Consider the following 72,089-nt stretch of genomic DNA (forward strand, 5'->3'; position numbering starts at 1 on the left):
GGAGAGCGAGTGGGGGGAGGGGGGATGGTCTGCATAGCGGGGTCTACAGCCCTGTACTCTGACCCAGGAAGTCTCCCCCACCTTCCAAATCATAGCAGAACCACTTCAGGCTGGGGCTTGCATCAGGGGACAGGACTGTGGAGGTAAACTCTTCATAGCTGTAACCCCTCTCTCCCCAGACAGACAGTGCTGCTATACTGTGCCCTATACTGCTCATTCCTTCATACTCCCTGCAGTCTCTGTCAGCCCTTGTGTTTCCCATCCTTTCCATCATGGGGATCTGTAGCTCCATTCTATATCTACAAACTGCTGCTGTATTTTCAGGTTTATGCCCTTACTATACATTGTACACCACATGCTGATTGCTATACTGTACAGTAACTTATAATATCACATATCCATCACATATCCAGCTGTTTCTCATTGTTTATTTCATTTGTTTCACATGTTATTCAGAAAAAAGGGGTGTGGAACCAATTGTCTGCATATCAGTGATTTCTAATGGGAAAATTTGCTTTGGTTTAACAATGGATTTGGATTACAAGCACGGTCCCAAAACGAATTATGCTCATAATCCATGGCACCAATGTATATTGTATTCACTTCTTGCATTTCAAGGTCCTGTCTGCTTCAGGTCAGTCACCATCCCAAATTTTAGATTCAACCCTGCTTTTTCTTCCATTCTATCAATCCCATGATAGCAGCTAGTCAGTACCATCACTATCGGCCCTACTCCCCTTTGTATTATATCTAATAAGTATGAAAATACCATAACACTAGAGATGCTCACTCTTTAGCAGTGACCAAGCAGATTTCTGTATTGTCATAGTGTGATGCATTTCAGGGATATAAAGATTTCTGCCTACACCCAGCTACTGGCCGACCATTGCAAAAGGCTGAGCACGCCCCAGTATTCTGGTATCTTTGTACTCTTCCCATTGTGATGCTGCTTTTGGAGGGATTGTGGTGTTTGTTCTGTTCAGACTGCAGCCCCTACTGGTCTGTGGCTGCAACATCTTGTGCACACCAAAAATGCCATTATACTGTAAGGGCCCTATTCCACCAGACGATTATCGTTCGCATAATCGTTAACGATTAACGATCTCAAACGACCTCTATTGCGAAAGACCTAAAAAACGTTCACTCATTTCCATGGAACGATAATCGTTACTTATGATCGTATTTGCAATCGTTTCATCTTCACTATTTCTTCGCTATTGCGTTCGTATCTTCTGCGAAAGACCAAACGACGTCTTATTCAATGCGAACGATTTGCAAACATTTTGCGAACAAGCAACGATAAAAATAGGTCCAGGTCTTATAAAGCGATCAATGATTTCTCGTTCGGTCGTTAATCGTTAACTGCATTTTAACTGAACGATTATTGTTTAGATTCAAACGATTTAACGATAATCTGAACGATAATCGTCCGGTGGAATAGGGCCCTAAATCATCTGGTTTGTATTTCCACAACCTGTCAAGGTAAGCCTTGATTTCGGAACCCGAGTGTATTCATAATTTCTCAGTATATTGTGTCACTCTATAGGGTGCCTCGCTTTTTCTTGTGTTCTCTGTTCTTTGCATTGTATATGGTCAAGGAGGCTGAACTGTCATCTTGTTATAATTCTGAGAGAGGTGCCTGTCTAATCTTTAGTAGTAAGGCTGGGTTCACACTAAGTTTTTGCAATCTGTTTTTTTCATCCATTTTTGCAAAAAAAGAAAAAACGGATGAAAAATGGATGGAAAAACGGTTGCATTTGTGTGCATCTAATTTTCTATTGACTTCCATTATTAAAAAAAAATAAATAAAGGATCCGTTCAACCTAATTTTTGTGTCCGTTAAAAAAAAAAAAAAACATCCATTTTGAGCTTCTTTTTTTTTTTTTTTTTTTTACAATGGAAGTCAATGGAAAAATGGATAAAAAGTGATGCACAAAAATACATCCTTTAATAAAAAAAAAATGATGGAAAAAGAGCGAATAGGAAAAACGTAATGTGAACCCAGCCTAAGGGCTGTTTTACATGGGACGATAATTGTTTAAAAAATCGTTAGATTGTTTAGATTTAAACGATAATCGTTTGATAGAACCTGGACCTATTTTCATTGTTGATTGTTCACAAATCGTTCGAACATCTTTCGCTCCTTCCGTGGTCTATCAACCAGGAATGGACGAGCGCAAGAACGACCGTAAGTAACGATCATCGTCCTGTGAAATAGAGTGCACGACTAAGATCGTTCATCATAGCGGTCGTTTTAGAGTGTTTATCGTTAATCGCTGAAAAAACGTCCAGTGTAATCCCACCCACCACTGTGATAGGAGTTAGTATCACCCCCGTGATGAGCCTGCGTGGAACAATCCATGTCATTTCATCATATACAACACAGATGTCAAACTCAAGCTAAAGCTTTGGCTGTCCAGGCATGATGATAATTGTAGTTTTGCAACAACTTAAAGGCCTGGACTCCTCCTATATAGAATGTTCTGGTGCTTGTATGAGTGACACGTAGATCCCTATAGACGCAGGTACAGAAAGCTTGTCACTGAAATCTGATTCACACCATTCTGTAACAGTCCTGGTGTGATATTCAGCGATAGAAGCCGCAAATAAGAGCAGGTGTGACTGGCGCACGGAATTACTTAATGGAACACATGGGATACCTTAGTTTGGGTTGGAGTTTACCTCTAAGGCTTCCCTCAGACACAACTTTTGGAGACGACACAAAAACAACCAAAACTGGCAACAACTTGCTTTTTGTTGCTTTTTTCTGGCAGTTTTTTTAGACATTTTTCAGACGTTTTATAGGAGTATTATGATTCTTTGTAGGCTTTGGTCACACAAAGTATTTCCTTCAATATTTTTTTCAACCAAAGTCAGGAGTGGGACTTGTAGGGCAAAAAGTCTTCTATAGGCAGAACACGTTATGTGTGAATGCAGCCTTAGGGAAGGCTAGACAGCTAAATGACGTCCGTTATTTTAGATTCAAAATGACAGAAGTCATTTTAAACAGGACTGAAAAAACATTGTGTGAACATAGCCTGTAGAAGTCTATGGAGGAAAAACACCAATGATTCTGAGGAAAAATGAAGAACACTGCTGTGATTTTTGTAACTGCGATGCCCTGAAGAACAACAAACCACCCCAAAAAAAAAATGCCATAGCAAAAAACTGTACTGTGGGAACAGTATTTCTCAGCTAACATCTGGCTGTAGATTATTTGACCCAAAAAAAAGCCATGAGCCAAATCTGGTGTTTTTAGTGTCTAGTCTGAAGCTTCACTTCCCTTTCCGACAGTGTCATCATATGCTTTGGCGGATTCCGCTGTCCGCCCAAGGAATTGACGTGTGCGGACAGCTGAGTATATAATGGAGTCAGCAGAGAGGGAAGCAGGAGCGCGGGGAAAAACGGCAGATTCCACAGAGTTTTCCGACAGAATTACTCCATGGACATATCTCCTAAAAAAGTGCTCTCTGCTGCCACTTCTGTCTGTGACAGGAACTGCCCAGAGCTGTTGCAAATCCCCATAGAAAATCTTTCCAGCTCTGAGCAGCAAAGAGCACTGTGGCAGACTTGAGAGAATACACCACTTCTTGCAGGACATACAGCAGCTGATAAGTACTGGAGGACTTGAGTTGTTGTTTTTTTTTACAAATCTATAAAACTTTCTGGTACCAAAAAATTCTGGTGAAATTTTTTTTTTTCCGCCAAAGTCCTTCTTTAACTAATGACCTTTGCACTATATGTACTGTACATACTCATGTGTGCTTCTTCCTTGTCCCCTATGGCAATGGTGATCAAGACCTGGGGGGCTGAAACATAATTTATATAACTATAAGCTAAAGACAATACCTTGCACACTTACACTGTTCCCAATATACATTGTGCATAGACTTTTCCAAAATTATCTGGATTTTTTTTCTTCTAACGCCAGTTGTCTTATAGTGCGTTTACACAGACAGATTTATCCGAGCCAGGAACAGACTATAAACAGAGAACAGGTCATAAAGGAAAGACTGAGATTTCTCCTCTTCCAGGCTTTGGCTTCAAAAATCTGTCAGCTAAATCTCTCTGTGTAAACACACGCTTACAGTTAGAACAAAATAAAAGGAAAATCAATGCAAGATTATTATTTGTAAATGGATATTTCAATGTGTCAAAATAAGATTTGTTTCTATCAATTGATACGTAACATGTCCATTGCCTTAAATGGGAGAAGCGGACGAGATTGTCGTTGAAACCTATTTTGAGTTCACAATGTATGGAAAGCTACAGCATTCTTACAGCACATCCAAGACTATAAGAACAAGTTCAATGTATCCATGACAACCGGCTCAGGTAGTAAGAGCCTAGTCATGAATATATAGCATGCAGGCCACATGCTTTGGGATAATCAGCCTGTGCACACTGCTGTAGTGGCAATTGACATAATTAAGGTATAAATAGACTACTACATGAGACTGGCTGAATAGATCCATAATATTGCTACTCACCGAGGCCCAGATCCATTGTTCCCACAATATCGCACCAGGATTATGTAAGAAATAGCATGAGATAGAGTAATCCACTATTATACAGATAGTCCTGCCGTTCTCTTCCAGGTCACCACTGCTTAGTGTGATATCATGGAGAAAAATGGGCCTATATGGTGCAGATTTATGCTTCTCCGACTGATGTATGGGTCTGGGTTTGGGGATTCTTTGCGGACTGCATTATAATGTTTGGCCGAGAAGGGATAAAGGATCACACTGAGGAATTCTCGCATATAAATTCCGTCGGCTGTACGCGCGCACGGCCGCACGCCTTTCCGCCGGCTCAATAGACACCATTCTATGGGCCAGCGTATTCCGCATTCCGCCAAAAGAATGGACTTGTCTATGGTGTCTATGGCACGGGTGGGGAGGCGCGAGACCGAGAGCACGTACAGCCGACGGAATTCCGCGGAATTTATCCATGAGAATTCCTCAGTGTGAACCCACCCTTAAAGTGGGCTTTTTTACTTCCAGTGAAACCTTAAAGTGTTACTGTCGTTTAAAATTTTTTTTGTAGAAGTCAATAGTACAGGCAATTTTAAGAAACTTTGTAATTAGGTTTATTAGTCGAAAAATGCATTTTTATCTTGAAAAAGCAGTTTGAAGCTGTTCCCCGTCTTCATTGTTCTCTATGGAGAGGGGAGGGGTGGAAGGAGATGAGGCACCAAAACAGGACAACAAAGAGTTAATTTACAGCTACATCACCGGGCTATCTCCTCTGAAGTCAGCACTGACCTCCCTGACCTCTGAATACCGGCTTTCATACAGCTCCCACTGTGTAATCCTTTGTTCCCTGCTGGCGACTAATCTACCTCCTCCCCCCTCCATAGGTTACACATGGCTCGACTGATGTAAGAGAGTCAAGATTTCCTGATAATGAGCAGTGAATAAGAGAGGAGGAAGGGGGGGGAACCTGAGGAAAGTTTTTTTGAATGCAGATAATGACATATTTGCCTAATAAACCCAATTACACAGTTTCTTAAAATTGGCTGTACTATTGATTTCTGAAAAAAATAAATACAACAGTGACACTTTGAAGAGAAGATGGCAAATGCAATTCCGGTCCCAAACTGCTGACACCGTCCGATAGCTGTTAAGTAGTGATGATGGATGCAGCGTGTTTTTCAGGACTCCCTAGGGCTGCATCCAACTTCTCTAGGCAGAAGGAGTTAAATGCTGAGCATTTGAGTATGGTTAAACCCGAATGTTTGGCAAGTTTGCTCATCACTACTGTTAAAGGGAACCAATCACGCCCAAAATCACCCTAATGATAAAGGAAACGTGCTGGCACATCACCCAACACGATACCCAAACATCCCCCTGTACCCTCGGGGCCCCCCTATATTAGACCGTATTCTTACTTATATGATGTCCCGCACTGTATGTAAATGCCGGGCAAGTAGTCACGGTGGGCGTATCTAGTCACGGTCCTGGGCGGTTGGAATCGCTGTATTCACGCCCAGAGGGGCGTGATTGAAAGACCTGCATTCCGCGGCGTGCCCACGTCTTCACGACGCAGGGCATGCGCAGTACGTCCGCAACTTCTCCTGCCGTACAGTGCATGCGCGGCGTGCTTAAGACATCGCCGTGCCGCCGAAGTGGAACGCAGGCCCTAGATTACGACGGCAGAACGCAGTGCTTTCAATCAAGCCCCTCTGGGCGTGATTACAGCGATTCCACCGCCCAGAACAGTGACTAGATACGCCCACCGTGACTACTTGCCCGCCATTTACATACAGAGCGGGACATCATAAAAGAAAGAATACAATCTAATAGAGGAGGAAACGGGATGTTTGGGAAGCGTGCTGGGTGATGTGCCAGCATGTTTCCTTATCATTAGGGCGATTTTCGGCATGATTGGTTCCCTTTAAAGAGATGTGTTAAAGGAATAGTGTAGGTCTCGGTCCCCTTGTGTGCATATTGTCTGTATTAAATCCAGTGCTGCAAAACACACTGTAACCAAGTGTCACAGTGGAGTAGTGGCTTGGTGTTCGTGACACACTTCAACATGTCTCACCACAACATCCTCCTCCCTAAATCTGCTGAATATTTACTGGTATCCAGCCTCCCCCTTCACCTTGGCGTCATCTTCTCTCATATATATGTTATTGCTGGCAAGGGCCACGCGCACCGTCTTGCCAGTTCGCGTCCACGCCACCAAGCTCTCAGTCAAGACGATTGTGTATGCCCCTGAGCAGCGGCGCACGTGAGCGGAGGGCTTGAAGCCAATGCTCTAAGTTGGGATGCACAATGCGCGGACGCCGCTCCTCCAGCTTACGGCGCAATTACGGTTATGGGGGGGGGGGGGGACGACGACAATTGAGAGCTCAGTAACGCAGACGTGCACAGAAGGTGGTAACGGCAGGGTGCGGCACGAACACCAAGCCACTACTCCTTTGTGACACTTGGTTACAGTGTTTGGCAACAATGTATCAAATCTACAGCACTGATGGATTTAATACAGGTAGTATGCACACAAGGTGACAGACCTACACTACACTGTCAGCACCTAGCGTCCGGTCCAGGTACTGACAGATTCCCTTTAAGTCAAGGAGACACATGGTACATATATACTTTCATACATCTTCCGTAACTTACAAACATGCTTTCAAGTTCCAGAACTGATGTAAGCTAAAATGCCTCTTTGCTTCCATTCCCATCCCTACTTAAAGGGGTTGAGAAGTATGAGAAGACTTGAGATTTTTTTAATAGAAGTAAATTACAAATCTATATAACTTTGACACCAGTTGATTTGAAAGAAAAAGATTTTCGCTGGACAACCCCTTTAATTGTCAAGAATGGAAGGGGGAGTGCAGTGATATTACAGCCCTCAGAGCAGGAGAGTACCCAATTGACTAAGATGCGATCAACAACATGCAAATGATTTTTCATTGTTTGATCGTTGCCTGCATTCACACTGAAAGATTATTGCTTAAATTTGGACAGTATAACGATTTTACACACGATAATCTTTCTGTGGTAATAGGGCCCTTGGTTGCTACCTTAGTATCCCATACAAGTGCCCATACAAATGTTCATCTTACAGGTACCTACACACAGGATAGGAACAAGTGTGAAATTGCAGGGGGAGGGGCACTGACAGAGCTGCCTTACCAATCTCTGACAGCCATCGTCCAATACCTGGCAGATGGTTTGCCCGGTCAGCCAATCCGTGACTGCCGTGGGACACCTCTGCATCCACTGACTGGCTAAGAAGGCAATCCATCAGCAGGGCCATGATGTACCAGGAAGCTGGAAGAAAATTAAATCCGGCAGCTGTACAAGATTTGCGCTACGGGGACAGCTAAGTATATATTCCTTATTATGTTCTTGCACCCCATTCTTAACTATGTTTTTCCATCCCCACCCTGCCAGTGATTTTTTATTTTTGCAGGGGTTTTCCAGCGAAAATCTTTCTCTTTTAAATCAACTGATATCAGAAAGTTATATAGGTTTGTAATTTACTTCTATTAATAAGGTCTCAAGTTTTCCCATACTTATTAGCTGCTGTATGTACAACAGGAAATGTTTTATTTTCAGTCTGACATAGTGCTCTCTGCTGACATCTTTAGCCAAGACAGGAATCTGTCTCGGTTTACTATGAATCCCCATAGAAAACCTCTCCTGCTCTGGATAGTTCCTGTCTCGGCCAGAGATGTCAGCAGAGAGCACTGTATCAGACTGAAAATAAAAACATTTCCTGCATGACATACAGCAGCTGATAAAGGATGGAAAGAGTTGAGATTTTTTAATAGAAGTAAATTACAAATCTTTATAACTTTCTGACACCAGTTGATTTGAAAGAAAAAGATTTTTGCTGGACAACCCCTTTAAATTACAGTATAGTCAATTTACAACAGAACTTGTAACTGGAGACCAGACTTCACATCCAATGCAAGAAACAGCCTGAAAAAGCCACGTTTCACTTTCATAATACAGTCTAGAAAGATTTGTGGTCTTAGTAATTTTATTGCACAAGACAAGACATAGGCAAAAGGCTGGAAAATACATGCCACATGTTTTGGTTTGCCATTCTTAGAAAACTTGGGAAGTTGGGAGCCCAGTAAATTCTTACTCTTCACCAGGGTTTCTTGAAAGAAATCACTTCTTTTAGCATATACAGGCGAGATGCTTCCTGATCAATACAATTAAAGAACAAACACTGAAACACTGAGCAGCTAGTGCAGACTTGCTAGAAGGGGTTAAAACGAAATAAAAAAAAAAAATTAAATAAAATAAAAAAAAACAAAAACAAAAAAAAAAAACTACATTTTCCCAGAACTTACAGAATGCATGAACATAACCTTTGTACAAACCTCTGACGGATAATAATAATAAATGTCTGGAAGGCACAATAGCAAAAAAATTATATACTGCCTTAAAAAGCATTGCAGGATATCAAACAACATCATGGTGAGCCATGACTTATTACTGGTCATGGACAAAGAAAAAAAACACACCCGGTCATTGCTGAATGAATCCGCCAACAAACAACTGCAGCTCACACTTGTGTATTTACAACAAAAGGTGATTAAAAAACGATAATGATGAGGATGATGATGACGAATACGACGACATGGAGGAATGTTGTAAACACAGTTTCCCAAAGTGCTCGTCTAGGCAAGTCTCTAAATTGTGCCATCCCACAATATGCTGCTATTCAAAGTCTGTAAATGGTAGCATCATCTTATTCTTGGAGTCAAACATTGTGACTGTATACGTGCCGATTTCACTGCAACGCTTCATTAATCCACCTTTACCACGCTGTATATCTTCCTGACAAACCAATAGCAGGCAAAGAATCCAATGGTTCCTAGAAGAAATAAACATACTTCTGTTATTCCTAATCATCATCATCATCATCATCTGTACAGCAAGATTTGCAAAATGCAGATGTAACTTAAGGAAACCAGTCATCGGTTTCAAGGCCGCACAAAGAGACAGAGGCCCATGTATAACAATCAGAATGAAACCAATACGGTCTGGTTTTACCCATAGCAACCAACCACAACTCCGCTTTCATATCTTAACCCCTTAAGGACAGAGCCTGAAATGGCCTTAATGACAGAGACAAATTTTATGAATTTGACCAGTGTCACTTCATTCATTAATAACTTCGGGATGCTTTTACCTATCCGGCTGATTCTGAGATTGTTTTCTCGTGACATATTGTACTTTACATTTCTGGTAAATTGGAGTCGATACTCATAACGAATCTTTATGAAAAAAAACCAAATAATGTGAAAAAATGTGAAAAAATGCATTTTTCCAACTTTGAAACTTTTTTGCGATACAGAAAGTGGTTATACCACATAAATTATATATTAAATAGCATTAGCAACATGTCTACTTTATGTTGGCGGCATTTATTAAACGATCTTTCATTTTTTTTAGACAATAGGAAGCTTAAAACATTAGCAGAAAATTTCCAAATTTTCAGTAAAATTTCAAAATCAGATATTTTTAGGGACCTGTTCAGGTTTAAAGTGTATTTGAGGGGCCTGTATGTTAGAAAGCCCCACAAAGCACCCCATTTCAGAAACTGCACCCCCCACACTCTGCAAAAGCATATCCAGAAAGTGTTTTAACCCTTTAGGGGAGTCACAGAAATAAAAGCTAAGTGTGTAAGAAATTTGAAAATTTTAATTTTCTGTGCAGAGATTTTATTGTAATCAAATATTTTTCATAATTATAAACCTATTACCAGAGAAATGCACCCCAATAATTATTGCCCCGTTTCTGCAGTTTATAGAAATACCCCATATGTGGCCCTATTGCGCTATTTGACGCAACCACAAGCCTCAGATATAAGGGAGCGCCTAGTGAATTTCAACGCCTCCGTTATATTTGGTCATTTCTGACTGTACCACTTCAGGTTGGCAGAGGCTCTGGGGTGCCAAAACCTAAAAAACACCCCTAAAGGGACACCATTTAGAAAACTACACCCCTCAAGGAATGTAACAAGGGGTGCAGTGAGCATTTGGACCCCACAGGTGCTTCACAGATTTTCCGTACAATATGGCGTGAAAAAAGAAAAATTTATTTTTTACACTAAAACGTTGTTCTAGCCTTCAATTTTTCATTTTCTTAAAGGGATAAGAAGAAAAAAAAACACAAAATGTGTAGCGCAGTTTCTCCCGAGTACGGAAATACCCCACATGTGGCGATAAAGTGCCAAGGGGGCGCAGGACGAGCCTCCAAAGGGAAGGAGCGCCAATTGGCTTTTGGAAGCTGGATTTCACTGGAATGGATTTCAATGGCCACATCGCATTTACAGAGCCCTCGTGCTGCCAAGACACTGGAAACCCCCCACAAGTGACCCCATTCTGGAAACTACACCGCTCAAGGAATCTAACAAGGGGCACAGTGAGCATATGGACCCCACTGGTGACGGGCACAAATGTGGAACAATGTGACGTAAAAGTAAAAAATTTCATTTTTTCACTTTCATGGCACAAATGTGCCCGTCATCAAGGGGTCCATATCCTCACTGCACCCCTTGTTAGATTCCTTGAGGGGTGCAGTTTCCAGAATGGGGTCACTTGTGGGGGGTTTCCAGTGTTTTGGCAGCACGAGGGCTCTGTAAATGCGACATGGCGTTCATCATCCATTCTAGCCAAATCCAACCTCCAAAATCCAAATGGCGCTCCTTCCCTTCGGAGGCTTGCCCTGCGCCCACATGGCGCTTTATGTCCACATGTGGGGTATTTACGGACTCGGGGGAAATTGCTCTACACATAGTGTGTTTTTTTCTCTTTTAACCCCTTGTGAAAATGATAAATTCAAGGCTAAACCAACATTATAGTGTAAAAAATGTAATATTTCATTTTCACGCCACATTGTTCCACATTTGTGCCCGTCACCAGTGGGGTCCATATGCTTACTACACCCCTTGTTACATTCCTTGAGGGGTGTAGTTTCCATAATGGGGTCACTTGTGGGGGGTTTCAACTGTCTTGGCAACACAGAAGCCTTTTGAATGCAACATGGCCCCTCGAAATTCATTCCATCCAAATCCAGCCTTCAAAAACGAAATGGCGCTCCTTCCCTTCGGAGGCTTACCCTGCACCCGCATGGCGCTTTATGTCCACATGTGGGGTATTTCCGTACTCAGGGGAAATTGCTCTACACATTTAGTGTTTTTTTTTATCTTTTGGCCCCTTGTGAAAATGAAAAAATCATGACAAGATTAATGATTTAGAGTAAAAATTTTACAAAAATTACACTAAATGTTGGTCTAGCCTTGATTTTTTTTCCATTTCCACAAGGGGTTAAAAAAGAAAATGAACACAAAACGTGTAGGGTAGTTTCCCCTGAGTACGAAAATACCCCATATGTGGGCATAATGTGCCATATGGGCACAGGGCAAGCCACCAAAGGGACAGAGCGCCATTTAGAGGCTGGAATGGAGGATGGAGGCCATGTCGCAATTACAAAGCTCCTGTGCTGCCAGGTCAGTAGAAACCCCCGACAAGTGACCACATTCTGGAAACTACACCCCATAAGGAATCTAACAAGGGGTGCAGTGAGGATATGGACCCCACTGGTGACAGTCACTTACATAGAACATGTGCCGAGAAAATAAAAAATACCATTTTTTTCATTTTCACGTCCCAAATGTGGCCGTCACCAGGGGGCCATATCCCCGCTGCCCCCCTTGTTAGATTCCTTATGGGGTGTAGTTTCCAGAATGGGGTCACTTGTGGGGGGTTTCTACTGTCCTGGCCGCACAGAGGCTTTGTAATTGCATCATGGTATCCTCTAATGGGAACGGCGGCCATACCTACTTAGCTGGGGAAAAGGGACCATTCTAATTTATTTGGGGGTATTGGGCCAATTATTAGTTTATAAGGTTGAAAATGACAGGTGTCCATCAAACTCAACCTGTGTTGATCCAGAGGAAGGCAAAAAAACCCTCGTGAGGCAGACGACAGTAGCCTCATCACTGGGAAAAATTCCTTCCCGACTCCATAATGGCGATCAGAATAATCCCTGGATCAACGTGACCCCTGAAATAGGAATAAGGGACAGAATTTAGATAATGTAGAACTCCGATGACGTGTGGTACGCCTTGGAGCGATCCAGTATGCAGAGGCCGGGGTGATCAGGACCGGCATCACACTGGAAAATGGTGTCCTTCCTGATCCCCCTGTTACACCACACTCTGCACTTCTTCTGGGGTCTCCCTTTCTCCAATGTGGGGGACGTCACCTGGAAAATGTTGCCCTGGTGCGATACGGGGTCCTTCATATCCAGAAGCGCTGGGACAACTCCATGGCTGCTAAATATTAGGGCTCTATTACTGCTTCTGATATGTTCGGATAGTGCCGCAAGCTACAGTAGCTCGGGCAGCGAGGGACCGGAAGAGGGGGTGTTGGTATAAGAGTTATCCCCGTACAGGTGGTGACCTTTATCCAGCAGTGGGAAGATCAGTTCCCGGACGATCTTTCCACTTGTTCCGAGGATGGGGGGGCATCTGGGGTCATTTGGGGGCTGGATTCAGGTGTCCCTTCCTACATACACTCTAAGGGTACGTGCACACTGCGGAATCGTGACAGATAACCCTTCGTGCATTCCGCAGTTGGCACCCGCCGGCGGACTGATGCAGGCACACATCTCCACACGTGTCATAGACTCCATTCTATGCACGGGCGGATTCCGCTCTCCGTCCAACGTATTCATTCTTTGGATGGACGACGGAATCCGCCCGTGCATAGAATGGAGTCTATGACACGGGTAGAGACATGCGCCCGCATCAGTCCGCCGGCGGGTGCCAGCTGCGGAATGCACAAAGGGTTATCTGTCGCGATTCCGCAGTGTGCACGTACCCTAAATCTGTAAGTGTAACCTGAGGTACTCTCACAGAGTTTGGAGAATTTCACACCATACCGTCATCTCTTATTGGGACGGTACTGGCAGAAAAGACGTGTCTGGGGGGCAGCGTACGCTACGCTACCCCCAGACACGTCACAGGATGATGAGGATGATGAGGATGAATGGAGGAAAGAAGGATCCCCCCATTCATCCTCACTGGCTGTTTCAGTGTCGGAGGCAATAATAACGTATCCCTCTGACGCCGAAAACACCCTGGGGGCCATCTTTATATGGGGACTAGTATATGGGGTATGTAGTGGTGTAGTGTCAAACTTTATTCAATGTAGTGTGGTGTAATGTAGTGTTTTTTACGTGTTTTTTTTACAGTAAGTATAAAAAAAAAAAACCTACGCCAACAAAGGAGTTGCTGATAAATGCCGCACTTATGTGCGGCACTTATCAGCAGACCGTGGCAGTAGAATATAGAAAAAAACACCCTACGCCAAAAAGGAGGAGTTGCTGATTAGCAGCGCACTTTCGTGCGATGCTGATCAACACTCAGCGGCGATAGGGTGCGGAAAATAGAAAAAAAAAAATTTGGAAAAAAAAAAAAAAAAACTTTTTCTACATTCTGAACATCCCTGTAGCTGTTGATAAATGTATTACACATATCAGCCGCTAGAGGGCAGCAGAGCGCAAAATCCGGAAAATGACGAGGCTGGAGCCGAAAATAGCCGAAAGAAGACGACGGGGACCGCCGGAAAGACCCGAAGACCGAACGGAATGACGGAGGACGCCGCGAACCCGGAAGACGCCGATCAGGACCCCGGGACAGGTGAGTAATGTACAAATACCTGCTCTGGACCCCTCCGCTACCTAGCTGAGGGGTCCAGGGCAGGTATTTACTATTTTGTGGGACTCTGATCGCCGTGCCACCGGCCCGATCGCCGTGAACGGCCGGCCGTTCACGGCGATCGGGCCGGTGGCACGGCGACCACCATTACTTTTTACAGTAATGGCGGTCGGTGCCGTCCTCGGACAGCACCGACCGCCATTTTTTTACGGGTCATCGAGTCACCGATGACCCGGAAAGGTTCCGATCGCCGCTATTGGCTGATCTGAATTGATCAGCCTATAGCGGCGATCGTAAGCACGGGGGGTGTTAACCACCCCCCGTGCCGAGAAGCTATGATGGCCTGCTATGATTTATAGCAGGCCATCTTCCCCGATCGCTGTGTGCGAACACGCAGCGATCGGGGAAACATCGGGCGTAAATTTACGCCCTGATGCGCCAAGTACCAGGGCGCGAGGGCGTAAGTTTACGCCCGATGTCGTTAAGGGGTTAAAGGGGTTGGATACTTTATAGTAACAGTGTACAGTGTTACTGTACTTACTGTATATACTGACAGCAGCTCCCAGTTTACCTCAGAGCTAAAATAAGACCCCCGTCCTCCAGGCTGTGCTGTCCTGCTCTGTGGTGTTTCTGTCCATAAGATGGCCGACATGGAGGAGCATGTGACCACGCCCCGCCCCCAAGTGTCCAACAATGAGCCTGTATAGGCCTATGGTGGAAACTGGGGGGGGTGGGGCATGGTCACTTGCTTCTCCATGTCGGCCATCTTATGGACAGAACCAACACAGAGCTAAGCAGCCCAGCCTGAAAAAGAGGAGTCTGATTTTAGCTCTATGAGGTACACAGGGAGCTGCTGTCATATACAGTGCGTGCACTTACTAATACTATACACTGAACTATTCTACTATAAAGTGGCCAACCTCTTTAAAAAAAGTTCCCCAAGAGGACAGTGGTCTCCAAAACTCCAAAAATTAGATGTCTGGAGCAAACAGGATTCTTCCCAGAGCTAACTGCCCCAATAAGCTGACCTATTCTGCAGCACTTTACAGGGCCTGTCTTTAATAAGTGTCTACACACAAATGTATTTTTTAATGGCATCATATATATAATATATTTTTTTTTCTTATTTCTCTGTCTGGAGTCATTCATTTATTGTTGTCACAGGTATTACAATATATACTGGGTAAAAACTCCTTTGAAGAAAAAGTGCAGCATCTCAGTAAAAACTTGCGGCTGCTGTAATCTCCACGCATTTGCGGTAATAAAAAGGAAATTGTGTAAATGTTTCCCACTCGATCGGAGACTGGCAAAATGAGCAGTAAATTAGCAGAGCTTAAGGTTGGATCTGTCTAAACATACATTAGGCAAGGGAAAACACACTTGCAGACAACTGCCTCACTGCATTTTCCTAGCAGATTGGAATTAATTAATTTACATTTTTTTCCATGAAGTGGGCTTTCTCGTACTCCAGAAGACAGGCGGCATTTTTTTTTTTTTTTTTACAGGCGTCTACAAAGACAGAATTGGCTGCGTATGCAAATATTTACTGTGCTTCTAAATAAGAACCAGTAGTCACAGCAACTAAAGCAATTTAACCAGCGTGCTTGCTTTTAGATAAACACCCTGCTGTATAAACAGAGTGGATGATGGTGAGTATGAGAAAAAGGAATTCTTCCTATTGTTGTCAATGACAGGTCACCAAAATGGAAAAGGCAAAATATATACACACCTCCAGCACCAAACTGCTTTTTATTCAGATATATGTGGCTGAAAATGTTAATAAAGCAATCATTTTAGTTCAAGCTCCTTAGCAAAGAGTAAATATGTAGCACTGAAATTGGTTTAACTCTTGACTCAGTGCCACAGTTAGGGAAAAGGACAATAGAATTTCCAGAAAATAGAGCTGTGGAAGGGATAGGAGGATGCCAGGAGCCCAGGGGAGCTGTGAAAGGGAAGGGGGGATGCCTGGAGCCCAGGAGAGATGTGGAAGGGATAGAGGAATGTCTGGACCCAGGAGAACTGTGGAATGGAAGGGGGATGCCAGGAGCCCAGAAGAGCTGTGGAAGGGAGGAGGGGATGCCTGGAGCTCAGGGGAGCTGTGGAAGGGATAGAGGAATGCCTGGACCCAGGAGAGCTATGGAAAGGGAAAAGCCTGGACCCAGTAGGGCTGTGGAAGGGATGGGGGGGGGGGATGCCTGGACCCAGGAGAGCTGTGGAAAATGAAGGTTTGCAACTAAGAGATTCCTCTTAGGGTAAAAGTGCAGCCAGTCAAAAGACGCATGTACACCACTCAATGACAAATGGTCACACTAACGTAAGGTAAAAAGTATTTGATTAAAAAATACAATGTGTTTTGGCACAAACAAACAAACAGTCTCATAGAGCCTTCATCAGGTATGTCTAAATCATCCACCCACTACTGGGTCAGAGCCAAAGTTTACAAATAACTTTAAAATGGTATTGTTGTCCAATACACTTATAAAACATACTAAAAGACAATAGAAGGACCATATCAATCAATAAGAGACCATATGTAAACATTATATACACAATCAATAATATACTATATATTATGACTGAAAAAAAATGATAGCGAACGCAACAATGAATAACATTAGTAACAAATCTTATTAATTGTAAAATTCACTGTTACAGCAACAGGCCTCATACAAAAGCGGGTCCCATATAAATCGCACTCTGCGTGCTATAAAATTAAAACAAAAATGTACACAGGATGTCTAACACAAGTGAAAAGAATGTAATGCCGCTGTGACTGTGTTGCATGGGCGCAGCTTTACTCCCATATGTATGTGAATATATATTACCATGCCTAAAAGGTAAGAATGATTCACTCTTCCCTCCAATTACCAGATACATGCAGGCTCTCCTCAAACAAGGGTGATGAAAAGGTTAACCAGAGTGATAACATTTTGACTGTCCCTTGCACACCCCCTTATTTCAGCCTTCCGGTTCATGCAGTAAGACAAACAGTTCTGGGAATTTTCTGTATAATTGCCACTTACCTGTAAACAGGAAAAAAATTAAAACCATGATCATCGTGTACCCAAAGTACAAGATGGTGCTGGCAGTTCCTGTGATTTGAAGCTTAGAGAAGAAATAATGAACAGCGTAGATGAAGAGGTAAACAGCGGTGAATCCGCTTGTTAGGAAGGAGCGCCACCACCAATGGTAATCCTGCAAAGACAAAAAAAATACATCCGTTATACAGGTCTCGTGGTGTACACTTTCAGTTTTGTTAAAAATAAGCCTAGAAGAGTCAACACAAAGGGAGCGATGTACTGTTTAATATTACTAATCCCTTGGGTGGTCAGGAACTGAAATCCCATACGTAAAAAAAAACAAAAAAAAAAACAAACAAACAACACACACATCTCAGTTCCAATGGTAACAGCATATTCTCAAATTAGAAAAACATTAACAGATACTTGTAGTGATCCCTGCATTGGGAACATATACCTAGCTCTGAAACTACAACTTGATGAAGAAGTGGAGAGCCCCTCGCCTATAGTGTATAAGAGATGTTTATGGGACGGCAGGTGACAGGCGAACTCCAAGAGTAATAAATTATTTTAAAAAAACACACACACACACACACACACACACACACACTTTGCTATATACCAGTAAGGCCCACAACTGGCTGCAGCAGTGACGTGGGTTTACTACCAGCACGTATATACAGCAGAAAAGACATAAGCAGCAGCATGGACACGGTGGGATTTAACAGGTGAGTATACACACAGACAACCCTGTTAATAACACAACAGAGCAAGACAGCCTAACCCCTTTAAAAGGGTCTGTATTATGCAGACCTACCATCAGCAAAGGTGGTGTAAAATTAAGCCCATAGAGAGGGCCATGATTGCATGCAAACCTGATTTATACCCATAGCAATTTTCTTTGCCAAGATATCAGCATTTTTCCCAATATGCATATGAGCCGCAAGTGCCCAAAGACGTGTTCAGTAGCACAGCAAGGGAAGCCCATGATAGGCAACCCATTTCAGTTATATCTCCCTCCCCATAAAAAGAAACGTTCAGTGCAGTAGAGCATTCCTGTGTTCTTTATGGGAAGGGGTAAGCCACGGCAAGAGCACCCTGGCTGCGGATTATCTTTCCCTGAACAATTTCCTATCTCCACTGACATCTGTTGGTGGTTGTTTGGGAGAGCCGCATACACCTTAGATTGACATCCGGACCTGCCGTGTTTGGTGGGTACAGCCCAGTGTAAAGACTATGGTGTATGGGGACCTTTAGTGTCTTCTGAAATCTTGCACAGTCACCTTCTAGGTGGTGCGTGTGCAATAACCTATTCTTGTTTTGAGTGGGTTCAAACTGAGGAATCCGCACAGAGAAGTTCCGGTGGATTCCATTGCTCGCCCCTGCACGCATCTCCACCTGTGCCATAGACTCCATTCTATGCACAGGCGGATTCACAGCAGAATTCACCTGACCATAGATTGGAGTCTATGGCACGTGTGGCCGCAAGCAATGGAATCCACTGGAACTTCTCTGTGCAGATTCCTGAATGTGAACCCACCCTTTGGCTACCTCTTTTGCTGTTCTGTAATTGCCAGGTGTGCAAGTGCAAAACTGCTTAGAGGCCACCAGGAGGTATAGGAGATTATCATCGCTTATGCACCACCCAGTGAACAGGTCAATATTTCAGCAGAGACCAAATAAAGAACAATTAATCACTAGGAATTGGCATATGCAAACTGGGACAGAGGCTTTGCAGAAGAGGAGATGGGCTGACTACCCATGGGCCCCTTCCATGCCAGAGAACGCCCCCTGGGCACTTAAATCTCATTTGCCTATAGGAAAAATGCTGATATCTTGGGAAAAAGAGTGCTATGGACATAAGTATGAACTGCACATAATCATCATGACAAACCGTATCACCGCAGGGGCTTTGTTTTACCACCCATTTTGCTGCTGATGGGTCCACTTTAAGGATAGGATCTTATCTGACCCAAAAGTCTGTGTACTGCTTATAGTCCATTCAGATCTTCCTGTTTTAATGAACTGCAAAATCCGTCCTTTCAACTGTTGCCGTATGGTCAAAAAAAAAAAAAAAAAAACAACAACCAGGTGACGGGGATAAAAAGATCCAAGCTGTGTAATGGAGTCTTAGGAAAATATATGCCATCCTTCCTGTAATGGAGCAGCTATTATTTGCCTAGCACCTGGGAACATACCATGTAATGGAAGGGTAAGGCTGGACTTTATCATTAAAAAAAAAAAAGTTTAACATGCTAAATGTATAAGTACCTCTGCACATAGATGGAAGTAACAAAGCAAGATAGTAGCCTCTGAACAAGTTATCAGGAGTATTATAAATACCAGAAACAGGAAGCCGAACATATAGTACATTTGATGAGACCTACAAAACAAAATACACAGTGAAAAACAGAGCAGAACGTCTGACACAGAACAATGAATGATACTCAGCTTCCTGATGGGATGTGAAGCAGATCTATACAATACACTGAAATCAGCCTAGATACATGTCAAAAGTTGTTTTTTTTAGGTCAGAGTTTGAGTATTCAAACCCCCACCTGTCAGGTCCCTGCAAATAAAGTATATGGATAGGTCTCTATAACATATCAAACATTTTTATTGATGACAGGTATGCTTGCACATACGTTGAGGTTTAAGATACAGTAAACATAGACCGCAGGTGACGTCTGATGGCTGGATAGAGTATGAGGGAGTCAAGCTGAACTCTGATATAAAGGGCCAGTAAATAGGTTCTAACACAAAATATACATAACACAATAAAAGTAAACATATGTCAATAGGTAACATATCACCCATCTAATATATACACCCGTAACTGGAACAGGTACCAGTAACTATACGAGAGACAATGTGAGTAAAGGACAGGCAACTCAAACACCGACTGGACCGTATACTCAAATTATACTGACCCAGACGATATAAAGCGTGCACGCACACACACACACACACACACTTTTTTGCAGTGGTTACACTTACGATGGCAGAGTTTCTTATGTAGGTTATATGTTATTCTGTGATATATAGGTTTATTTCTGGGAGAGAGAGTGAGTCTTAGGGTCCTATTACATGGGATCACTACGGTCCAATCATTTTAGTAAACGAGCACCAATCTGCCAGATCGGCGCTCGTTTACTGGACCTATTAGAGGGCCCGATAATCAGGCAGTGCGGGATGCATGGACATTTTTAGCGATGTCCATGCAGCCCTTGCCCAAACACCTGACACCTTACCTCTCCTTGCTCCGGGTCTTCTCTCCTGTGCTCCGCGGCTTCCTGGTCCTGGCGGCAGCAGCGTCTGAGCGGCCTGTAAGCAGACCGGGAAGCTGCAGACCACAGGAGAGAAGACCAGGAGCGGGAGAGATAAAGTATCAGGTGTTAAGGCAATCGTCAGCAGTCGGCCGCTCATCGCTATTACACGTAGCGATCTGTGGTCAGCGCCCGACAATTTTATCTCCAAACCTAAATAAACGGCCGTTGTGTCTATTAGACGGAGCGATAAATCGGCCCGATTATCACTCCATGTAGTAAGGCCCTTACTCTCTCTGTACACACGGACACAAGGAAAGCTGTCATTCTTTAGTTGTGAGCAGGGTTATCACTGTGGTTCCTAAGAGTATTGTTGAAATTTTCTTTGCTTTTTACACAGAGAATCTGCTCTAAATCATCTGGAACATATATAACACAGATCGGCTCTTGTATTCTATTTTGTTCTGCTCTCAAGGCGGAAAAAAAATACCTGACATTTCATTTAGGTACAAAGTGCAGCACTGAAAGATGCAACAAGAAAACTAGATTTAACCAGCCGACACTAAATACCTACTGAAAAATAATAATTCACTAGAATTCGAGTAGGCCGAGAGCTTTACCCTACTGCTCCACCGATATGTGTGGGCATCTTGCTGTGCCCAAATATGTGAAAAAGGGAATGAGGAATGATCCTAGTATTTTCACAGCTGTGCTATATTACAAACACTTTATTAATGATTACATATGCATGAGTGGCTGCGCAGTTGAGTGGCCATGCTGACTCCATTGACATGCCTAACACAAACGTCTTCTTTCAGCACACAAGTCCTATAACGGCCTTTCGGCACTCTCCTTACAATCCCACAGTGAGGGTGCAAGCTTGAATAATATAGATCACTAGGTTTGTGCCGCCTTAAATGAAGGCAGCCTAAACTAGTGACAAAAATGCTTAACAGATCGGTTTATTACTTACATAATTTGTTCAGCCGTTCTACTGATAAGAAGAATGGGATTCTTGCCCCCCCATAGGTACACTTTAACCTCTTAAGGACATATGACGTACCGGTACGTCATATGTCCTCACTTGCACTTCAAAGCGGGGCCGCGCGGCGGCCCCGCTTTGAAGTGCCACGATCCCGGGTGCCGCGAGTAGCCCGGGACCGCTGCTATTAGCGGGCACGGTCGGATCGCCATGCCCGCTAATTAGCTAATCGGAGGCAGCTGTCAAAGTTGACAGCTGCCTCCGATTACCGGAGGCAACGTTTCCCTGGGGTCTAGTGGGGGAGATCGCTCCTCCGGAACCTTGTCCCGGAGGAGCGATCTCCGTTACTGATGCCGGCCGGGGACGCGTCCAAGATGGCGCCGTCCTCGGCTCGGCACTCGTTCGTTTTCGGCTGCAGCAGCCGAAAGCAAACGAGTGCCGATCTCATTGATCTCTGCAGCATATCTATGCTGCAGAGATCTCAATGAGAGATCCAAGTGTATATACTAGAAGTCCCCCAGGGGGGCTTCTAGTATATGTGTAAAAAAAATAAAATAAAAGTGTTTATAGTAAAAAGCCCCCTCCCCTAATAAAAGTCTGAATCACCCCCCTTTTCCCAGGTTTTAAATAAAAGTAAACAAATAAATAAATAAACATGTTTGCTATCGCCGCGTGCGTAATCGCCCGAAGTATTAATTAATCACATTCCTGATCTCGTACGGTAAACGGCGTCAGCGCAAAAAAATCCCAAAGTGCAAAATTGCGCATTTTTGGTCGCATCAAATCCAGAAAAAATTTAATAAAAAGCGATCAAAAAGACGTATATGGGCAATCAAGGTACCGATAGAAAGATCACATCATGGCGCAAAAAATGACACCTCGCACAGCCCCATAGACCAAAGGATAAAAGCGCTATAAGCCTGGGAATGGAGCGATTTTAAGGAACGTATATTGGTTAACAACGGTTTGAATTTTTTACTGGCCATCAGATACAATATAAGTTATACATGTTACATATCGTTTTAATCGTAACGACTTGAGGAACATGCATAACAAGTCAGTTTTACCCCAGGGCGAATGGCGTAAAAACACATTTCCCCCAAATAAAAGAAATGCGTTTTTTTTTTCAATTTCACCACACTTTGAATTTTTTTCTGGTTTCGCAGTGTACTTTATGCAAAAATTCAGCCTGTAATTGCAAAGTACAATTAGTGACGCAAAAAATAAGGGGTCATGTGGGTTTCTAGGTGGAAAAATGCAAGTGCTATGACCTTTTAAACACAAGGAGGAAAAACCGAAAACGTAAAAACGAAAATGGGCCACGTCCTTAAAGGGTTAAGCCAGCATGATCTTTTTTTGAAAAAGTTTCTAGCACTGGACACCTCCTTCAAAAGATGGACTGCAGCTACACTTCTGCGGGTGTCCAAGAAAACGTTTTCCAACTAATTCTCCTGAGTCCAGATTTATCAAAGGGTGTAAAATATACTCAGCTTTTACCAAAGCTAAAAGCTGAGCTGTGATTGGTTGCTGTGGGCAGTTTACAGCAGTGTATATTTTACACCCTTCGACAAATCTCCCCCATTGATGTCTAAACCTTAAGACACCGATTACAGTGAAACCTCTATAACCGATTTTCAGTTCCTCCACATATTCTTCTTACTGGCCTTATTCTTTGAGACAACCAACCAATTTCTATTTTTGTAGATGATACTAAACTGGGTAAAGTAATCACCACAAAGGAGGATAATATATTACAGGGGGATTTGGAGAAGCCGGAGGCCTGGGCAGAGAAATGGTAAATTAAAAAGTTTTATATGGATAAATGTAAGGTTATGCATTTGGGCCGTAGAAATAATAAGTACAGTTATGTGCTAAATAAAACCACTGGCTAAAATTGCTTCTGGAAAGGACCTGGGGGTATTGGTGGACAGTAAACTCAACTTTAGTGATCAGTGCCAGGCAGCAGCTGCCAAGGCTAATAAAATAATGGGATGCATCAAGATGAGATGCTAAAGAACATAGTTTTGCCTCTTTATAAATTTTATAAATCACTGGTCAGACCACACATGGAATACTGTGTACAGTTTTGGGCACCAGTATATAAAGGAGGACACAGCTGAACTGGAGCCGATGCAGAGGACGACGACCAAGTTCATTTAGGGAATGGGTGGATTATAGTACCAAGACAGGTTATTTAGTTTAGAAAAAAATACGTCTTAGGGTACTATTACACCAAGCAATTTTCCGACGACTAACCATCTTAAACGACCGCTAAAGCAAACGACCCAAAATCGTTCGCCCAAGTACACGAAACGATGATCGTTATTTATGATCGTTCTTGCGGTCGTTTAGTCGTCAATATTGCGTACGTTTCAGCTGTGAATTCTTATTCCACCGAACGATATGCGAACGATGTGTGAACGATGAGCAAACAATCAGACAATAAAAATAGGTCCGGATCCTATTAAACGATCAACGATTTCTTGTTGGTCGTTTAATCGTTGCCTGCTATTACACTAAAAGATAATCGTTCAAATACGACCGATTGAACGATTATTCGAACGATAATCGCTTCGTGTAATACCACCCTTAGGGGCGATCTGATCACAATGTACAAATATATGAATGAACAGTACAGAGATCTTGGTAGTGATCTTTTTACTCCTAGGCCTGTAACCATGACAAGGGGGCATCCTCTACCGTCCGTCTAGAGGACAGAAGGTTTTACTGCGTCTCTCAGCAAATTTGTGTTTTCAATTAAAGAAGCAAAAATAAAAATAGAAAACACTTACCAAATGCTGTTAAGAATAAAAAATAGCTGAATAAATATACATCCAAATGGTAAAATGCCTCCCATGATAATACCCGGGAACGGCTTGGTAAAAAAGGACTGTGTGGGAATCTGACGAGGAATCTGATTTGTGCGAACAGGATGTTCAATCGCCTACGGAAAGAAAATCAGGACTTCAAATAAGAAGCTGTTTCTTAACCACTGGAAAAACATATTTTCTTCCACATTTTATAATTAACTTATAATTGCAACAGTTCTGCCCAAATATTTTCCTAGTAATAAGTAAACATTAAACAGTAAGGCTAGGTTTACACTGTTTTTTTGCTGTCCGTTTAACTGATCTGTTTTAAAACAGTTAAAACAATAATAATAATAATAATAATAATAATAATAATTAAATAATAATAATAATAATAATAATAAAAATCAGTTGTTTTTTTTTTTAAATAATGTAAGTCAATAGAAAACTGATCCTGATGGATACAACTGCATCCATTTTCACCATGTATTTTTCTCCATAAAATGGATACATTCAACGGACAGCAAAAACGTATTGTGAACCAAGTAATGTGTGTGTGTGCGCGCGTGTGCATAATATTATATATATATATATATATATATATATATATATATTATGTAGGTCACAAATGACAGAAGTCCTGTTCAGCTCACATAGAAGGCAGTCATTTGACTGACGGACACATTGAGCTGTGACGCTCTGTACTGGTCGAAACATCAGGTGTTAAGTCTCTTTTTTTCAACCAGCACAAGACTAAAAAGCTGCCTTCAGAAGACTGGACCTGGATTTCAGGAATAGCTTTGTTTTAAAGTATAAGGCTATGTTCACACTACGTTTTTTGCAAAAACGGATAAAAAACTGATGAAGAATGATGATGAAAAAAAAATGGATGCAACTGTGTGCATACGTTTTGATCCGTTTTTCATTAACTTTCAGTACAAAAAAAAAAAGGGATCCGTTTTTGTTTTTGACGGACACAAAAATGAGGCTGACCAAGTTTTTGTGTCCGTCAAAAAAAAAAAAGGGATCCATTTTTGTTTTTTATAATGGAAGTCAGTGATAAAAACGGATCTAAACAGATGCAAACAGTTGCATCAGTTATTTTTCATCAGTTTTTTTTTTTTTTTTGCAAAAAACGGATTTCAAAGAAGGTAGTGTGAACCCAGCCTAACTAAAAAAAAATATCATGTAAATTGCAAACACGCTTAACATAACATCTACTGTTAATTTAGATTTTGAAAGTTATAACAACGACACTTTAAAGGGAATCTGTCACCACCTGATCTGTCACCACCTGAACAGAAGTGCTGACAGTGTGCACCAAGTGGCAGTCCCCTAGTGAGCAGAACAAAGAAACGGAACAGCGCTCCATAGCACAGGTCAGATGGTAGAGTAGGTGCGAGCACAATATTAGAAGCTCTCACCTGTGTCGGTTGTGCAAAGGGAGGCACAACACTGAAAATGGCGTGTATCAGAACCGCAGCCTCTGCCGCAGTAGATCCAACCAGGATCATGTATGATACAAAGAAACACCTCCTCTCCTAATAGGGGAGTTGCGGGGCGCAGGTCCAAAGAAGACCATCTTCTTTGGACCTGTGCCCCGCAACTCCCCTATTAGGAGAGGAGGTGTTTCTTTGTACCCTAGTGAGCAGGTCACCTTTGGCTATTTTGTTCATGGAGGCAATGCTGCACAATACCAATTTTCCTACTGTAATGAAGAGTCAAAGAAGAGCTGCGGTGTAGCACTGGTGCCAAGCTTTTGTACACCTCACCACTCCTTCCTCCTTCTTCTCTGCAAATATTCTGTACTCCCTGGTCTCCTGCATGCTCGCAACATCTTCCCAGTCTGCGCAAGTGCTGCTGATGTCAACAATGACTGTAAATGTGAAAGGCGCTTGGCCTCGGACATCAGCGACGCATGTGCAGATAGGGGAGGTGCAAGAAGCCAAACACAGAATATTCATAGAGAAGAGGGAGGAGATAGGAGTAGCGAAGCATGCCATAGAGCAGCATGAGTGCTACACCACAACTCCTCTTTGACTCTTCATTACAGTACAAGAACTAATATTGTGCAGAGTTGCCTCAACAAACAAGATAACGAAAAGGTAATATGCCTACTAGTGCACTCCCACCTAATACCTGATAAAGGTACAGTCACCTCTCAGATTCTTCAGAAGCAGACAATGTAAAGTCTGTTGCAAAAGGTGAAATGGGGGGGGGGGGGCGGGAGTTTAAAATGTACAAGAAAATGAAGTGTAAGTACTGGGAAGATTAAAAGCACGTATACAAGCTTCAGGCACACCATGTGGTTTTTTCTGATTCACCATGTTAGACTGTTATTTAGGTAGCTATCATAAAGAAGTAGTGACCTGTGAGACTTACTCTCTCTTTAAATCCAAAATATGCTCCAAGGAAGGTTAGTGGGACAGAGATGCCAAACCACATGGCTAGGATAGCCACCAGGGTCCCGAATGGAATAGCAGCTGAAGAGCCTTTTGCCCACAAAATGACATTCATAATAAAGAAGTCAGCAAATATAATCCTGTAACGAGACAAAGAAACTTCAATGTAGCTCTTTACAGCATTCAACAAGTGCTATCTTTTCACAAGATATCACTACAGTAGATATACAACATTAAAAGGTCCCCATAAAAGTAATACTTATGTTAGCCTAACCCGCCATCGGTATAAAAGTATTGAGGTCTCACCAGAATCCACCGACAGATGATGTTGGTGGACATAGGAGTCAGGAATGATGACATTCCACTGCCCAACCTATTTGTTCTGGGAGGGATATACCTCATTACCTCTCCCCCATATTACACGGCCTGACATTTAAAAGGGGATATTGCATTGCTGTACTGTTGGGTAAACATAAAAAGCATATTATGCTTACCTCTTCACATTCTCCTGGTGTCCCCATGTGGCCTCTCCAGTGTCCCCCGCGGACTGCAGCTCCACTACTTCCAAAATGAGCTCATATATCGGGAGCGACAGTCCACTCAGCCAATCACAGACTGCGGCGCTGTCCCATCTCAGCCAGTGATTGGCCGAAAGGGCTGTCACTCCCAAGACAAATTTGTCTTGAAAGTAACAGGGCTGCAGTCTGCGGACACCAGAGACCGACCTGGGACACAGGGTAAAGCATGGAGAGGTAAGCATAACAGGGGTGATTTATCAAACTGGTGTAAATTAGAAGTGACTCAGTTACCCCTAGCAACCAATCAGATTCCACCTTTTATTTTCCAAAGAGTCTGTGAGGAATGAAAGGTGGAATCTGATTGGTTGCTAGGGGCAACTGAGCCAGTTTCACTTTACACCAGTATGATAAATCTCCCCCAACATGTTTATTAATGTTTACCAACATTGAAATCCTGGATAACGCCTTTAAAGTGACACTGTCACACCCTTTTTGCATTCTGACTTTTCTACACAGGTGTAAAGGGTAAAATGTAGCAGTTTTCATACCTTATTTTATATCATTTGTCATGGTGCTTGTTTCAGTAAAAAGTCATCTTTTATCATCTGCGGATTGTGCTACCTGGGCGGGGCTTTATGGCTGCAGCACCACTTAGCCCTGCCCACATTGTCACCGTTGGTACCTCCCCTCCGTGACACCGAGCATAGACCTTTAGGTCGGCCAGTTCCAATGGCCGTCGTGGGTGATGCCGTCAAGGGGGTGGGGCCTACGGTGGCTATGTGGGCAGGGCTAAGTGGTGCTGGGGCCGTGAAGTCCCACCCAGGTAGCACAATCCGCAGATGATAAAAGATCACTTTTTACTGGAACAAGCACCATGACGTATGATATAAAATAAGGTATGAAAACCGCAAAATTTACCCTTTGCACCTGTGTAAAGAAGTCATAATGCAAAAAGGGGATGACAGTGTCACTTTAATGTAAGCGACATTAAATCTGCTAGATTGGTGGTCGTTTACTGAGCCTATTAGACAGCTTGATGATGATGAAGCAAGGGCTGCAGCCCTAGCAGTATCTAGTGAATAATAAAGTATATACTGATCTTTCCAAGCTCCCTGGTGTCCTTCTAGCTTCTCCCTGCAGCCGCCGCTGGCACTGCTGAAGCAGTCTCTGAAGTGACAGACCAATCAGCGGCCGAGAAAGTGTGCGTGGCCAGTGATCGGCTAAGTGGCCTGCCGTCGCGCAGATGGCTTCAGACGTGCCAGCAGCGGCTGCGGTAAGCAGGGAATATCTAGGACGACATCGGGAAGTATAAAGTTTGTTATATTACTCTATACATTCCGCAGCAGTTGGCCATGCATTGTTATTACATGTAGTCATGCTCTTCCGCTGGCTGATGATTTTTCCACATGTTAAAAAGACAGCTGATGATAGTCTTTATTACACGGAGCAAAATCTGCCAGAATCGGCAGATCATCATGCTGTATAATAGGGACCTTATTGAACGTGTATGCCCACCTTAAAAAGGGTAGGTTGGTTTCACAATGTTCAGCTACAGCTTTACGGAAAAATTAAAGCAGGAGGGGAAATTAAGATAATACATAAAAAAAACAACAACTTTGAAACAACTTACCCAGGACACAGTAGTGCAGTCAATAGCACATTGGATTTCCATCTCTCTCCACCAAATGCTGAAAAAATGACAATAATTAAATAGCTAAATATCTGTTACTCATCACAGGTTATGGCCTAAAATTAACATTTGTATTTCAGGTAAACCAGCTGGTATAGAATATAGTCATGACATGCGTCCCCACTCCACTGCACTTTTGCTTTTTCCACTTTATGTTAAAAAGGCCATAGCAGTTGCATTTTTTTCACCTAGAGACGTATATGAGCCCTTATTTTTTGCTAAACCAGTTGTACTTTAGAATGACAGGCATTATTTTTCCATAAAATATGCTGCGAAACCGGAAAAAAATAATTTGCGCTGTCAAATTGAAAAAAGAAGGAATTTGTTTTGATTTTGGGGAGTTTTGCATTTACGCCATTCGGCCTGGGGTAAAACTGACTTGTTAGGCATGTTCCTCAAGTCGTTACGATTACAATGATGTTATATAACATGTATAACTTGTATTGTATCCGAAGGCTTTTAAAAAATTCAAACCATTAACAAGTATATGTTTCTTAAAACATCCGTCCCCCTAGACACCAGGGACGTGCGAGCAAAGCCTCTAAATGCAGCTGTTAGGTTTAGAGGCTTAATTAATAGAGCTTAATTAATAGAGGCGCTCCCTGGCTGCAGATATCAGCCGAGAGCAGATATCAGCCGAGATATCAGCAGATACGTCATGGGTCGCTAGGGGGTTAATGGAGTTTGGCTGGGGGGGGGGAGGTGTCTCTGCGCTATGAAGTTTTTAAATTACAGTGCTGCTACACACTGTAAATTACACACTGCCCATTTATATCAAGGGCTTTTCTGTTTAATGCAGGATAGGATGGATAGTAAGTGACACTCCATATCTTTCCACCCTGGCCAAGGGAGGAGGATCCTAGACAGGGCGTTCACTCACTACCCTCTATTAAAAAGAACCAATCTGCACATTTGTGCTGACTGGTGCTCCCAGAACGACAACACAGACCTTGCAGCTGGGTCTTCTATGGTGTCGAGGGTTCTGTGTTTGACGACAGGTAAAATGCTTTTTAATCCCGCAACGAGGCAGATGAAGAGCCGTGAACTACGTCATCTGGGCTGTGACTAGTCACTGCTCTCTGTCCTGTCAGCATGCTCTTAGGGGCCTCCTTGCCTGTCAGTCACCCCGAACGGGCCTCCTTGTCTGTCAATCAGCCTGCAGAGTGCGCTGACAGGACAGAAAGCAGTGACTAGTGACAGCCCAGATGACTAGGTTATTTTGTCATTTATGAACTCAGCACATATCTCCACTACTCACTTCAAAGGACTGTTAAAACGTGCCGTTATACAAGAGGTTACTTACTCTTATACATCCGAGCAGACACATAACCAGCAGGGGTTCCCAACAAGACCCACAACACAACAGAACAGGTCATCAAGGCTCCTCTGTTAGCAGGTGAAAGAAATCCAAGACAAGCTAGGACTAGAGAAAATGAATAAAGATGGTTACTACAAATTCAGAATACTAAAATGCTCAGGAAAAGAAATGTCAGTGCACACACACTTATACTGTCATTAAGCGTTATATATTTGCAACTGCTCTTGCATCCCCTAAATATGGCTGCATCTATGATAAAGACTTGCTACATGCTGCCGCCATGTTTGTCAGCATCTCTTTCCAGCAGCTCACGTACTCACTTCATAGACCTGAGTTTTTCTTTTTTTTTTAAATGACCATAACATTTAAAAAAAACACAATACTCAACGTGTATTCTATAAAAATAAGAACAAATTAGAGTCTAGTAACTGGCAAGGCACTTATGGAAAAAACACACAGCAAATAAGACACTTGCAGGCATCTATTAGTAAAAGGACAAGAAAAAGACAACTCCAGAATTACATGACACACAATGATTAGATATATCTTCACCAGTGGTACTATACTTACATAATGTAATGAATGTCATAATGAAAATCTGTGTTCCTTGGCCCAAAAAGACAGACAGCAGCATTCCTTTCTTTGGTGGTCTAAATATATCACCATGCACCAACTTCCAGCCAAACTCTTCCTGGGCATCTTCCTGTACAAATAACATGATTGGAATCAGTAAAAAGGTACACAAGGTGGGATTCCAACCTGATCTTGATACAATGGAATATATTAGTGTATCCCTAGGCATGTTTAGTGGCATCCCGTGCAAATAAAGGATGAGCATCTCCTCGTGTACATCTGGCTTAAACATTCTCCTGATATTCGCCTCTAATGCATATGAAAATTAGATGTGATCGAATATCAACACACTTCTGACCTTTTAGAAGACAGGACATCTAGGACATGAGATACTCACAGAAGAATCTATCTGGTTGTATCGGGCAATATCCTTGTGAAGGGTTCGTAGCATAATCATGGCCACCATACCAGAGAGGAAGAGCACGATGACCAGCGAATTCATGATACTAATGAGGGGGGGGGGGGGGGGGGGAATAAAAGGAGAGGGTAAATAAATTGCAAATTAAAGAGTATTTTCATTTCACAGCAATGAACCCCAAATAAAACAAAGAAGCAGATCTATCATTAGGTACTGCACTATTCAAAGCAAAATGTACCATCAGGTATCTTTATTTTATTTTAACCTAATCTACAGGGATGCTGTCGGTGCAGTCCTTTTTTTGAAACGTCTCCCGGTTCCCGTGCTTGGCGGTGGTCTTTTCTCAAGCACCATCTCGCCCCTTAGCACTGGGGCCCACCGCCCCTCAGTGTCGCAATATTACCTACCCTCTGTGATGCACCTCCAACTCTAATGGAGCCGCGCCACAGAGGGGAGGGGGTTTCGTCACAGGCCTGCCGCCAGTGCTCGAAGGTGAGCCGGTGCTTGGGAAAAGACTGATGCCGAGCGCAGGAAATGGGCTGCATTAAAAGAAAGAGACCCCCCCCCCCCCTGGGGGAAGGACCAGGGCACTGGCTTTTTTTTTTTTTTTTTTTAAACAGCTATATACCTTATGGTACATTCGCTTTAAAAAGTGTCCCTGTCATAATGGTCGGCTGCTGGATCAGTGGAGATTTCCTCTGTTTATTAGGAAGTTCAGGTCTCCATGGCTATAAGGAGGCCATGAGACCATAACGCGTGTGACACCACCCCACCCCTACACCCCCAATTGGATCCAGCTGGCAGTCATGACAGGTACACACGTGTTATAAGTAGATCGATAGATTTATTAAGCCCAGTTTTGGATTTGATGAATTCAGAAGTCAACCTTTTTCAGAGATTCTGCAAGACTCCTCCGACCCCCACACTAGACAGACAGCATTGATGTATATGTTGGCGAACATCAGTAGCAGTTTTGGTGAAGAGCTGTTCTGTTGGGTCAAAATTACAGCCTGCGTGTTTACCCACCTGCAGCGAGTCCCAAATAGGTAGCCTACAATTAATCAGGTGCGGAGGATTTGTATGTGGGACAAGCATTGCTGGTTACCAGGATGCAGACTCTGTTACGTTTGCCTTCTAGTTGTTAGTGATTACATAGTGACAAGTCCTCTTTAATAGACACAAAAAAAGGATAAAGGTGCAAACACTGACAGTTATCTCTCCCAAAATTTAATACTGCTGAAGGTTCATGTGTTCCCTATGGAGAGGGTAAGCTGTTGCCAGACAGCTCTGGTGGCAGCTCCTCACTCCCAGAAGAATATGGTGGAATGTAGAAAATCCATCATGCCTGATCCTTCTTTGCATAGACATAAATATCTGCTGGTAGAGTCAGGAAGGCCCCTTACACTTTAAGGCTGGGTTCACACTATGTATATTTGAGGCTGTATTTGTGAGGCTGTATAGCAACCAAAACCAGGAGTGGATTGAAAACACAGAAAGGCTCTGTTCACATAATGTTGTAATTGAGTGGATGGCCGCCATTTAATGGCAAATATTTGCTGTTATTTTAAAACAACGGCTGTGGTATTGAAATAATGGCCGTTATTTACTGTTATATGGCGGCCATCCACTCAATTTCAACATTGTGTGAACAGATCCTTTCTGTGTTTTCAATCCACTCCTGGTTTTGGTTGCTATGAGGACCTGACATGAGGACCAAATACAGCCTCAAATATACATAGTGTGAACCCAGCCTAAACTTGGCCAAGCCCACCAGTGTGATGCTCTTACCTGAACCACTGAATATTTGTGTGCGGCATGGATTCCAGAATATAATCCCATCGCGAGGCCCATTTAATAGTATTGTTTTCCTAAATATATACAAAAAAAAAAAAAAGCCCTTTAGGATGCAGCTAACTTTGACCTTTAAGTGCCTTTATGGTGTAGAAAATCCATTCTCAACTTAATAATTTGTCAATAATGGGGATTCTTCATTAATAGAGGATGGGGTCTAATACAGGTGAGCTTTAGTCTCTTTAGTTACCTGAAATAACACAGAGTATGAGTAAACGACCTCCAGCTTGCTTGTGAGTTCTTTGGGGATCTCCATCGGATGGCCTTCACATTTCAACTCCTTTTCACCAGAGTGTTTATAGCTAGAAATGATAAATAGGTTACTTATATTCCCGTATTCTTCATTATTTCTTTGTATAATTCAGATAAATGATATATAGGTTATGTATATTGCCTAATCATTTCTTTGCATAATTCAGATCTCTAAACACCACACAGACTAAAATTACACCACATGTATGGAAAATGCACTTCGAGTGTTACAGATATATTGTGAGATGTAGTGATAGGATTTCTCAGTGTTTGTAGTACATGGTCCCACCCCCTTTTCACTAAACAAAGGCTGTCCTCACACATTTGCAGTTTTGGTGCCAATTTTGTTCATGTAATTATAAATGTAACTGCAGATGCTCATACCCCGCTCTGACACTGAAGGATTTTTCCGGGCCAGATAACTATCAGCTTCAGGGAGGTGAATATTTATCAGGTGCATCATCACTAGGAGGATAACCTGTGTATGGGGGAGCTGGGCCCACCTCTAATGCACCAGACTTACTTATTGACATATTTAGAAAAAAGGATCTCAGGAACTATGCCACCGCTCTGCAAAAGGGCAACGCCAAATTCAATGCGGTGGTGCCGATCAGCGAATATTTTTATTTCTCAGGTCTGATGATAGATTGGCTATAATGGTAACAGCAGGCAGCACATAGACTTTCCACTATATAAAGTTCCAAGTCCAGGTGCAGCTGACAATTGAGGTTGGCAAGTGCTAGCTGTGGCTGGTAGTACAGCATGTAACAGTGCCCTGATGAATTCACTTTTCATTAAAACACTGCATTATTCCTGTAATTGCTGTGGTACCTGAAACCCTCGCTCTAACTTCCTGGCTGACAGAGAGGGGACTGCAACTATAACAGTCATTAATACACAACACAGCAGCATTTACAGTCACAGTCGCAGCTCCCTCTGCCCACTAGCTGCTGATTGGCAGATGTCTATCTAAATTGTGTATAGGCAGTCAGCAGCTGGAGGGTGGGGGGAAGTGCTGCAGCAAAAAGTCCATTCTCCTGCATATGAGGAAGTAATATACCACTCTGTTCAGCATTTCTGTTACTAGTTTATGCTTCCCTCATTTAAGGCAGCATAAACTTAGTGAGAGTGTTCCTTTAATAAAACTTGAAGTGTACCTGTCACTTATTTCCTAGAGACCTGGCAAAAGTCGTTAACACCTTGTCTGATCACTAGAACAAGTTTAGAAAGAAGTGTGCAGCTGATCTCCCTCTCCCTTTTCTCTGTCTATGGGACTGACACGATCTATGGGACAGTCAAAAGGAAGAGAACTCCTTTAACGTAATTTAGGAGACAAGACCCAAAGTACACAGACCACCACTTACCCATCTTAAAGGAACTAAATATATGACATAATGAAAAGAAATGGCTAGTAATGATGACATAGTAATGATGATAATGAAAGAGTCAGCGAACAGCCACAAAAAGCAAGTTACCTTTTTGGTTCAAGTCTTGCTGTAACCAGTCGAGCACCATCCCAATTTTCTTCTTTCCCACTGTGATATGTGATTATTATATCAACATGGTTGAAAAGGTAAAACATATCTTTCTTGTTAAATTCATTCTGAAACAAACATAAGAGAAATGAAAATGTTTTCCTGCTTTATATTAGTGACTTAGTTCATGGGGTTGTCCCAATTCTCAGGGTAAGGGATAATGCTGGGACATCTGTCATAGAGACATGTTAAAAGTTTTGATCAGTCCAGGTCTGAGTGTTCATGAAAGAGCAGGGAGAAGAGGCGCTGCAACACGTCCTGTCCCGGCTTTGTGTCATCGTGGTCAGTCGGGCTCCATACAGCTCCATTAGAAGTCAGACTGATCACGTGACACAGAGCCGGGAGAGGAGGCACTGCAGTTAGGTTAGGATCACAAACTTATTTTGTGTTTCTGTTTATGTTGTATACATTTGAAAAGGGGGGAAAAAACAAATGCAACACTTTTTTTTGTTTTTTTAAAACATACATAAAAGTCACGGAGACAACTTACATTAATAACACAAGCATCTTTCACTCTCCCATCTGAGGTGACTGTACATCCTATTGGAAACCCTGGGCTGCAGAATTTCTGGCTTTCCCCCACATCGTAACACCAAGTCACTGGCATGTTATCAACGATCCTATTAAAGCAGAAATGACAAATCGCTCAGTTTTACACTTAGCTTTTTGGTTAGTAAACCTGCTGAGGAGTCCCACACTCTAGTTTTTTTGGGAAAAAAAAACTGCCAATGAGACTGCAGTTGATATGGAAGACCAAAGAATACGGCTAGTTCCATACAAGGCCAGCAGTCATGTGAGAAGACAGCCGACAACAAAGCACCCGGACTTCACCATGGTGTTCAGAAGAGATTGTAGAGCACAAACATAAATTGAAGCAGCACACCACAGCAAGTCTTCTTTCAAAAAGATTTAGATCTTTAAGGGTGATTTTACATGGCAAGCAAAAAAAACCATGGATGACACATGGCAGCTGCATCCAGATGTTAGCTGGGCATCAGTAAGGTAAAAAGATATACCTAAAATATTTTTTTCTTTTGCTTTATTTATTTTCAAAATGAAGTATGCTGTAACCGTGGTGTTTTTTCCACCTAGTTTGCTGTGTTTTTCCTTTGCTGGTTAAAACATACAAAAAACTGCATGTGTAAATGTTTACCCTTTACCACTGAGATGCATATGGGCTATAGACACTAACTATTTTTATAAAATACTAGAAAGATAGGAACAAGGCGGCACTCCAGATATAAGTGAATAAAAGTGGTTTAGTTTATTCACCCAACATAAACTAAACCACTTTTATTCACTTATATCTGGAGTGCCGCCTTATTCCTATCTTTCTAGTACTGCCGGGACCTTTGTCTGGGACCGTGAGGCTGAGCACCCAAGTTTGAGCCATTGAGCCTTTGATTGTGTATTTTTATAAAAAGGTGTACAGAATATGTGAAAATATATGTGAACTTACCAGTGATGCAGATAATTGAGCTGTATGGCTTTTTTAATGAATTCAAGAGAATTGATGTTCGATTTGGGGTCATATGTTCTTCTGCAAACTTCTGAGCAGGTTTCGTTCTTGTTAAATTTAAACTGAAATTAAAATAATTTCCAATGAATGGTTACAAAACTGCAGAAACTTCGATTTTATCAAGAAACTTTCATAATAAAAAGCTTCAAATGTTTAAGCAAAATCTTAGGCTGGACTGGCATGTCTAAAATTACGGTCCATATGTGCTGTTTGTGTATCATGGACTACACTTTACCTCTCTGCATCATAATTTATTAAATAGCTAAAGCACTACACTACTGAAATACAGCTGTGGGTAAATGTGTAGCAGGATGCTATACCTGTATGCCTCCATGCCCAAACATATCTACTCTTGTATACAAGCTAGAAGGAGCCCAGCAGGGTACCAGAGACTGCTTTTAGTTGTACAGTAAACTTTTCCTTTCTCTCTAATATTGTAATCACTTACATACATCATTGTTATATTCACACATATAAAGTAAGTTTCATTAGATTTCACAGAGTTTATGTATTTTACTGTATAAGCATCATTACTTCCCCCAGCTTAGTACAAACCTTGTAAGGTGATGAAGCAATTCTTTCTCCAAAAAGCACTTGGCCAAGATTCTCTGAAGGACGCTTCTCATCTTTATCCTTACAAAAGTCAAAGCTGTAATAAAAAGAATAAATGAGTTTCTATATAGGATATCATCAACACAGTCAAAGCTTTGAACCTCCAAACCCATCACCAAAAACACAAAACACTTATTACATTAAATGAAGCATTTTATCATAGAAATGGTTCTTAAGATTTAAAGTGAATGTACCAATAGGTACAACGATTCATGTTTTTTTTTTTTTTTACACGAATAGACTGGCGCCGGGATGCAGTTGCAGTTTTTTTTGAACCGCTGCCCATTGCTGGTTTATTCCCAAGCATCAGCCCGGCATGAAGCACTGGGGGCAGCCCTGCCGGCCCCCAGTGTGACGAAACCCCTTCCCTCATGTGACGCGGCTCCATTAGTGTCAATGAAGCGGCATCACAGGGGGAGGGGAGAACGTTACACTGGGGGCCAACGAGCCCGCCCCCAGTGCTTAACGCCGAGCTGGTGCTAAGGAATAAACAGGCACTGTGAGCGGGAATCGGGCCACAGTTCAGAATAAGGACCGCGCCAGTCTATTCATGTAAAAAAAATCACCTAGTGGTACATTCGTTTTAAAGGAGGATTCCCATCTGGAAGATCCTTTTCAGGGATTTCAGGGTTCCTGTATTCAGGGTCCTAGTGGACATACCTCCCACAATCTCTTAGTTATACCCCACACAACCTACTCCATCAATTACGGGCCGATTATTGGTAACAATTGTTCCTAGTTAGCTGATAAACAGCCCCATGTAAACGTGCCAGCAATCAGCCGACAAGCTGGAAAACGCCTGCTGATTGGCCAAGTAGATTTTGTTTTTCTGTGCAGTGGTAAGATTTATTGTTATAGGAAGCATATCTCTCTGTGTAAACAGGAGATGTGCAGCTACCAACAATGAATGTTAATGGCCACACAAACAATGCAGAGATTACTCGTGTAGCCCGGCCGCGCAAACAAGCTCTGATGTAAGGACCCTTAGTTATGCCCTATCCTGAGCAAAGGGCATAGCATGATACAACTCATTTAATAATTTTATGATGAGATTTTTGCAGGTACTGTAAAAGGACTAAGTGCACAAGAGACATGGAATAAAGTGATTTACTTACGTGTCATACTCGTACGGTAGAACAGATTCCACAGAGTCCAGTCTGTTTACAAACAGCTGAATGTCAGACTAAAAGAAAAAAAAAAAAAAAAAAAAAAAAAAAAAAACACACACACACACACAAGTCAATGTAAAAATACATATACTAATACCTATTACTTCTAAAATACATAGAAGGTGAAGAAAAGCCTGTTACAAATAAACAATGATAATGCCTAGCAGTAAGCTTACTGCGAGTCAGGGTTCTCTAAGGTTTAGCAGTCAGGGTGGGGGAAGCTGCATTGGGTCACACTTGTCTCTTGCAGCAATAACATAACACTACATACTGGCCATTGGGTTAATTGGCCGAATATGTAATCGATGAAGGTGGCTTCCTCTGTCATAGCTAATTTCAATAGTAATCAGAGGTTTCAGGTTGGGCTAGGACTGCTGCAGATTAAAGGTATATAAGAAACAGAAGAAAAAAGCTGGAGCATATATAAACTTGAATCAAAATAAAATAGCTTTATTGGAAAGGCTAAACAATTAACAACACTTAAAAGCATACAAGAAAACCTGAAAAATTCTTACAATAAAGGATGTCCACCCAAACTGTTGTGGAGTAAATGCCCCAAGCGTTACTCTGCCAGCTTCATCAGGAGCCGAATAAATCTATAACTGCCCTGTATTTATATAGTCAGGGCCTAAAGTATGTATGGGGGGTACAGATTCGCTTTGAAAACTCACATTTTTATATTACGGATTTTTACTTTCTTGCATGTGATTGAGCACTGGGGCCAAGGACTGATAGCTAAATACCCTCTGTGTACAGGCCATGGGTTCTAATAACACAGCTGAGGATGAACATCTCTCCAGTATGCAGGAAGCCTAACTTGCCTCTTGTAGCTGTGGGTGGACTTACCGAGTCTAAACTAGTAACCGCCAAAAGGTAAAAATGAAGATATTCCACCTGTCTATACAGAGATGACACATGACAACTGGGCTAACCTGCCTGTGAGAGCAGCAGATGTATGAGCATGCTAATGAACCACCATTAATTCAGTAATAAAGTAATATAACCTCGCCCTATATAGAGGTGGACACTGGCTCATCTACTGAGCGCACAGACCTGCCCTGTCATCTCACCTGCAGTAATAGCTATATGTCAGACTGGTCCATCCTGGTATAAGGGGGTTATGTCAGACTGGTTCGACTGGTATAAGGGGCTTTCCTTGTACCTTGACAGACTAATCTTTGACACGTTGTATAATAGCATCAGTCTGACCTATTCCTTCTACTTCGAGATTGCTTTGTGTCTGCTTACACTGATTATCCTCCTGTTGTATTCAACAAAACAGTAATAGACATAAAACAGAAGACAAAGGGACAGAGGCGCTCAGTGCCCAGGAGTGCAGGTCCCAGCAGACCCTGATGCCATCACATGTGAAGACAGAGGAACCCATGGGTATTCATTACATTTATCAGCCTCAATTCCCTCAATGACAAAATAAGCAGCCAGATACCAGGTCATACAATAGCATTGTGCGCGCAATTCATGCTTTGCCACTATATTTAAAACCCCTTAAAATGTTACATTATGCACTTACGTGTGTTAAGTGTGTGCAGAGAATAAGGAACAATATAATGAGGTGGGAATGCGCCACAGCCCCTCGCTACGGGGGGACACGCGCCACAGCCCCTCGCTACGGGGGGACACGCGCCACAGCCCCTTAGACTCATTTCTTGCTGCATTTCTGCAAGGTCCAGCAGAAGTATATGTTGTGGGACTCTGCTGTATCATGTAGCTAGTTAGAGTTACTCCATTTTCTTGTTCCTTCCTGTAATTGTTTCCTTCAGCTGTCATGTGATCATATGGTAACCCCCTGGCAATAACATGTGTTCTGTAATGGGAGGGGTGAGCTCTCTCAGTCAGCGTAGACTCCTCTAGGAATTTCCATGGACTGATCCGCACGAGCTTCCCACAGAGGAACAGAAACTTCCACTAAAGTCACTAATGATTATATGGCTTCTGTCACAGTTACTAGGGATTTGTTGACAGTTCAGCCTCCCTGACCCTATACTTAGAGGTGGATTCATCAGTGTCCCAAACCTTAAAGTTAACCAATCAGCACAATTTTGCTGATTAAGTTCCTAGCAGCGCATTCTATATATTGTAAAGAGCCCCCCTACCTTGTCTGGGGTTTCTCTGTTGGTGACATCCAAGCAAAAAGTCTTTTATGTCGCCGCGCGAGGCAGGGAGAGAGCAGGGAACTAGTTACGGCAGAGACCTATCAGTTCCCTTTAAAGCGCACCTGTCATGATATACACTGACATGATCAGCGTAAAATCTATTCCGCTGCTTGAAGTGTGTGCATGAGCCCCATTCTAATACAGATGGGCTTGTGTATCCACGGATACCCGAACTTCCGGTGGCAAAATTAATTTCACGCTGATCAGCTTTAAAGCGTCCTTGTCACTAATAATAACCTTTGACAAGTTATTGATCGCAGCAGGTCTCACTGCTGATGCCTGCTCAGATCAGAAGATATAGCCCGGGAGAGATCACGGCAGTGCAATGCAAACCACGGCCAGCAGCGCAGTCTGACAAAATTCCCCATAGAAGTCTATAGGAAATTTTGACATTCTGAGCTGCCAGCCAGGGAATGGCCACGATTTCTCACCAGCTTCTTCTAATCAGAGCAGGTGTCAGCAGTGAGACCTGCTGTGATCAACAACTTTTGACTTTAGTCAAAAGTTATTTTTTAGTGATCGTGTGGTGCACTCCTGCAAGGCTCAACCGGTCACTTGCCAGATGGTACTGTGTGACGCCACTACTGTGATGGTTGGTCAAGCTATAGTTCAGCCAGATGGTATACTGCTGTAACGCCAATGCGGCACACAGGTATGAGGAGGAGATAGCCTGGTGATGTAGCTGTAAATTAACTCTTTGTTGTCCAGTTTTGGTGCCTTATCTCCCTCCACCCCTCCCCTCTCCATAAGAGAACCATGAAGACAGCAGGGAGAGCTTTAACCCCTTAAGGACAGAGCCTGAAATGGCCTTAATGACAGAGACAAATTTTATGAATATGACCAGTGTCACTTTAGTCATTAATAACTTCGGGATGCTTTTACCTATCCGGCTGATTCTGAGATTGTTTTCTCGTGACATATTGTACTTTACATTTCTGGTAAATTGGAGTCGATACTCATAACAAATCTTTATGAAAAAAACCCAAATAATGTGAAAAAATGTGAAAAAATGCATTTTTCCAACTTTGAAACTTTTTTGCGTATACAGAAAGTGGTTATACCACATAAATTATATATTAAATAGCATTAGCAACATGTCTACTTTATGTTGGCGGCATTTATTAAACTATCTTTCATTTTTTTTAGACGATAGGAAGCTTAAAACATTAGCAGCAAATTTCCAAATTTTCAGTAAAATTTCAAAATCAGATATTTTTAGGGACCTGTTCAGGTTTAAAGTGTATTTGAGGGGCCTGTATGTTAGAAAGCCCCACAAAGCACCCCATTTCAGAAACTGCACCCCCCAAACTCTGCAAAAGCACATCCAGAAAGTGTTTTAACCCTTTAGGGGAGTCACAGAAATAAAAGCTAAGTGTGTAAGGAATTTGAAAATTTTAATTTTCTGTGCAGAGATTTTATTGTAATCCAATATTTTTCATAATTATAAACCTATTACCAGAGAAATGCACCCAAATAATTATTGCCCCGTTTCTGCAGTTTATAGAAATACCCCATATGTGGCCCTATTGCGCTATTTGACGCAACCACAAGCCTCAGATATAAGGGAGCGCCTAGTGAATTTCAACGCCTCCGTTATATTTGGTCATTTTTGACTGTACCACTTCAGGTTGGCAGAGGCTCTGGGGTGCCAAAACCTAAAAAACACCCCTAAAGGGACACCATTTAGAAAACTACACCCCTCAAGGAATGTAACAAGGGGTGCGGTGAGCATCTGGACCCCACAGGTGCTTCACAGATTTTCCGAACAATATGGCGTGAAAAAAGAAAAATTTATTTTTTACACTAAAACGTTGTTCTAGCCTTCAATTTTTCATTTTCTTAAAGGGATAAGAGGCACAAAAAGACAAAAAATGTGTAGCGCAGTTTCTCCCGAGTACAGAAATACCCCACATGTGGCGATAGAGTGCCAGGGGGGCGCAGGACGAGCCTCCAAAGGGAAGGAGCGCCAATTGGCTTTTGGAAGCTGAATTTCACTGAAAAGGATTTCAAGGGCCATGTCGCATTTACAGAGCCCTCGTGCTGCCAAGACACTGGAAACCCCCCACAAGTGATTCCATTCTGGAAACTACACCCCTCAAGGAATCTAACAAGGGGTGCAGTGAGCATATGGACCCCACTGGTGACGGGCACAAATGTGGAACAATGTGACGTGAAAGGGAAAAATTTCATTTTTTCACTTTCATGGCACAAATGTGCCCGTCATCAAGGGGTCCATATCCTCACTGCACCCCTTGTTAGATTCCTTGAGGGGTGTAGTTTCCAGAATGGGGTCACTTGTGGGGGGTTTCCAGTGTTTTGGCAGCACAACGGCTCTGTAAATGAGACATGGCGTTCATCATCCATTCTAGCCAAATCCAACCTCCAAAATCCAAATGGCGCTCCTTCCCTTCGGAGGCTTGCCCTGCGCCCACATGGCGCTTTATGTCCACATGTGGGGTATTTACGGACTCGGGGGAAATTGCTCTACACATATTGTGTGTTTTTTTCTCTTTTAACCCCTTGTGAAAATGATAAATTCAAGGCTAAACCAACATTATAGTGTAAAAAATGTAATATTTCATTTTCACGCCACATTGTTCCACATTTGTGCCCGTCACCAGTGGGGTCCATATGCTCACTACACCCCTTGTTACATTCCTTGAGGGGTGTAGTTTCCATAATGGGGTAACTTGTGGGGGGTTTCAACTGTCTTGGCAACACAGGGGCCTTTTGAATGCAACATGGCCCCTCGAAATCCATTCCATCCAAATCCAGCCTTCAAAAACCAAATGGCGCTTCTTCCCTTCGGAGGCTTACCCTGCACCCGCATGGCGCTTTATGTCCACATGTGGGGTATTTCCGTACTCAGGGGAAATTGCTCTACACATTAAATGTTTTTTTTTATCTTTTAACCCCTTGTGAAAATGAAAAAACATGACAAGATTAATGATTTAGAGTAAAAATTTTACAAAAATTACACTAAATGTTGGTCTAGCCTTGATTTTTTTCCATTTCCACAAGGGGTTAAAAAAGAAAATGAACACAAAACGTGTAGGGTAGTGTCCCCTGAGTACGAAAATACCCCACATGGGGGCATAATGTGCCATATGGGCACAGGGCAAGTCACCAAAGGGACAGAGCGCCATTTAGAGGCTGGAATGGAGGATGGAGGCCATGTCGCAATTACAAAGCTCCTGTGCTGCCAGGACAGTAGAAACCCCCGACAAGTGACCCCATTCTGGAAACTACACCCCATAAGGAATCTAACAAGGGGTGCAGTGAGCATATGGACCCCACTGGTGACGGGCACTTACGTAGAACATGTGCCGAGAAAATAAAAAATACAATTTTTTTCATTTTCACGTCCCAAATGTGGCCGTCACCAGGGGGCCATATCCCCGCTGCCCCACTTGTTAGATTCCTTATGGGGTGTAGTTTCCAGAATGGGGTCACTTGTGGGGGGTTTCTACTGTCCTGGCCGCACAGGGGCTTTGTAATTGCATCATGGCATCCTCTAATGGGAATGGCGGCCATACCTATTTAGTTGGGGAAAAGGGACAATTCTAATTTATTTGGGGGTATTAGGGCAATTATTAGTTTATAAGGTTGGAAATGACAGGTGTCCATCAAATTCAACCTGTGTTGATCCAGAGGAAGGCAAAAAAAAACCCTCGTAAGGCAGACGACAGTAGCCTCATCACAGGGGAAAAATTCCTTCCTGACTCCATAATGGCGATCAGAATAATCCCTGGACCAACGTGACCCCTGAAATAGGAATAAGGGACAGAATTTAGATAATGTAGAACCCCAATGACGTGTGGTGCGCCTTGAAGCGATCCAGTATGCAGAGCCGGGGGGATCAGGACAGGCGTCACACTGGAAATGGTGTCCTTCCTGATCCCCCTGTTACGCCACACTCTCCACTTCTTCTGGGGTCTCCCTTTCTCCAGTGTGGGGGACGTCACCTGGAAAATGTTGTCCTGGTGCGATCCGGGGTCCTTCATATCCAGAAGCGCTGGGTCCGCTCCATGGCTGCTAAATATTAGGGCTCTATTACTACTTCTGATATGTTCGGATCGTGCCGCAAGCTACAGTAGCTCGGGCAGCGAGGGACCGGAAGAGGGGGTGCTGGTATAAAAGTTATCCCCGTACAGGTGGTGACCGTTATCCAGCAGTGGGAAGATCAGTTCCCGGACGATCTCCCCACTAACTCGGAGGATGGGGGGGGAGGGGGCATCTGGGGGCTGGATTCGAGTGTCCCTTCCTTCATACACTCTAAGGGTACGTGCACACTGCGGAATCGCAACAGATAACCCTTCGTGCATTCCGCAGCTGGCACCCACCGGCGGACTGATGCAGGCGCACGTCTCCACACGTGTCATAGACTCCATTCTATGCACGGGCGGATTCCGCTCTCCGTCCAATGTGTTCATTCTTTGGATGGACGACGGATTCCGCCCGTGCATAGAATGGAGTCTATGACACGGGTGGAGACACTCACCTGCATCAGTCCGCTGGCGGGTGCCAGCTGCGGAATGCACAAAGGGTTATCCTTCGCCATTCCGCAGTGTGCACGTACCCTGGATCTGTAAGTGTACCCTGAGGTACGCTCACAGAGTGTGTAGAATTTCACACCATACCGTCATCTCTTATTGGGATGGTACTGGCAGAAAAGACGTGTCTGGGGGGCAGCGTACGCTACGCTACCCCCAGACACGTCACTGGATGATGAGGATGAATGGAGGAAAGAAGGATCCCCCCATTCATCCTCACTGGCTGTTTCGGTGTCGGAGGTAATAATAACGTATCCCTCTGACGCCGAAAACACCCTGGGGGCCGTCTTTATACGGGGATTGGTATATGGGGTATATAGTGGTGTAGTGTCAAACTTTATTCAATGTAGTGTGGTGTAATGTAGTGTTTTTTACGTGTTTTTTTACAGTAAGTATAAAAAAAAAACCTACGCCAACAAAGGAGTTGCTGCTAAATGCCGCACTTATGTGCGGCACTTATAAGCAGACCGTGGCAGTAGGATATAGAAAAAAAACACCCTACGCCAAAAAGGAGGAGTTGCTGATTAGCAGCGCACTTTCGTGCGATGCTGATCAACACTCAGCGGCGATAGGGTGCGGAAAATAGAAAAAAAAAAATTTGAAAAAAAAAAAAAAAAAAATTCTACATTCTGAATATCCCTGTAGCTGCTGATAAGTGTATTACACATATCAGCCGCTAGGGGGCAGCAGAGCGCAAAATACGGAAAGAGCCGACGCTGGAGCCGAAAATAGCCGAGAGAAGCCGAACGTGACGTCACGGAAGAAGCCGAAGACCCGAACGAAGACGAGAACGCCGCGAACCCGGAAGACGCCGATCAGGAGCCCGGGACAGGTGAGTAATGTACAAATACCTGCTCTGGACCCCTCGGCTACCTAGCTGAGGGGTCCAGGGCAGGTATTTACTATTTTGTGGGACTCTGATCGCCGTGCCACCGGCCCGATCGCCGTGAACGGCCGGCCGGCCGTTCACGGCGATCGGGCCGGTGGCACGGCGATCACCATTACTTTTTACAGTAATGGCGGTCGGTGCCGTCCTCGGACAGCACCGACCGCCATTTTTTTCCGGGTCATCGGGTCGCCGATGACCCGGAAAGGTTCCGATCGCCGCTATTGGCTGATCTGAATTGATCAGCCTATAGCGGCGATCGTAAGCACGGGGGGTGTTAACCACCCCCCGTGCCGTGAAGCTAAGATGGCCTGCTATGATTTATAGCAGGCCATCTTCCCCGACCGCTGTGTGTGAACACGCAGCGATCGGGGAAACATCGGGCGTAAATTTACGCCCTGATGCGCCAAGTACCAGGGCGCGAGGGCGTAAGTTTACGCCCGATGTCGTTAAGGGGTTAAACTGCTTTTTCATGATAAAAATGCATTTTTCAACTAATAAACCCAGTTACAAAGTTACTTAAAATCGCCTCTATTGATTTCTGAAAAAAAAAAAAAATCTACAGATCACATGGTGTAAAAGCTGTCACATGACTAAAATTTCCTATTCGAGATAAATAGAAATATTGTGTGACCGTATGGAATAAATTAGATTAATTTTGACTTCTAATGAATTTTAACATCAAGAAAAAGCTCCTACGTCTATGATGGTCACAGAGTCACTTAGGCTGGGTACACACACATTTATCATATATACTGGTGTACACTCCCTATAGCAACCAATCACAGCTCAGCTTTCTTTTTACCAGAGCTGAAAGCCACGCTGTGATTGGCTGCTGTGGGCAGTGTACACCTGTGCACAATTTTCAAACCCCCATAGCAGTATACACTCAGAATACAGAGGGAGCCATGTCACCACAGGTTACAGTGACTGAGCCTGCCACAGGGACGCCACGGTATATGCTGGAGCCAGAGGATGAGCCCAGTGTGGTCACTACAACTCCTGACTTGTGTGTGACTACAGGGAGGACACAGCAGACCAACCTGTCTGCTGTGCCCCCCAGAGAGCAGAGGTCACATGACACATCACCGCACCTGAGCCCCGCCCCCGCACTCACCTTGCAGTTATCCTTCTCTTTTCCTTCTTCGCAGAAACTTACAGGAGCCAGACCCGGAAGATAAAACGCCGAGCACCAGCCTGTACACAGAAGAAGCGTCAGTGCTGCCGGTAACCGGTGTCCTACCGACTGCTCCATCCTGCTCCAGCGGCCCGAGCGTACACAGGACGGATCAGATGATGACGGAAGTTAGCTCGTGACGCTGCGCCGCTACGAGGTGTTCAGCGCTACGCACTGCGTGACGTCATGACGCAGCGTGCGCGTCCACGTTGTAACTGAACTTTAGACTTGTGGCGGGAAGCGTCGCCTGCACAGTGGAGTTTTCCCGGCTGTGTCCGTGCCTTCGCCCCCGGGGGAGCACGACCGTCCGCACCGGAGGTCACACTGTCACAGTATTCCGCAGCCAATCGAGTAAATCAGAATTTCTGTACAAAAATGGCGCAAAGTAATTAAGTAAAATTACAGCTACACATGGAGGAAAGATTATTAAAGGGAACATCCAGGATTAGAAAAAGTGTGGCTAGTTTCTTGCAAAAGAACAGCGCCAGCCCTGTTCTCAGGTTGTGTGAGGTATTACAATGCAGCTCCATTAACTTCAATGGAAGTGAGCTTCAATACCTGAGGAGAGAGATGTACTTTCTGGAAGAAACTGTAAGGATGTGTTCACACAGCGAAAGGCTTGTCTGTGTGCGGCCAGTCAGGTGAACCCGAAGCTCATTTGATGTTAATGGTCAGTTATATGGGGGCAACCTATCACATAGTATACTGACTGGTAGTGGGACCTGCAGGATTATCAACATAGTTTTATAGTTAAAGGAGAAGTCCGGCGAAAATGTTTATTAACCCTTTGAGGACCAGGCCCAAAATGACCCAGTGGACCGCGCAAATTTTGATCTTAGTGTTTCCGTTTTTCCCTCCTCCCCTTCTAAGAGCTCTAGCACTTTCAGTTTTTTATCTACAAGGCCATGTTATGGCTTATTTGTTACAGGAATAGTTGTACTGTGTAATGGCGTCATTCATTTTACCATAACATGTATGATGGAATTCCAAATATATTATTTATGAAGATATAAATAGGTGAAATCGTAAAAAAGAATGCAATATGGTAACATTTGGGGGGTTCCTGTGTCTAGGTAATGCACTATATGGTAACAGCGACATGACACTATTATTCTATAGGTCAGTCCGAACACAACCATATGCAGGTTACACAGATTCTCTAATGTTATATATATTTTTTAAATGAAATCCTTTTTTTTGGCAATTAATTATAAATAAAATGGGCCTATTGTGACGCTTATAACGGTTTTATTTTTTCACCTACGGGGCTGTATGGGGTGTCATTTTTTCCGCCATGATCTCTAGTTTTTATTAATACCATATGTGTGAAGATCGGACGTTTTGATCACTTTTTATTAATTTTTTTTAATATATAATGTAACATAAAATCGGTAATCCGCGCACTTTTTTCCCTCTTTTCGTGTACGCCGTTTACCGTTCGCAATGACGCTTGTTATATTTTCATAGATCGGACAATTACGCACGCTACGGTATATTATATGTTTATTTGTTTATTTATTTTTATATGTTTTATTTATATAATGGGAAAGGGGGGTGATTTCAACTTTTATTGGGGGAGGGGTTTTGGGGTAGTGTGTTAGTGTTTATAACTTTTTTTTTTTTACACATTTGAAGTCCCTTTGGGGGACTTGTACATACATTACTTTGATTTGTACACTGATGAATGCTATGCCATAGGCATAGCATTGATCAGTGTTATCGGCGCTCTGCTCATTGAGCCTGCCTGTGCAGGCTTAGAGTAGCAGATCGCCGATCGGACCGCACGAAGGCAGGTGAGAGACCTCCGGCGGCCCGTTTTACCAATCGGGACCCCCGCAGTCACACTGCGGGGGTCCCGATCGGTAAGTGACAGGGGACTCCCCCGTCACTTACACTTAAACGCCGCGGTCGCGCCGCGATCGCGGCGTTTAAGGAGTTAATGACACGCGGCAGCGCGATCGCTGCAGCGTGTCATTGCCGGTGAGGTCCCGGCTGCTGATTGCAGCCGGCCCCCACCTGCTATGAAGCGCGCTCCGCTCCGGAGCGCGCTTCATAGCGGGAGAAACACCCAGGGCGTACAGTTACGCCCTAGGTCGTCTGGGGACAGACTTCCATGGCGTAACTATACGCCCTGGGTCATCTAGGGGTTAAAGTTTTGTATTGCCCCCCAAAAGTTATACAAATCACCAATATACACTTATTACGGGAAATGCACATTAAGTCCTTTTTTCCCTGCACTTACTACTGCATCAAGGCTTCACTTCCTGGATAACATGGTGATGTCACTTCCTGGATAAATTAGTGATGTCACTTCCTGGAAAACACGGTGATGTCACGACCTGACTCCCAGAGCTGAGCTGGAGAGGATGATGGCAGAATGATGCTCACTGCCCTGTGTCCCTCAGTCCCTGCCATCATCCTCTCCAGCAGCCACAGCCCGCACAGCTCTGGGAGTCGGGTCGTGACATCACCATGTTATCCAGGAAGTGAAGCCTTGATGCAGTAGTAAGTTCAGGGGGAAAAAAGCACTTTATAAGCATTTCCCATAAAATGTGTATATTGATGATTTGTATAACTTTTGGGGGGCAATACAATACTTAAATAAAAAAAAAGTTTAACCGGACTTCTCCTTTAACCTCTTAAGGACGCATGACGTACCCGTACGTCATGCGTCCGCAAGAGGTGTTCAGAGCGGGGCCGCGCGGCGACCCCGCTCTGAACCGCCGTGATCCCAGGTGCCGCGTGTAGCCCGGGGTCCAGGGTCCGATCGTTGTGCCTGCTAATTCAGTAATCAGATGCAGCTGTCAAAGTTGACAGCTTCATCCCATTACCTTCTGCAGCTTATCCCTGGTGTGTAGTGGCGGAGATCACCCCCCCCCCCCCACGGGACGTTGTCCCGGAGGAGCGATCTCCGTGTCTGGTGCCGGCCTGGGTCTCCGCCAAGATGGAGCTGATCCCGGCTCGGCACTCGTTTGTTTCCGGCTGCAGCAGCCAAAAGTATCCGAGTGCCGATCTCATTGACCTTTGCTGTATAATTATACACCAAAGATCTCAATGAGAGATCAGTATACTTATACTAGAAGCCCCTAGGGGGAATAACCCTAACCCCAGGGGGGGCTTCTAGTAAAAGTGTAAAAAAAAAAAAAAAAAAGTGTTCTCATTAGTAAAAAGACCCCTCCCCTAATAAAAGTTTGAATCACCCCCCTTTTCCCATGTTTTAAATAAAGGTAAATAAATAAATAAACATGTTTGGTATCGCCGCGTGCGTAATCGCCCGAACTATTAATTAATCACATTCCTGATCTCACACGGTGAATGGCGTAAGTGCAAAAAAATCCCAAAGTGCATCTTTGGTCGCATCAAATCCAGAAAAAAATGTAATAAAAAGTGATCAAAAAGTCGCATATGTGCAATCAAGGTACCGATAGAAAGAACACATCATGGCGCAAAAAATGACACCTCACACAGCCCCATAGACCAAAGGATAAAAGCGCTATAAGCCTGGGAATAGAGAGATTTTAAGGAGCGTATATTTGTTAACAATGCTTTGAATTTTTTGCAGGCCATCAGATTAAAGAAAAGTTATACATGTTACATATCGTTGTAATCGTAACAACTTGAGGAACATGTGTAACAAGTCAGTTTTACCCCAGGGCGAATGGCATACAAACAAATACCCCCCAAATAAAATGCGTTTTTTTTCCCCCTCCTTGAGAAAGACTAGAGCAGAGTTGAAACGTTGCCACACGTGTTGGGTGAATAAAATACACTTTATTCACTTTATTCTGGAGTGCCGTCTCTTCCCTTTCTACGTTACTTCTATGTACCGCCATATAGTCCCATACCCCTATACCTATGTGACCCCTGTGTATACACGTTCTATAGTGTGTACATAGCTGTATACCTTTGTATACATGTCCTGTAGTGTGTACATAGCTGTAAAGATGAGAACATAGTTTTGCCTCTTTATAAATCACTGGTCAGACCACACATGGAATACTGTGTACAGTTTTGGGCACCGATATATACAAAGGACACAGCTGAACTGGAGCGGGTGCAGAGGAGGGCAACAAAGGTCATTAAGGGAATGGGTGGGTTACAGTACCAGGACAGGTTATCACGCTTGGGGTTATTTACACTAGAAAAAAGACGTCTTAGGGGCGATCTGATCACAATGTACGAATATATGATTGGACAGTACAGAGATCTTTGTAGTGATCTTTTTACTCCTAGGTCTGTAACCATGACAAGGGGGCATCCTGTACGTCTAGCGGAAAGAAGATTTCATCATCAGCATCGACGCAGGTTCTTTACTGTACGAGCGGTAAGACTGTGGAACTCTGCCACATGATGTTGTCATGGCCGATTCATTAAATAAGTTCAAGGGACATCCAACCGTTCTGGCAAAAACATTTTCAGCTGTATAACTCTTACGAACTCCTCTGTTCCTACTTTAGCTCACATAGGCCTTCTCTCTATGATACCAGGTTCTATTTCCTCAGTCAAGCGAGATATCTTTCGCCATTTCCTGACTGCTGCATGAGCCGTGATACCTCGCCATTGGAAATCACCCACCCCTCCCTCATTGACGGAGTGGGTCTCGGAAGTCAACCATATTATGCATATGGAGGAACTAGTTGCAGAAGATGCTAACCGCAACAAGCAATTTTTTCAAATCTGGACCCTGTGGCTACTGTTCCGTAACAGCCCTGAAATAGCGAATTGGCACGCCACTCCTTAGACCTCTTTTGCCTTTCTATACACTTCGAACTATGACCTGATACAATGTAAATCATCCCAATAGCCCCCTCTCCCCTCCCCCCCTTTTCCCCTGTACTTTTATGTCCCCTCGTCTGATTTTTATCCCGCTTTATTTTATATTATCCCACCCCTTCTATTTTATTTTATTTACTACCCCCCCTTGTTTAAATTCGTACAGCCTTGTTCACTATTGCATTTACGTTCTTATTATTTATTTAATTATTATACCTACCCTTTTCTTCTCTTCTCTTTCTCCTCTTTCTGATGCTTTCTTTTTACTGTTGCCTTGTTACACAGTTTTTCTTATTAAACAGTACATTTTGATGCCATTGTTTACGATACCATCGAAGTAACTACATTCTCTTTACGATGCTATTCATACCTGGGTTTTCAGTAAATTACATGTAATCGCTGATAGAAAACTCTGAGTCAAGAATGGACATGGTATTATTTGATTTTATGTACCCTATTCTCTTATGGCTCTGCGTAGCCCACACCTGTGTACTTGTTTTCTGTACTTTTCTATTCAAATAAAAACATTTAATGTAAAAAAAAAAAAAAAAAAAGTTTAAGGGAGGCCTAAATGCTTTCTTTGAAAAATATAATGTTACAAGTTATGGACATTAGATTTCCGGTGATACGTTGATCCAGGGATTATTCTGGTTGCCATTGGGGTCGGGAAGGAATTTTCTCCCGGTGATGTGGAAATTGTCATCTGCTTCATAGGGGTTTTTGCCTTCCCTGGATTAACACAATAGGGTTTCCCTAGGTTGAACCTGATGGACTCTTGTCTTCTTTCAACCGTATTTACTATGTTACTATACCTGTGAATACCCGTCCTGTAGTGTGTACATAGCTGTATAACTGTATATACAGGTCCTGTAGAGGCTGTATACCAGTAAATAAACGTCTAGGTCTCTGCTGAGACCCTCCCTACTAATGACAATAGACTAAGGCTGGGTCCACACTATGTTTTTGCAATGCTTTTTTTTCATCCATTTTTGCAAAAAAAATCATGCCATTGTGTGCATCCGTTTTTCTATTGACATCCATTATTAAAAAACGGATCACAACGCATCCGGGGTTTTTTTCAACGTACACAAGAACGTGGCTGACCTTACTTTTGTTTCCGTTAAAAAAAACGGATGCGTTTTAATCCTTTTTTATTTTATAATGGAAGTCAATGGAAAAACGCATCAAAACGGATACACACAAAAGCATCATTTTTTTGCAAAAACAGATGAAAAAATAGTGTGGATCCAACCTTAATGGCAGAGCTTCGTGTTGCTGCTCAGTGAGTTACTTTTTTAACCACTTCCCTCCTGGGCTACTTCTCGTTTTTGCTCCTTTGTTTTTTCCTCCTGGCTTTTCACCTACAGACCCAACCACATAAGCCCTTATTTTTTTTGCGCCACCAAATGCACTTTTCAAAGACAGACTTTTTGCATAAAATATGCTGCAGTGAAATTGAAAATAAAACGCAACATTTTTTATTTTGGGGGGCGGGGGGGTGTTACGCCATTAGCCTTATGGTAAAACTGGCATGTTATCAAGTTGGCGTAATTAAAATGATATGAGGGATAAAATGTCATTTTGGGGGTAGGATGGGGGATGATTTTAATTCCTTTTTATTTCACTCTACTGTACTACCCCTTGGCTTAGAAGGCCATCACTGCAGAGACCAGTTTGTCTGCGAAAGTGACAAGGCGACAGACATTGGGGGAGCTTGGAGAGGTAAGCATAACATCTTTATTGTTTTCTATATACCAACACCAAGTACCACTTTAAAGCAAGAGCTGCATGGACATCGATAACAATGTCCGTGCAGCCCTGCCCACATGATTATCAAGCCGTGTATTAGGCTCAGTAAGTGAGCTCCGATCTAGCTTACCCTGCGGGTAAATAAAGTCCTTAGGAAAAAGGCAGAGCTATGGAATGTAGCGTACAAATACACTAATACACAGGGAATACACTAAACCAAACAAGGCTTCTCTGGAACCCATCATTCAATCAGTGCCTGCAGAGGCTGATGCATCTTGCATTATTCTTGCATTATATATACACACATATCACCAGCGAATATCTGTATTGAATATATATATATCCCCAGTGAGTCTATGGGACGGGCGGAACTTCAAGCGGAGGTTGCACATTGGAATCTGCATGAAGTCTCGTAGTGTGTGTGCGTATTCCATAGTGTGCACATACCCAAGGGAAAAGATATAAAGCAGATTGCCCTGTGTGTGCAGTGGATGCAGCCAGTCTCCAGCCTCCATGTACTGAACAACTGAAAACTAGACTGGATGGGCCAGGTGGTCTTTACCTGCTGACACTTTTCTATGTTTTCAACTAAATATTCACCATACACAAAGAAACACTGCTAACAATGCCAGATACCTGTGATATAGCGGTCACACATAGTGATATAGAGGTCAGACATAGGCCCAGGTTTATCAGCTCTCTGTCAGCATCCGTACTCCTGAATCATCGCGGCCCCATAGGAATTACCTGCCCTGCGTCACTCACTGATTGGCTGAGCGGCCATGACATCACAGGATTGGGAGCTGGTGTGGGAACATAAGCCGTGACGCTACACTGTGGGGGCACGGGGCCGGGTAAATAGGACTTCTTTATTATGATCCCAGCCATAGCGCACACACACTCACAGCCTACTGCACCCATAGCATCTGCCCAAAGAATTTACGTGTCAATTTTTGGGGGGGGAAGGGGGCAGAATCTGCCTGAATATAATGGAGCCTATGGGATGGGCACATCTTCAAGCAGATAAAATTCATACGAAAACTCAATTAAAAAGTTTAAAGATATTTTTTAAAGTTAGAGTCAGTACTTTTTTTTCCAACTCCAGCCAAAACTAACTCCGATTCCACGATTCCAACTCCATAGCCCTGCTGGGATACGTGTGTGGCACCTACTCGCAGCTGGAGGCCTCTGGTAACCATATTGCTCAAGTCCCAAGTTCCGCTGTTTCCCAAGGGGGATGGCACAATTTTTTTAAAAAATTCTTAAATCCAATTTACAATTTAAAAAAAAAAAAAAAATCGATTTTCAAATTGAAGAAGCACTCCGTTTTTTTATGTTATTTGTCATCCCGCTAGGCACTGGCACGTATACTCACCAGCGATTAACGGTGCTTTATTCCGGTCCTGCAGCACCATTCAAATCCCATGCGTGTTCATGTCACTGCTTTTCTGACCCCTCTTCTGTCTCCATGTAGATGAAAGTCTTGCTCTTTAAGGGCCCTTGCACACTGAGCAATTCTCGCGGAATTCCGCCCGAATTCCGCCATAAAAAGCAGGCGGAATCCGCGTGGAATTCCGCCCGTGTAAATGCAACATTGCTCCTTCCATAGAGAATAATGGGTTTTACGACTGCCTGTGCACACAGAGTAAATTTCCGTCTGGAATTCCGCGCAGAATCCGCATTCCGCCCAAAGAATGTACATGTCAATTCTTTGGGCGGATTCCGCTAGAGGAATCCTATAGAAGTCAATGGGGTTTGAATTCTGCTGGTAATTCGGCTTGATTTCCGCGCGGATTCCGCTCAAATTCCGCCCAAATTCCGCTCAAATTCCGCCAGAGCAGAATAGGCGAGGAATTTCAAGCAGAAATCTTTCAGCTACAATTCCTCGAGAATTGCTCAGTGTGCAAGGGCCCTAATGCATCTCTATGGGAAAGGCATTAAAATGTGCTGTCAGACTCTATAGTGCTGCTTAGGGTCTTATTACACGGGCTGATGGGGGCCTGATAAATGTAAACGAGTGCCGATCTGCTAGATTTACTAGGCCTATTACACGGCCCAATAATCGTTTAACTAGGGCTGCAAGGACATTGTTACCAATGTCCTTGCAGCCCTTGCTTAAACTGTATACATTACCTATACATGCTGCAGGGCTCCTCTTGTGCTCTGCTTCTCCCTGGGTCCCGCACGCTCCAGCTTCAGAGCTCAGCCAATCACTGGTCGTGGCGGTCCTGGCCAGTGATTGGCTGAGCGGCCTGTCAGCTAAGACAGGCCGCTCTGAAACTGCAGCGCGCGGAAGCCGGGGAGAAGCAGAGTGCAGGAGGAGCCCTGGATCATGGATAGGTAATGTATTTACGTAGCAAATCGTCAGCCGTCGGCCACGCAACACTATTACACATAACGGTGCGCGGTCGGTGGCCGACAATTATAGGTCCAAACCTTTATCAACGATCAGCCGATGACAACGATCATCGGCTGATCGTTGTGTTTATTACACGGAGTGATAATTGGCCAGATAGGTCCGATTTGGCCGATTATCGTTCCTTGTAATAGTACCCTTTGTTCCCAGAGAACAATCTGTAATCCGATCTGCCCCATCCCTCTCTCCCCCACAATCTGCCATCTGGGGGCAGTCATGAGGCCACCACTTACATTAGATGGTCAATTAATCCGAAAGGTGAAGAAAAAAGAAACCAAAAGTCCTCAATCAAGATCCATTCATACTTGTTTCTTCTGTTATGTCTCTTCTTGCATCACTAGATGTTTCACTGCTGCTTTTGAATAAAATTGATCCTTTGTGTCAGGAATAATAGACTGGTAAAAGTGAGATGTCCCACATCCTGTTCTTGGCCTTGTAGCCTAATTGTATCAAAACAGTGTCTTTTCCACCCACATTTGTATTCAGGGTGTGAAGAGTGGTCCCACCCAGACCAAGACAAAGGACAGATTGCTAATCCTAATGAGGCCCTGGAGCCAAGTCACAATGTGGCTCCTCTGGTGTGACCCTCAGCTACCTGCTCCTACACCATCCGACATCAGAAGTGACACTACACCCAGCTCCACCCTCCCTCAATCTCCAGAGTGCTGCACAATCCCTAGGTTATATCAGGTTAGTACTGCTAGATATTCCACGATAACATAGTGATAACTCTTATCAAGGGCGGGTTCACACCAGGCAGATTTGTTGCAGAAATTACTGACACTGGATATGTGTTTTATACATCTGAATGAGGCTTTATCAGGAGTATATAGTGTTACTACCCATTTAGATATATATTTATGAATATACCACCTCATATATAAAAGATTAGCTGCATGTGAACACAACCTTAACCCCCTCCTGCCGATGCACTATAAATTAACATCGCTGATGCTGCAGCGACGTTAATCCGCGGTGGGTCCTGGCTATTAGTGATAGCCGGAGACCCGCCACAACTCTCAGCACCGGAGCCATGCTACGGTGCTGAGAGTTAACCCTATAATGCAGATTTTCTGGTGTGAATTTTATCATTGATTTACTAGCAGAAAATACACAGCATCTTATATCATATAAATCAAAGTCTGTCCTTCTGTCTGTCTGTCTGTCCTTCTGTCTGTCTGTCTGTCTGTCTGTCCTCTATAGACTTCCAAACGCCTGAACCGTTTGACCCCAAATTTGGCACACAGAAACATTGGGTGCCCGGGAAGGTTATTGCGAAGTTCCAGTCCCCGCCAGATGTACAGGAGGGGAGGGGGAGGGGAAAGAGAGGCGCCCCATAGAGATGAATGGGAAAATCTCCTCACTGCAAACACAGGTGATATAATTAGCTGCAGCAGACACGGCAGTTGGAGCCTTAGCAACCAATAGGATTACTGCTTTCATTTTCACAGGGAGCAATGGTTGCTAGGGAAGCTGCCTCACAACATCCACAGAAATAACTGGTAGACCCCCTACTCCATCTATACAGTACATGTATACAGGACCCCCTACTCCATCTATACAGTACATGTATATACAGGACCTCCTACTCCATCTATACAGTACATGTATATACAGGACCCCCTACTCCATCTATACAGGACATGTATATACAGGGCCCCCTACTCCATCTATACAATACATGTATATACAGGACCCCCTACTCCATCTATACAGTACATGTATATACAGGACCCCCTACTCCATCTATACAGTACATGTATATACAGGACCCCCTACTCCATCTATACAGTACATGTATATACAGGACCCCCTACTCCATCTATACAGTACATGTATATACAGGACCCCCTACTCCATCTATACAGTACATGTATATACAGGACCCCCTACTCCATCTATACAGTACATGTATATACAGGACCCCCTACTCCATCCATACATTACATGTATATACAGGGCCCCCTACTCCATCCATACTGTACATGTATATACAGGACCCCGTACTCCATCTATACAGGACATGTATATACAGGACCCCCTACTCCATCTATACAGTACATGTATATACAGGACCCCCTACTCCATCTATACAGGACATGTATATACAGGACCCCCTACTCCATCCATACAGTACATGTATATACAGGGCCCCCTACTCCATCTATACAGTACATGTATATACAGGGCCCCCTACTCCATCTATACAGTACATGTATATACAGGGCCCCCTACTCCATCTATACAGTACATGTATATACAGGGCCCCCTACTCCATCCATACAGTACATGTATATACAGGGCCCCCTACTCCATCTATACAGTACATGTATATACAGGGCCCCCTACTCCATCTATACAGTACATGTATATACAGGAGCCCCTACTCCAACTATACAGGACATGTATATACAGGACCCCCTACTCCATCTATACTGTACATGTATATACAGGACCCCCTACTCCATCTATACAGTACATGTATATACAGGACCCCCTACTCCATCTATACAGTACATGTATATACAGGACCCTCTACTCCATCCATACAGTACATGTATATACAGGGCCCCCTACTCCATCTATACAGTACATGTATATACAGGACCCCCTACTCCATCTATACAGTACATGTATATACAGGACCCCCTACTCCATCTATACAGTACATGTATATACAGGACCCCCTACTCCATCTATACAGTACATGTATATACAGGACCCCCTACTCCATCTATACAGTACATGTATATACAGGACCCCCTACTCCATCTATACAGTACATGTATATACAGGGCCCCCTACTCCATCTATACAGTACATGTATATACAGGGCCCCCTACTCCATCTATACAGTACATGTATATACAGGAGCCCCTACTCCAACTATACAGGACATGTATATACAGGACCCCCTACTCCATCTATACTGTACATGTATATACAGGACCCCCTACTCCATCTATACAGTACATGTATATACAGGACCCCCTACTCCATCTATACAGTACATGTATATACAGGACCCTCTACTCCATCCATACAGTACATGTATATACAGGGCCCCCTACTCCATCTATACAGTACATGTATATACAGGACCCCCTACTCCATCTATACAGTACATGTATATACAGGACCCCCTACTCCATCTATACAGTACATGTATATACAGGACCCCCTACTCCATCTATACAGTACATGTATATACAGGACCCCCTACTCCATCTATACAGTACATGTATATACAGGACCCCCTACTCCATCTATACAGTACATGTATATACAGGACCCCCTACTCCATCTATACAGTACATGTATATACAGGACCCCCTACTCCATCCATACATTACATGTATATACAGGGCCCCCTACTCCATCCATACTGTACATGTATATACAGGACCCCCTACTCCATCTATACAGGACATGTATATACAGGACCCCCTACTCCATCTATACAGTACATGTATATACAGGACCCCCTACTCCATCTATACAGGACATGTATATACAGGACCCCCTACTCCATCCATACAGTACATGTATATACAGGACCCCCTACTCCATCTATACAGTACATGTATATACAGGGCCCCCTACTCCATCTATACAGTACATGTATATACAGGGCCCCCTACTCCATCTATACAGTACATGTATATACAGGACCCCCTACTCCATCTATACAGTACATGTATATACAGGACCCCCTACTCCATCTATACAGTACATGTATATACAGGACCCCCTACTCCATCTATACAGTACATGTATATACAGGACCCCCTACTCCATCTATACAGTACATGTATATACAGGACCCCCTACTCCATCTATACAGTACATGTATATACAGGACCCCCTACTCCATCTATACAGTACATGTATATACAGGACCCCCTACTCCATCTATACAGTACATGTATATACAGGACCCCCTACTCCATCTATACAGTACATGTATATACAGGACCCCCTACTCCAACTATACAGGACATGTATATACAGGACCCCCTACTCCATCTATACTGTACATGTATATACAGGACCCCCTACTCCATCTATACAGTACATGTATATACAGGGCCCCCTACTCCATCCATACAGTACATGTATATACAGGACCCTCTACACAATCTATACAGTACATGTATACAGGACCCCCTACTCCATCCATACAGTACATGTATATACAGGGCCCCCTACTCCATCTATACAGTACATGTATATACAGGACCCCCTACTCCATCTATACAGTACATGTATATACAGGGCCCTCTACTCCATCTATACAGTACATGTATATACAGGACCCCCTACTCCATCTATACAGTACATGTATATACAGGGCCCCCTACTCCATCTATACAGTACATGTATACACAGGGGACAACTGTGACTGGTTAACACTGCCACACCAGACCTGACCAATACCGCCATACTGTGACTGGATAACACTGTCATACCAGACCTGACCAATACCGCCATACTGTGACTGGATAACACTGTCATATAAGACCTGACCAATACCGCCATACTGTGAATGGATAACACCGCCACACCAGACCTGACCAATACCGCTATACTGTGCTGGATAACACTGTCATACCAGACCTGACCAATACCGCTATACTGTGACTGGATAACACTGCCATACCAGACCTGACCAATACCGCCATACTGTGCTGGATAACACTGTCATACCAGACCTGACCAATACCGCCATACTGTGACTGGATAACACTGCCATACCAGACCTGACCAATACCGGCAAACTGACTGGGTAACACCGCCACCCCAGACCTGACCAATACCGCCATACTGTGACTGGATAATACCATCATATCAGACCTGACCAATACTGCCATACTGTGACTGGATAACACCGCTATACCAGACCTGACCAATACCACCATACTGTGACTGGATAACACCGCCATACCAGACATGACCAATACCGACACACTGTGACTGAATAACACTGCCATACGGGTAAATACAACCCTGCAGGTATACAGGACACTACAGGTATACAGGACCCCCAAACTTTACACTACAGATATACAGGACCCCAAAACTATATACTACAGGTATACAGGACCTTCACCATATATATACTTCAGGTATACAGGACCTCCACCAACTATATACTACAGGTATACAGGACCCCAAACTATACACTACAGGTATACAGGACCCCAAAACTATACACTACAAGTATACAGGAACTCCACCAACTATATACTACAGGTATATAGGACCCCAAACTATACACTACAGGTATACAGGACCTCAAAACTATACACTACAGGTATACAGGACCTACACTAACTCTATAATACAGGTATACAGCACCTTCACCAACTCTATACTACAAGTATAAAGGACCCAAAATATACTACAGGTATACAGGAACTCCACCAGCTATATACTACAGGTATATAGGACCCCAAACTATACACTACAGGTATACAGGACCTCCACCAACTCTATACTATAGTTATACAGGACCCTCAAACTATTTACTACAGGAATACAGGACCCCCAAACTATATACTATAGGTATACAAGACCTCCAGCAATTATACACTACAGGTATCCAGGACCCTCAAACTATAATCTACAGGTATACAAGACCTCCACCAACTATACATTACAGGTATACAGCACCAACTATATACTACAGGTATACAGGACCCCCGAACTATACAGTACAGGTATACAGGACCTTCACCAACTGTACACTGCAGGTATACAGGACCTCCCTCAACTATACACTACAGGTATACAGCCCCCTCAAAATGCACACTACAGGTATACAGGAACCCCCCCCCCAACTATACACTATAGGTATACAGCCCCCCCAACTATGCACTACAGATATGCGAGACCCCTAAAAACTATACATTGTGGGTATACAGAACCCCTCCAACTATGCACTACAGGTATACACTAATTCCACTGATTAACTCAGATGAAACAATACCTTTAGCTTGGCCTCCTGGGCACCTTAGAACAAATCTAATTAACACACTGACACTTTATACCCGGGCAGCGCCGGGTACATTTTCTAGTATATAATAAGTGTGAATGTCCCCTCAAGGCCCTATTACACAGGCCGATTATCTGCCTAATCAGTTATATGCCTAGGAATTGTTTGTGCAGCCCTGATCACATGATTATTGAGCCGTGTAATAGGTCTAATACGGCCTTTAGGGTATGTTCACACATGTAGATTTGTCCACACACTGATTTGTTGAAATAAGCAGTCATTAAAAAGAACTTTTGATGTATTAGCGAGACATATTAAAAGTTTTGATGGGTCAGGGACTAATGGTGCCTTTACACAGAGAGATTTATCTGACAGATTTGTGAAGCCAAAGCCAGGAACAGACTATAAACAGAGAACAGGTCATAAAGTAAAGACTGAGATTTCTCCTCTTTTCAAATCCATGTCTGGCTTTGGCTTCAAAAATCAGATGAATCTCTCCGTGTAAAGGCACCCTAATTCTTTGGACTGAAACCAATCAGAACGAGTGGGGAGAAGTCCACGCTTAGCTCGCCCACTCTGTGTCATGTGACCTAGAGGGGCTCACAATGCAGGTCTATAGGGACCTCTAGTTGCCCTTAGGCTGGGTTCACACTGCATTTTTGTTTCCATTTAATGCAGGGCCAGTCATGATGGGAGTTGTAGATATGCAACATCTAGAGGGCCCAAGTTTCCCCATCCCTGGTTTAAGGCTTAGTTCCCACTGAGCAAAACTAGCGGAATTGTCCACCGCAGAATGCCGTTAGCCTTCTTCTCATAATGGGAGTCTATGGGAGGTGCGCGCTCCTGCTCTGTCCGCGCTGAAGAATGAACATGTTCATTCTTCAGCGCGGACAAAGCAGGAGCGCGCGCCTCCCATAGACTCCCATTATGAGCGGGAGGCTAACGGCATTCTGCCACGGAATTCCGCTAGTTTTGCTCAGTGTGAACGAAGCATAATGCATGTTAGGAATACTGCAGACTACAACACCGGCCGCTATTTATCGAAATGTGAAATAACAATATTTTCTGTGGAACAACGGCCGCAGTGTATATACTCTGTATACACTACGGCCCGGGATTCCATGCAGCCGCACAGAAAACTCATGTCTATTTTGGGCGACCTCTAGTCAGTGAACAGCGGCCTCAGGAAATAACCTGTGCACACAATGTAAAGTACGGCTCTGGCTGTACTTTACATTGTGTGCTATGGCTAAATAGAGCGCAGGCACACTCAACAGGGCCCTTTTTCCAATTAACATTAAGTAATGTTAACCCGGCCAATACTGCAGTACCGGCCGGGTGAACATCACAGACAGCGGCCGCTGTTTTTACAGTCTATGAACCTGGCTTTAGGCTATGTTCCCACAGAGTATTTTTGCTCAGTATTTTTCATCCAAAACCAGGAGTAAATTCAAAACACACAAAGGCTATGTTCACACACTGTTTAAATTTAATGGCAAATAATTGCTGTTATTTTTATACAACCCATCCACTCCATTTAAATAGTGTGTGACCATAGGCTTTCTGCGTTTTCAATCCACTCCTGTTTTGGTTGAAAAATACTGATATACTGCGTCTTACATACGCATAAATGTGGTTGACCAAGCTTTTCTGTAAGTTTAAACTGAAACAGTGAAAGTGACAAAAAAAAACTGCACTTTCTATGTGCACATTTCCATGCTTTGGTATGAGCAGAAATAAACTATGGCATAAAACCCGCAGCAGATGCGCCAGGTGTGAACACGCCGCAGACAGACAGCTAATGGGATTAGGTAGTTCAGCAATTGTCTGGCGTGATCCACAATCCCATAAGAAGCCTGATGAGCCGTCTCCACCAATCAGACGCGGCCGCCGGCTCCCGCCCCCCAGACGCCACATCCATACTAAAAAGACTGCTGTATAAACCAATCTCGGCGTAGAACACCAGACGATCACGTGACTCCGCTACGTGACCTTCTTCCATTCGCCTCATCGAGCATCCGGGCACTGGAGCCTCGCTTTGAGTTGGTGACGTCACATCTATTTAAACTGCCCACGGTCTTTGTCCCCGGTCATTTTCTCTGACTATCGGCGCGAGGAAGGTTCGTGTAGCGGTAAGTGGCGGGCTGCGGCCTCGTGTGGCGCTGATGCTTTTTGTGGGGTTCGTGCATGGTGTGTACGGTATGGGCTCCTCTCCGTTAATGCGCTGTCGCCTAGCTGTGCGCGGCATGAGCTTGCAGGAGTGGGCGGCCATTTTGTGACGGAGCCTGGTGACCATTTTGGCGCCGCTGCTTCGTCGTGCGGGGCCCTCGGTAGTTGTATAAGCATAGTGTAGCGTTATTACTGTGTGCTGCGGGGAGGTCGCCTCGCCGCCGTTGTGCAGGGCCTGCTCCCGCCCCCCGCCCGGGTAGCTGTGGGCTTCGGCGCCGCCATCTTGCGGGAGGGTGTAGACCTCTAGGCGGTGCGGCCTGCTCCCTGCCAGGGACTGTAGGGCGGCGCTGTAATCTCCGGTGCGGATCTTGATGGATGGTAATGCAGGATTAGTGTAACACCTCGGCCTGAGACAAGACGCTGCCTGCGGCCCTATGGCGGGTACAGCCACCTGGGGGATCCCAGTCCGAGCTGCCCCTCCCCACACACGTGGTGTTGCCAGTAGCAACCAGATGTCGGTTTTTTTTTTCTTTTTGTAGCCATACATGACAACAGGAGAATTTCTTTCTCGATTCATGCTGGTTGTGTTGTCAGGGTCACTGCTCCAGGAAGATGGCTGCCAACACATGGCAGTGCACGATCTCCATGGGGGGTGGGGATGCTGCTGGTCACTTATGATTAGCTTACACCTCACAAAAGCCTGTTACCTGCTGCAGCCACGCACGCGTCCATTGTCTGCATTAGGGCATGTACTAGGGCAGTGTGTAGTGGTGGTCTATGAGTGAGACACTTTAGTTTGTTAATGTTTGGCTATAGGGATGGGTCTGCACTGCATGGTATCTCCATCATAAGCTCTTCATGTTGTATGTGAGGGTGCCTGTGTTTTCTGGGAGGGGGGCTAAGTGATGCCCTGTGGGTATTGGATACATTTGAAGGGGTACTCTGGGCCGGGGTTATTTTTAGGGTATGGTTGGGCAAGGGGTGGAAATAGAGGCCGCCGGTCACTTACCTCCCCGGTTCCATCGCCGGGTCACAGATAACTCCGTCCTGTGGGACTCTGCTACAACCGCTGGATGGCTGAGCTACCTTAAGATGTTATGTCTCAAGCCGCAGCTCAGACCAGGAAGCGGCCGCCGGGCAGAAAAACGGGGGGCGTGATCTGGGACCTGGTGCTGGAACCGGAGAGGCAAGTGACCGGCAGCCTCTATTTCTACCCCTTACCCTAAAACTAACCCCAGCCTGGAGTACCCCTTTAATTTAGGGTTCAATGTCTGTAGGAGTTGTTAACTGACTTGTATGATTTTATTTTAGGTAAGAAAATGTTTGAGGCAGATCGCCCCGGTAAACTCTTCATCGGTGGTCTGAACACAGAGACCACGGAGAAGGCGCTGGAGACCATATTTGGGAAATATGGTCGTATTGCTGAAGGTTAGTGCTCTTTAAATGTGGTTATTAAAGGGGAACTATCAGCAGGTTAGACTAATCTAACCTGCAGCTATGTCCCTATTGCGCAGGAGACGCTGAGGAGGAAGGTATGTCTCTTATCTTCCTCCTTGGCGTCTCCTGGGTAATAGGGACAAAGCAGTAGGTTAGATTTGTCTAACCTGCTGATAGTTCCCCTTTAAAGTGAATGAGATTGCTCTGATGAATATTTGGCGTTGATCATGTTCTGAGCTGATAAAGCCTCCTTTGTCCTCTAAGAAGTTCTGAGCTTCTCAAAGAGTTATGAATGATCCAGTGGTTTCCCGAAGTATGTGTTAAAGATCTTTTTCTCCCACAGTTCTGCTGATGAAAGATCGGGAAACAAACAAGTCCAGAGGTTTTGCGTTTGTTACTTTTGAGAGTCCTGCAGATGCCAAGGATGCAGCCAGGGAGCTGAATGGAAAGGTAAGTCAACTGCTTGTACTGAAAAGTCCAAACTATAGTGTCTGAATAATTGTGATATATCTGGGGCATTCTTTATGTACATGAGCTGATCGGTGCGGGGATCCTGGTGGTGTGGTCCTTTCTTTGTAACGCTGCCCGGTTCCTTAGCTTGGCGCTGCTCTCTTGCTGTGCACAGGCCCGGCTCTATCCCCTTTGTGACCTGGCTTCATTAGAATATTACTGATTCTTTAGGGGCAAATTATTTCAGGCTATGAGATGTCACAAACAGGTGATAGTTCTGGCACTACAAAGAAAAAAAAGTGAAAATGGTAATACTTTATTCCATAACAAAGTTTAAGTTGTGCTGCTAGATACCACCGACGTGTTTCGTGTGCATGCGGGCCTAGGCCTGGAGTTGTGCACGGTGTATGTACAGTATTTCCACTGATATATTTAGCCAATGGCAACATTCAAACTGGGACAAATTATACTATGTGGAATACTATAGAAATACAGCTGTCTGGATTCTTATCCTGGCATCTGTGGCAAGCTCAGGGAGGCTGTGGCCATATAAATAGCTGTTTATGTATGGCAAACAGCTTAGCAGTAACCTCACTGTAGTCTGTTGGAGCATGTACCAGGTCAATCTTTCCCCACCTAAAGAAGTCCGGTGGGTGGTAAAAATCAATATAGGCGGGGGGGGGGGGGGGGGGTAAATTGAAAAGGCAAATATACTTAACACTTCCAGAGCCCGTGCTGCCATCCACATCACAAAGCCCCTGGACCCTGCTGGCTGTCATCTTTTCCCTTGTTCTGTGTATGTCACGACCCAGGATCTGTTACTGAAGAGCAGGATTGACCCCGCTCAGCCAGTCTGTGACTGCAGCAGCGTCCCACCCCAGTCACTAACTGGTTGAGCGAGCCATCTGTCAGCCAGGTTGTGATGTAGCAGGCTGGGAGCTCAGACACCCGGCAGGGTCCAGGAGCGGATCATGGCTCTGTGTAGGGACAGGTGACTATGTCCTTTATTTATTTTTTTTCACCCGCCTCCCTGTAATTTTTACTGATTTTTCTCTGTAATGTATATAGCCAGAATTGTAAAGTTCTGTGGAATCTGGTGGTCTTACTGCAGATGTCTGTGCTTTGAGCATATGTGCTGACTAATGTTCCACTTCCACTTTCAGGCTTTGGATGGAAAGCCAATCAAGGTTGAACAAGCAATTAAGCCATCTTTTGGCCCAGACAGTAGGAGAGGACCACCTCCACCAAAAAGCAGAGGCCCACCCAGAGGTCTTAGAGGATCAAGAGGAGGTAAATTAAGATCTTAATTTATGCCATGTGCTTCTACCTCCGCCACATAAGATGAGCATATGTTAAGACGCAGCCAGTTGACGTAAAATGTATGCTAGGGCGAGATCTGTTCAAGCCTATACTACATCAGACTCTTTAGTACAGTTTTGGGTGCAGTCTTACTCCACTAAACCAAATAAGGTAATTATAGAGCTTAAAGCGAAAGCTTTAACATGACCCACGGATAGATTAGCTGAATCGCTCTGATGGGTGCCTTCAATCTGTAAGTCAGCAGTCTGCACAAAACATTGGGTCCCCAGCATGCTCAAACTGTAAATGGGTTTGTGTTCATCTGTTAAGTTTAAAGTCAGAATAGGTGTTTTACATTAAAATGATTGACACTTTGTGGTGTTTTAGCGTGGAATTATTACTTTCTGTAAAGAATAACTGCATTAAGACTCTTGAAAGCTAGCACCTTAACTGGTTTATAGAACTTGTTTAAACACTAGTACACTATAGGCATCTGGACTAGGCCTTGGTTTGTTGAGCTTGATGTATGGCCTACTGAATGTTGCTGAAAGTTTCAAAATGGCAAGTCTATATGCAGATTTTTTGTCTTTTAAGGTGGCTCATCAAGAGGGCAAATGCCTCTAAAAAGAGGACCCCCACCCAGAAGCGGAGGAGGTCCACCACCTAAGAGATCAGCACCATCTGGACCTGTTCGCAGTAGTGGCATGGGTGGTAGAGGTGAGGTTTTTTTTTTTTTTTGCTTCCTTTACGCTAGTATTTGAAGTACTTGTCCTAGAGACATTTCACACTTGCATAATGTTAGGTGGAGCAAGAAGAAATGCTTGGCTGAATGTTCCACGTTACCCCAGCTCACTGTGACCCCAGTCTCTGCAACAGTCGGCCTTCATAGGCTTAAAATAGAGGCACTGCTAAAGCAGGATGTAATAGGTGATAAGAGCTGGGAAGTGATGCACAAGCTCTTCTCTTAGCTGTATCTAGTTGCTGGGGGTCTCGCCTAGTCCCTAGGTGATTAAAACATTTGACATTTCTACCTATTTACTTAAAATCTTTTCGTTACTTTCTTTTGTGTAATGTTGACAAAACTTGTGTTCTTTGCAGCTCCACTCTCACGTGAAAGGGATGGATATGGAGGACCTCCTCGCAGAGAATCAATGCCATCTCGTAGAGATGTATATATGTCACCCAGAGATGATGGCTACAGTGGGAAGGACAGATACGACAGGTAAGGTCCAGCAGTTTGTTTGATACAGCGTTCATATTTAAATATGGATCTAGTGTAGCATTGGCCTTCATTGAACTTGACTAGACTGTTAAGGTGCCATATATTTTTTTCAGTTACTCTGGCAGAGACTATGGAAGCTCCAGGGACTCCAGAGATTATGCACCACCTCCAAGAGACTATGCTTATCGTGACTATGGCCACTCTAGTTCCCGAGACGATTATGGCTCCAGAGGCTATGGGTATGTTCTCGTATAGCTTTCATATTCAGTTTTTCTAATTGTATAAAGCAGGTAAAATAAAAATCCTATTACTTTTCTTTTAGTGACCGTGATGGATACGGTGGTCGTGATAGAGACTATTCTGATCATCCTAGCAGCAGTTCATACAGGGACTCGTATGAGCCTTACGGTAAGGTGCCATTCTACAAATTGCTCTGTCTTTCAGGCTACATATTTGCCCCATGCTGAAGATAAAACTAAAACAACAGAAAGAAATGCTAGTCTATTTTGGGTCACAGACAAATTACACTCCCATACGTGGAATGCTAATATGCTCTACAGCAAGATAAAAAAAAAAAAAAAAATCCCAGTGAAGCAAACAACTCCATGGATATCATGTGGCAGAATCTGCAATCTAAGCTGCTGCTCTGGAGATCAGTACCCAAATGAGATGAGTTTAAGTGTGCCTATACTATTATATTCAACCTTTCGTAGCTTATATTTTCAGTCAATTCCATTCAATAGAATTTCCTGAACAAGGCAGAAAATGCCAAACAAATCTACTAAATACAAGCAAACGTAAATAAGCTGCAAATATCAAATTGCAATGTGATATGTAACTGATAGTATTGCCCTATTACCTGACCATTGACCCTGCAGGTAACTCACGTAGTGCCCCACCTGCAAGAGGGCCCCCTCCATCATATGGTGGAAGCAGCCGCTATGATGATTACAGCAGCAACCGTGATGGCTATGGAGGCAGAGACAGTTACTCAAGCAGCAGAAATGATCTCTACTCAAGTGGAAGTGACCGTGTTGGCAGACAGGAACGTGGCTTACCACCATCAATGGATAGAGGCTACCCTCCTCCACGTGATTCATACAGCAGCTCAAGTCGGGGTGTCCCCCGTGGTGGTGGCAGAGGAGGAAGCAGATCTGATAGAGGAGGTGGCAGAAGCAGATACTAAAGTTAAAAACCCATAAAACATGGACCAAAGACATTTTATTGAATGACAATGCGGCATATGCTCTGCCTCTACCACCAGCGGACTACTGTGAAGGAGTTTGTTCTGGTTTTTTTTAATTTATCTTTACTTTTTTTACCTGTAAGTTTTTTTTTCCCTCCTCCCGTGAATCTTCTGTTCATTTGAGGAAGTTGAAATGCTTAAACTTCATATTTTGTTAGCCTTTCTCTGAAATGTACAATGTGTAGTGTAAGTTGTGTATTTAGTGTTGTAAATTTTCCAAAAAGTAAAGTTTCAGTGAAACGCCACATCTCAGCTTCATTCATAATTTCCCCATAAATGATCACAACACACCAGTTGCAATGGAAACTCCAGAATACGAAATAATGCAGCTTGTCTATATAGTTGTGAGTATGCTGCTAATACAACAAGCCCAAATCTCCAAACGTATATCAAAAGGGTATATAAAGGATCATAAGTTTAAACGCCCTAAACCTGGATAATTCATACCCAGCTTGTCAACAATTGTCAAACAAAATGGACTCCTTGCACACCCATTCTAATGAATTTGACACACGGTTAACAAATAGTCCGTTCATTCAAAGAAGCTTCCAAACCATATGTACTTTTATTGTTTCAATGTGTTTGCAAATCTGTAGTGTCACTTTTAAAGGATTTGACTCTAAAGGCTAATGAAGAACCAAATGATGTCTCTTCTCAAAGAACATGAGAGCCTTAAACAAGTGAATCATTCCACTGTAAGCCATCATTTTCCTGAGAAACTGCTGAGGGTAAGCAAAGACAACAAATTTTTGTTTTCAGTCTAAGTCAAACTTGCGCTACATATGTCTCATGGTGCAGAGTTCTTAAATTATGGAAATTAAACCTGGAAAGGCACTGCTGGATAACTAAATACAAACCATATTATGCTTGGATTAAAATAACCATTAGTATGGAAATGGATCCCAACTTTCTATAGGAGAGTGAGGTTTCAGTTTAAAACTAATGACTAGAAGTGAAATGCTGACTTGACTCTAGCCTCGGAAGTTCTCACAAAAGCGCACTTCTAGTTTAAAAAAAATAAATAAATTAAGCCTAAAAGCAGCCTGTTGCCACATGTAAATGTCTTGACACATCAACTCTTGACGTTTCAAACTTGAATATACTGGAGATCTACAAAAACCCTAAACTAATCATGGCAGTGCACAATGGAAACCGTGTTTTTAAGTCATCCCAATGTTCCTTTCCAAACAAATGGCTCCTGGATCTCATTGAAAAGTTACATCTACAGACTAGGGTGGGTGGTGTGGCTTCGGGGTTGTGGCCTCCAAACGTTTTCTTATAATTGTTTTGTTGCAGGTTAAGCATTTCAAAGAGCAGCGGGCTATGTGACCAGAGAGAATCGGTGGGGCCAGAACTTGAGGTATGTGTGTTACACAATCTTGATCTTGGTACAAGAATCTGTCGAGATGAGCAGATTAAAGGCGTTGTGCAGTTACTTTTAATCTGCATCTTTTTAATAATTAATGCTTCTTGTGTTCTTGGAATTGGTAACTTATCAACTTGTGCTACGTGATGGCAACTGAGGTCTTCTGTTACTGGCTTCTGGTTCTGACGCAGGTTTTATTTCCCTCTGATGCTGTTCTCAGTGCCAAGATAGTCTGTCTGGTGCACTGGGAGTGTCTGAAAGTGCAGTCACCTGCCAGCTCGTACATCCCTTCCTCCCTATGCATAAGTAGCCACGTCTCCTCGGCGTAAGCGGTAATATGAGTCTGAGGGGGAAACCCCCCCCCCCCCCCAGTGCACTGAACAGACTAATCTATATGTTGTCTGAAATGAATACACAGCCACATTTAAATGTGTGAAGTGGTTGCAGAATCTGCCATGTGGGACTATTAAACACATTTTGATATTGAGGGGGGAGGGTGCTAATAAGCATTATTACAAAGCACTTGATCAATCTTGGCCATTCAGGCATGTAATGCACAAGCATAGACTTAAAGTAAGTATTGTTGGTATTTGAAGTGTTTGGCCTGGTCCAGATTTGCCAAACCTAAAAATGACTTGATCTATTTAGAAGGCGGATGTGTGTAAAGGGTGACTGTTTATAGGTTTTGTTCTGCAGACTACATTTGCTTCTAAGATCACTTACATTTTCTTTTACATCATTTTTCAGATGTTCCCGTAGCACGGAGGCTTTTGAGTCAGCGACATGAAGAGGATCACAACCTGCTTTGAATGGTCTTAGGTGTGGTTTCAAAAGTTGCATGGGGCACTCAGTAAGTGGTGTCTCCGCCATATGGTTTGTATAAAATGCAGTTCTATGCCTTAAGGTTTAATGTAAAAATGGGCTGAGGGGCAGTCTTAGGGAGCATTCACACGGTATGTGCACGGAAACTACTACAGACATCCTGCTATTACATATCGTGATGCTGGGGACTCCAGAACAATTTTAAATGTGTGCTACTGTATTGA

General features: G+C 43.6%; 2 protein-coding genes and 1 non-coding gene across 4 annotated transcripts; 2 read left to right on the plus strand and 1 right to left on the minus strand.

The window, feature by feature from the left end:
* Nucleotides 1-8,478: 8,478 nt before the first annotated feature.
* LOC138765929 (transmembrane 9 superfamily member 2-like) lies at nt 8,479-47,087 on the minus strand. The gene is made up of 17 exons (XM_069943103.1): nt 46,862-47,087; nt 38,078-38,145; nt 36,906-36,999; nt 36,291-36,412; nt 35,322-35,451; nt 34,772-34,899; nt 33,235-33,346; nt 32,982-33,061; nt 31,173-31,281; nt 30,773-30,905; nt 30,188-30,307; nt 28,825-28,882; nt 26,657-26,816; nt 24,257-24,408; nt 19,488-19,599; nt 17,220-17,391; nt 8,479-9,342 (listed from the first exon to the last, which is right to left on the minus strand). Exons 1-17 carry the CDS (start codon nt 46,997-46,999, stop codon nt 9,275-9,277), a joined length of 1,956 nt encoding a protein of 651 aa, XP_069799204.1. The 5' UTR covers nt 47,000-47,087; the 3' UTR covers nt 8,479-9,274.
* Nucleotides 47,088-63,884: 16,797 nt separating this feature from the next.
* RBMX (RNA binding motif protein X-linked) lies at nt 63,885-69,922 on the plus strand. 2 transcript variants are annotated; one of them, XM_069943105.1, is made up of 9 exons: nt 63,885-63,986; nt 65,335-65,451; nt 65,804-65,910; nt 67,074-67,200; nt 67,804-67,926; nt 68,308-68,431; nt 68,545-68,670; nt 68,754-68,839; nt 69,310-69,922. In XM_069943105.1, exons 2-9 carry the CDS (start codon nt 65,343-65,345, stop codon nt 69,615-69,617), a joined length of 1,110 nt encoding a protein of 369 aa, XP_069799206.1. In that variant the 5' UTR covers nt 63,885-63,986; nt 65,335-65,342; the 3' UTR covers nt 69,618-69,922. The 2 variants fall into 2 exon arrangements, with proteins under 2 accessions (XP_069799206.1, XP_069799205.1); XM_069943104.1 differs by having other exon boundaries at nt 63,892-63,990.
* On the plus strand, nt 65,662-65,737 carry LOC138766716 (small nucleolar RNA SNORD61). The gene has a single exon (XR_011358755.1). It is a non-coding gene; the product is annotated as a small nucleolar RNA SNORD61 (small nucleolar RNA).
* Nucleotides 69,923-72,089: the final 2,167 nt, after the last annotated feature.

Source organism: Dendropsophus ebraccatus, chromosome 10 (genome assembly GCF_027789765.1).
Source record: "Dendropsophus ebraccatus isolate aDenEbr1 chromosome 10, aDenEbr1.pat, whole genome shotgun sequence".
NCBI classification, from domain to species: domain Eukaryota; kingdom Metazoa; phylum Chordata; class Amphibia; order Anura; family Hylidae; genus Dendropsophus; species Dendropsophus ebraccatus.

Excerpts from the sequence above, each read along its gene's own strand:
- LOC138765929 (XM_069943103.1), bottom strand. The coding sequence starts at position 46,999 with ATGGAGCAGTCGGTAGGACACCGGTTACCGGCAGCACTGACGCTTCTT. Across the intron at positions 34,900-35,321 it reads AAGATGCTTGTGTTATTAAT|AATGAATTTAACAAGAAAGA; the intron begins GTAAGTTGTCTC and ends TGTTTGTTTCAG. Across the intron at positions 19,600-24,256 it reads TTTATTCTTAACAGCATTTG|GTCTCATCAAATGTACTATA; the intron begins GTAAGTGTTTTC and ends TTTGTTTTGTAG.
- RBMX (XM_069943105.1), top strand. The coding sequence starts at position 65,343 with ATGTTTGAGGCAGATCGCCCCGGTAAACTCTTCATCGGTGGTCTGAAC. Across the intron at positions 65,452-65,803 it reads ATATGGTCGTATTGCTGAAG|TTCTGCTGATGAAAGATCGG; the intron begins GTTAGTGCTCTT and ends TTTCTCCCACAG. Across the intron at positions 68,671-68,753 it reads TATGGCTCCAGAGGCTATGG|TGACCGTGATGGATACGGTG; the intron begins GTATGTTCTCGT and ends CTTTTCTTTTAG.